The sequence below is a fragment of the Macadamia integrifolia genome, chromosome 8 (assembly GCF_013358625.1).
Source record: "Macadamia integrifolia cultivar HAES 741 chromosome 8, SCU_Mint_v3, whole genome shotgun sequence".
Taxonomy (NCBI): Eukaryota; Viridiplantae; Streptophyta; class Magnoliopsida; order Proteales; family Proteaceae; genus Macadamia; species Macadamia integrifolia.
The window spans coordinates 23,709,832-23,781,920 of NC_056564.1; the positions used below are offsets into that span (position 1 = coordinate 23,709,832).

The window sequence follows — 72,089 nt, forward strand, 5'->3', positions numbered from 1 at the left end:
CGTCATCCCCCCTGCCAATTTAATTTGTCTTGGAGAAGATTTAATGGAAGAAGAACCATGTACCAGCTTGTGGGTTCAAGTTAAAGAGTCACAAGAGTTACTTGACAACAGAAAGTAGATTTGAGTCAGATAAGATTGCATCTGGCCGGGTCTGGGATAATTCTACAAAATTCAGATATCATGTGAGCCATTTAAGTCCCAGTCGTCAGGCGCCTACCTAGCTGCTCTTCAAAATTAAGCCAATCAGACCTAGTTTTACTCACCCCAGCCTGCTCCGGGAGTCACACTTCCCTTCCACTTGGCTTTACTGCATATAGATTTCTAGCTTACAGCTAGCTCAAAGTTCCAGCCTAGCTAGTACTACTGTACAACCTCATTAAGACATGGGCCGGTGGGGTGGGTTGGGGTGGGGAGGAACGTTAAGTTGTACACCACTTTGAGTCGAGTGAATTGTTGGTTTTGGCCAACTCAACATTGGATTAGTTGTACATCTGATTGATGAGCACAATGCCGAATTTCAGACTTGACTTCCATGGAAAGGGAAGAAATCCTTGAATATTTCCAACCATCACCTTGCATGATTATACATCCTATAGCTCTCAGAGAGCCCGGATCTTTTCCATCCGGCTATACCCTCCAATCCCATTTCACAGCATTCATGGGGTGTGGTGACCCAAACCCATGGAAGGTGTGAGATGGGTTGGAGGGTATAGCCGGATTGAGAGGATATATTTTGTTAAATGTTGACATATTTTGTTACTTGACTAACTTAATTTGTTTTGAGTGGTGCCTATAACATTCGGCCCTGATGCGGTAAAAATTGATCGGATGACCTTCCCTGAAGTTCTTGGTGCTCCAGCCGACCTGCACAGAAGAGATGACAGGGGAGAGCCGAGCTGACCCGATGGGGGACTCTCTGATGCCTAAGTCAGATCTTTCCACGGCAGATGCTCAAGAGAGCTTTTCCAGTAAAAGGAGTGAGTGATCGATCCCTTATGATGGAGGCTTACCTTGATATTTATAAGGTACTGATGGATTGAGAAGGAGGGGCGTTTTTGGAGAGTCCAGTTTAGGCGTAGATTCCTTGAGGGGAGTGGTATTGTGATTCTGGGAATATTCTGGGTTTCAGGGCATCTTTTGAGAATATTCTCCATTGACCTTGGAGGTGCAAGTCGTGAGAGGGGTGGATGCCTCTGATGACATGTAGTGGATAGAGTCCTGCCCCCATGATCAGGGATCACGTCCCTTGAATGTAGGAGTGGATGTGTGCACATTTTCGGGTGCATTACTTGACTGTGCTGAGCCGAGGTGACAGGTTGGTCGAGCCGAGGTGACTAGTAGCACGGCCTGATGAAGGGCCGAGGTAGTGGGTCAGTCATGTTCAGGTTGGCATACACGCTTCAGCCATGCTGAGGAAGGGGACATATTTTGCCTCATCACCATCCCCTTGCTCTAGCAATTCGAATCGATCTGCTAGAGCATTTAATTCGATACGAAACACGCTTTTTCACTTTCTCAGTCGAGGCTGCTCAACGGTTCGAGGACGTGGCTGTAGCTTGTTCAAAGGCGAAGGAGGCAAAGGGCCTTCATGGGGAGCCGCACAAGATCATAGGCCAACTGGAGGTTGAGAAGAAAATGGCCCAATCTGAGGAGGTCTGTGCCAATGATGTCGGGTTGATAATTGGAGAGCTGGAATAGGAGGTTACTAAGCAGCTCAATGCCAACAACAACTTAATGAAGGAGAATGATGCTCTCTAAGATGAGTTGTCCAAGACTTAGGGCACTCGCAAGGAGGAGGAGCTCACAACTAGGGTTGGCGAGCTGGAAAGGCAACACCGGGCCGAGCTGGAGGTCAAAGAGGCGGTTGAACCCCTAGTCCTGTCAAAAGTTGGTTGACATTAACATTGCTTCGTTTCAGGTCGGCTCGAACGATGCTATCCGGTTCATCCCGAGTAAGATGCCAGGCTACGATCTGACGGACTATGAGTAGCGCTTCCCGTCCCTACTACTTTGGTGCAGCTCTGCCGCTTGATCGAAGTTGGTGAAGAGGTGATCCGACTCGAAGGATAGCCAAGTGAAGAGCTAGGCCCATGGATTAGCCCCCCGAGATTAGCCTTATATATATATTTTTTATGTAGATGTCTCCTGAAAATGTACTTTGAGGGCTTTTTCCCCTTTTTTTTTATGAATGGAAAATTTGTTTTGATGTCATCTCTCAACATTCTTGTGCTTCTTTCTTTATTTTCTTGTACTTTGAACAAGCTCGAAATGATTAACTTTTGGAAGAATAAGGATTAGTACAGCTATCTGAGTGTGGCTCCATTCCCTATCTAAGCTTGGAATTGATCTTCCATGTCTAGCTTATGAGCTCTTGAGGTGCCAAGCCTGGGACTAGCCATAGGGGTGCCGAGCTGGGGCTCGATCTTTTGATGTGCCTTGCGTTAAGGTCTTTTGTGGTGTCAAGTCGTGGCTGGGGGGCTTGCATGCTTTATTGCGTAAGGTCTTTTGTGGTGTCGAGTTGTGGCTGGGGCTTGCATGCTTTATTGCATAAGGTCTTGAGGTGTCGAGCCATGCTCGGGCTTACATGCCTTAATGCATAAGGTCTTGAAATGCCAATCCGGGGCTTGAGCTTACATGAATTAATGCGTAAGGTCTTGAAGTGTTGAGCCGTGCTCTGGCTTGTGTGCCTTAATGCATAAGGGCTTGAGGTACCGAGCAGTGCTCGGGCTTGCGTGCCTTAGTGTATAAGGGCTTGAGGTGTCGAGCCGTGCTCGATCTGCATGCCGTAAGGGCTCGGGCTTCCATGCCTTAGTGCGTAAGGGCTTAAGGTACCAAGCTGGGGCTTGGGCTTGCATGCCTTAGTGCGTAAGGGCTTAAGGTGTCGAGCTGGGGCTTGGGCTTGCATACCTTAGTGTGTTAGGGCTTGAGGTGTCGAGCTGAGCTTCTTGGGCTTGCATGCCTTAGTGCGGAAGGGCTTGAGGTGCCGATCTGGGGCTCGGCCTTGCATGCCTTAGTGTGTAAGGGCTTGAGGTGCCGAGCTGGGCTTGGGCTTGCATGCCTTAGTGCATAAGGGCTTGAGGTGCCGAGCCAGGGCTCGGACTTGCATGCCTTAGTGCGTAAGGGCTTGAGGTGCCGAGTTGGGGCTCGGACTTGCATGCCTTAGTGCGTAAGGGTTTAAGGTGCCGAGCTGGGGCTCGGGTTTGAATGCCTTAATGCGTAAGGGCTTGATGTGCCGAGCTGGGGCTCGGGCTTACATGCCTTAGTGAGTAAGGGCTTGATGTGCCGAGCCAAGGCTCAGGCTTACGTGCCTTAATGCGTAAGGGCTTGAGGTGCCAAACTGGGGCTCGGGCTTGAATGCCTTAATGCGTAAGGCTTGATGTGTCGAGTTGTCTTTATGCCTTAGTTGTTAAGGTCTTTGTTTCCTTAGAAGAGCCAGATATTTAGGAGAAGCTTCATAGTATATTGATGTGTGGTATGCACTTGGGACAAATACATTGCTTCGAAAATAGAATCTAATCCGCTCTGTGAATAAAATTGAATAACTGAGATATGAAAGCTAAGGTGCTGACAATATAAAATCTATAAGACTAACACCCAAGCGATGGGATTTCAATGCAATCTACTAACAAAACTGTCTACTAATAAAAGTGTCTACTGGCCTCAGTGATTGGGATAGTAAGCAGTTGTTCTATTGGCTCGGCTCGGGTCAGGAGACTTTCATCTCAGCAATCAACAATTTCTACCATACATACTAGGCCCGAGCATGGTTTCTTGATAGATTTTATGAAGTTTGCATGGAATTCCCAGGATTCCTTCTGACTGGACATGCATTCACCAACTCCATTACTGGCAGGGAATTTGACTTTCATATGCTTAGTGGACACAATAGCCCCAAGGCCATTAAGACTAGGTCAGCCAAGGATTGCATTATAAGGTGAGGTGATCTTAGTGACCATAAAAGAGACCATGGTAGTGGCTGTCTGAGCTCCCTATCTGATGGTTACGAGCAAGTCTACCATTCCTTCCAGCTCTACTGGTGTGCCTGAAAATTCGTATAAGGGTCCTGGAGCTGGCTTTAAGGTCCCAGTGCCAAGCCCTAGTTTTGTGAAGGCTTCGTATGACATGAGGTCAACGGAGGCTCCTGTGTCTATTAGGACCCTATGGAAGGGGTGGTTGGTCACCACTAATTGAACCACGACAGTGTTGTTGTGAGGCCAGTTCAGCTCTTCCAGATCTTTGTCAAAGAATGAAATGGGCGGATCCGTTCTGAGGGCTTTGACAGGTTATTCCGTGATGCATACGAACTGCGTATGGGCTTTGGCTTTTCTGACTGATTTTGTCATGGGTCCACCCATGATTGTTAGAATAGTTGGACCCACGGACTGGTTAACATAAGCGTCAGCTCGGTCCGTGGCTGGTTCCTTGGACTGCTCGGCCCTATCTCAGCTCAACCTGGCATCATCTCTCCTCAACTCGGGCCAGTTCCCACTATATTTCTACTTCGAATACTTGTTGAGGTATCCAGCCTTGATGAGCTCATCAATTTCCCTTTTCAGAGACTTATAGTCTTTAGTGTCATGTCCATGGTCTCGGTGGTATCAGAAATACCGATTGAGAATCCTCTCCTCTGGTTTAGTTGTCATTGGCCTGGGCCAGTGAAAATACTTTTGATCTTGGATCTCTAAGAGCAGGTTTGTTCGGGAACGATCAAGTTCATATCGCTCAGGTTCATCAGTATCAAGCAGTCGATCTGTTCTATTCTTCTTCGGATCACGGGAATCATCCCTGGGCCTCAGAGTCCTTTTCTTCTCCTTCTCTGACTGATCACCTATCCCTCTGGCGGTCAAGATTTCCTACATGTTGGCGTATTGATTACATCATCTCAACAACTCAGGCATTGTTTCTGGCAAGTCAAGGGCCAGAGACTAGACCAGATTAGGGTGCATTACCCCATTACACAACGTGCTATACGCCACTCCTTTTGGTAGGTTTTTTACCTCCAGTGTCACCTTGGTGAATCGGGCAAGGAACTCTCTTATAGTCTCTCTCGCTCCCTGCCTCATGTTCATCACGTTTTGTGTAGTTTGCTTTTGCTTCATGCTTACTTGGAAACGTGTGAGGAACGCTCTTGTTAGCTCTTTATAGCTATGGATGGACCGTGGCCGCAAATTTGACATCCATACCAACACTGCTCCTTTTAATAAGGCTGCCAAGGCTCGACAGAGAACAACGTCTGACCTACCATGAACCGTTATGACCGAGCTGTAATACAGCAACTGATTATAGGGATCTATGGTGCCGTCATACCCATTGAAGATGGGTATCACGAAATTTTGGGGTTGCTCGACGTCTATTAGTTCATCGAATAGTGCATTATGGGCCACAGTTACAGTTATGTCGATCGGGTGCCTTTGCCTTTGCATTCCTTCTACTTGCTCAGTGACGCACTGGATGCGGCTCTCCAAGTCATCCCTTCTCACCTCGGCTCGGTGATCCAAGGATCATCGTGCCCTTTCACCTCTTCTAGGGCTTCTTCCTTGGCCTTGGTGACCACCAGGTTGATCCTGGCCTTACCATGGTGCATCACTGGTCGCCCTGATGGGTGAGGTCTGACCCCCATGGGGTTGATCTTGCCATTCTTCTCTATACGGATGCATGCCTCTAGTGAGTCTTTGAGGTGACAGCTGGCGTCTTCCTACCCAGGGTGGGGATCTATGGGCATCATGTGTCTCTGGACTCCGATGATGCATGAATTGGTGAGCTCTTCCGTTCTGGGTAGGAATAGGACCTTGCCTGCACCCCTCGGTAGGAGAGAGGGGTGGTACCAAGTGAACAGTGCATGACGTTCTGGCCGACCCCCTCCTTGTTATTGATTGAGAGGTGATACTGTTGTCAGGAGATTCATCGTTGAGTTGTCTGCCCGGAACAGGCCTAGGTGCCGAGCCTAACTAACGTATGAAGTCCCGCACCAGTGCGTTTGTCGCTAACACCTGTAGCTGCAAGCTCTGCATCTGCTCTTCCATGTTGAAATGAGTTACCCGGGATGATGGGACATGGCGAGATAGCTAAGGATTCTGCTCGCGCTGATCCCCCTCTCCCTGGGCAACTTGCGCATCAAGCCTAGTTTGTTGGGGGCCTTGTGGAGGGGTCTTTGCTGGGACATTCTCCTGCTTTGCCATTGGTGGTGAAGGGGGACGTCTAAATGGTAACTCGCGGGTGGATCTTACTCGTATTGTCGTAGAAGAAATGACCTTCTCACTCCTTAATTGTTTTGGTCCAAGGTGACTTTTTGTAACTATTCCCACGGACGGCACCAATTTGATGCGGTAAAAATTGATCGGATGACCTTCCCTACAGTTCCTGGTGCTCCAGCCGACCTGCACAAAAGAGATGACAGGGGAGAGTCGAGCTGATCCGATGGGGGACTCTCCGATGCCTAAGTCAGATCTTTCCATAGCAAATGCTCAAGAGAGCTTTTCCAGTAAGAGGAGTGAGTGATCGATCCCTTATGATGGAGGCTTACCTTGGTATTTATAGGCTACTGATGGAGAGAGAAGGAGGGGCGTTTGTGCAGAGTCCATTTTAGGCGTAGAGTCCTTGAGGGGAGTGGCACTGTGATTCTGGGAATATTTCGAGTTCCAGGGCGTATTCTGAGAATATTCTCCATTGATCTTGGAGGTGCAATTCATGAGAGGGGTGGACGCCTCTGATGACGTGTAGTGGATAGAGTCCTGCCCCCATGATTAGGGATCACGTCCCTTGAATGTAGGAGTGGATGTATGCACATTTCTGGGTGTATTACTTGACTGTGCTGTGCCAAGGTGATAGGTTGGTCGAGTCGAGGTGACTGGTAGCACGGCCTGATGAGATGGCGAGGTGGCAGCACGGCCTGATGGAGGGCTGAGGTAGTAGTAGGTCAGTCCTATTCAGGTTTGCATACACGCTTTAGACGTGTTGAGGAAGGGGACATATCTTTCCTCATCAGGCCCTATCCGATTTGTCCATGGCAAATATATGGACCATGGAGACAAACTTATATAAGCTTATTTAATTTCATCGAAACCTTTGCCCCTAGAAGTAATCGAGTTATCCCAAATGCAGATTGATCCCATTGATCTTAACTCTAGTGCTTTGTTTGGTTGCCACTTAAAATAATAATAATAATAAAATAAATAAATTAAGAAGAGAGATAGGCATAAAAGATATTTGGACAGCATCTCTCTCACTGCTTTCAGGAAGTGAACTTAGGGCTGATGGACTGGTGAAGCATGCAACAACTTCTAGAATTTCAAATTCTTGGGGCAATGCTCTTCGCTTCATTATTAATGATATTAGCTGGGCTGCTCAATTGAGACCTATATATAGATTTATCTAATTTGTATCTTTTGATAGGATTGCTTTTTCTCTATTGATGCCGATATCAACGGTGGAGAAGTGATGCAATGGTTTTGTTCTAATCTCATTCTTTTAAGTTGTTGTCTTTTTTTATTGAATAAAATTATTTTTCTGACTTTTAATTAAAAAAAAAAATCCATTGCATCGTGAGCATGGTTTTAGGTATCGGTGCGTATCGTGCCGTATCGGCCGATACGTATCCGCATTGGTAGGCATCGGCACGATACATACCGATACACTACGGGAAATTTTGGGCCTCTTTTTGTGTATCGACGTATCGTACGTATCGTATCGTTCTGTATCGTATCGGTACTGATACGTACGATACTCTACGATACGACCTTTTGAATATCTGAAAATTCCCGAGAGTATCGGTACGTATCGAAGGTATCATGCAGTATCGAGCCGTATCGTACTGTATCGGTATGATACGACTACTTAAGTGTGAATTTTTTGTTGTTTGAAACAAACACTTCACACTCTCACCAACAGTTTTCTAGATTTTTTATATGTTATGTAAAAACAAGTGTTCTACAACCTCCATGGAAATTTTTGATTTTTCTCAAAAAATTTTATTTTTTTAATTTTTTTATTCTGAAATTAATTTAAAAAAAAAAGAAAGAAAAATCCCCAAAAGTTTTTTTTTTAAAGAAAATTTAGTTCATTCAACTCTTAAAAATAATGTCATAACTTATAATTACTAAATACATGATTTCAAATGAAACCCACATTTTTTCTCCAAAAAAGTGAGGGTTTCAAATTTTTTTTTTTATTTCTCAGATCTACTCAAATATATTGGTCCACACTTTGTTGATTTTTTATTTGTTCTTTAAAAACATTTAATCTACAACTTCTATAAAAAAAATTTAATTTTTCTACAATGAATGGGAGACCCACTACCATAAATATTTCGACTGGGGTAAATATTGTGCCTATATTCGACAAGTGCAGAATATCATCATAGTTGCTCCTATTGAAGAAGAAGGTCCTAACCAAGGATTTGAACCACCACGACACTCTTCACGGCACTCATCACAGTGGCAATGGCAATGAGGAAAGAAAAATTGTAAGAAACTCAAACCTCATTATTTTGAACATTTTCAACTCAATATATTTGTCTATCAATACGATACCCTCTACTTAAGTATTTATGCATTCTACATGTTATATATAGCTTTTTTTTATGCAAAAGTGTATAAAAATGTGTTCCCTATCCATTTATGTGCGTATCTTTAGCGTATCTTAGTGTATCTCCGATACGATACGATACCCTCCGATACGTATCTTAATTTTGATCGATCGATACGGTGACCGATACCAATACTTTAATCCTTGAGTGAAACTGATTTATAAGAAAGAAAGAGAACTTCAGCAAATCAAAAGGATTTGGCGGGTATCACCGTAGATCCTAATAATATTGATAAAACTATTTAAAATTAGTTTTGTATTTGTTAATTATAGTTTTCAGATGTAATTTTCATTTTTCTTTCATAATCAAAACATTTGGGTGTAAAATACACTAAAATTTAAAAGAAACATTGAGAAAAAGACAAAAGATTTATTCTCTCCTATTACTCCTTTCAGAGGTTGCTGCTAAGGGTGTAGTAGGCTCTTGTTTGGAGGTCATATGCAGGTTCTGATGATGGTGGGGTCTTAGGTTAGATGGCGAGGGGGTTTGGCTTAAGTAAGGTGGTGGCATGGGTTTAGGGGACGGTATCGATATTACTATTGTCAATATCGATCTGATACTGATTTGATACTGTTGGTGCTGATCCCTGCTTCTCTGTTCGGGACTCTCTCTATTATCTCAGGTGAGCTGAGATCTGCACCCACACAAGTCAAATAATCAGTCCGGTTTCGTCCAGGGTGGAAGGATCCGATGCCTAAATCAGTTCTGAATCTGGATAAAGTAAATCTTGATTGTAAAAAGTGCGTACCTGTTCCATGGGTCTTGTGTCCTTTATATAGGGGTACTGAGCTTTTTTCTTATTGGTTGGTCTTTCCACTTGGAGCTGAGCTGTCTCTCTTCATAACGGCTAACTTAACCATGATTTATCTTTGGTTGACTAACCACGTTGGGTTTGTCGAGTTGAACGATGGTCGTATATGTTATAGTATATCATAGATACTAATTTGGATTGGATTCAATCGATGAGTATTGACCAATTTTTCCTCATTTTTTTTAATACATATTTTTTACTGTTTTATCTTTGAAATGAAATGAATAATCCATCCAAATTGATCTCAGCTAATACTAATATAATACCGCTGATACAATATGGATACTTGAAACCATGGGTGGCGGTGATGGGTTGGCTGTGGGAAAAGTGATGGTGTTGGGGGAGGGGTTTAGTTCAGGTGGTTATAGTCGGGTGGGTGTGGGAGTTGAAGAGAGGCCAGATTGGCATAAGATGTGAAGGGTACAAGTATTGGTACCTGATTGGCTGTATCGATCGTATTGTATCAATATTAGGATAGATAGTGACATCTGACAGATTTGGATTGGGTATGCGTATTGGAACAGAGATAAAATTGTAAAATAAAATCTATTTTTGACGAAAAGAAAGGCAAAATTGACCGATCAGGATTGATACAATTCGATTCAGATTGGTATGGCATTGATCCGATCCCTATTGGGTATCGTATCGATCAAATAACTAAATCCTTGCGGATCATATCGATCCGATAACTAAATCCATGCCAAGTATGGGATTGATGAAGAATATCCTGCAAATATATGTGATTGGGAACATGGACCGTGTATGATATATGGAAATTTGTCATTGGGGCTTGATGAGTTTGCACTAAGTGATCCTTGAGTGGTAGTTATAACTGTTAGATGAAGATTGCAACAAGGATGTTCCTGTCTTCCTGATCAAGAGCTTGGCAGATCCGGATCAAGGTTCATAATCTTGGGAACGGTTTTAACCGATACCAAACCAGATCACTAAGGATCATACAGATTTATCCCTTTATTTTTAAATCAAATTTTATTATCTTTTGACCTTTGAATTGTATTAATTGATCGGTATAGAATCGATCGAGACTCGGGATCGATCTTGATCAATATCAATTTGATCCAATCAATTATGCCAATCCCGATCCGATTTTGTAAACCATAATCCGAGAATGGCATTGTATTAATGGTGTACAAGTAAGGGTGTCAAATTGGAACTGAAACAAAAACCCGAATTCAGTTCCAGACCAAATAACCTGAACCGAATTCAACCCATTATAATATGGTTAAATCTTGGATCTGAAATAAGTATTTATAATTTGGTTTGGTCTAGATCTGGATTTATATGAAGAACCAGCATATCTAATCGAAACCGGACCGAATAACTTAATGTCACTTTTTTCTCTTTAACTAAAAACTTGACGTAACTTATATGGAAACCCGACATAATTAATCACCTAAATGATAAATCGTCTTATAGTCTAACTGTAAAACCCTTTTTTTTCTTTTTCTTTTTAGTTTTTGTTGGCTTGGGACTCATGAACCATGAGTTAAATAATCGACTTAACTATAACTCTTCAAGTTTGAAGCATTCTCTTCCTTTTTTTACGATTAGCATAACAACAACTCTTTGTCTTAGACAAAGTTGTAATACTGAAAGCGTCCTTTCTTCCTTTTCCTCACGATTTTTCAACGGCCAATCGGTCAATTCTTCACAACAACATTATAGCAGGTGGGCTTCCATCTTTTACAATGTTGCACTTGTTTGATTTTCAATCTCTAATAGCATTGCAGTTTTTTGTACCAGCTTTCTTATCTTTCTGATGTATATGTGTTTTTTCTTGAAACAAAACTTAGAAATTATTGTTGTTTAACTATAAATAGATATAATGTTGGGACTCATCCAATCTCCCACATTGTAGATAATTGGGCATTTGAGTCAAATCTCAATGGGCCATTGAGCTAGGGACCTTTGCCCTTGTTTATTGCTTGTTCCAGCATATGAACCAGAACCTGACCGGAACCGGATAGGTTGGGTACAAATATCAATTTTCAGAACCGAGACAGGACTTGGTCCGATTTTGAATCACACTAATAGTCCTTGAAACAGAAACCGAAAGCAGACCAAATACCTGGTTCCAAACCGATTGACACTTAGTACAAGCAGTGGATTGTAACTAGAGGCCAGATTGCCATTTGAAGGTGGGGTTAAAGCCCTTTAAGGTGTCAATTAATTTATAATTATTTTTCACCCTCATATTTTTATTTATATGGTTATAATGGATGCTCAGTTATTTGTGTGCTTATGAATACATATTTAATAATTTGTGTTTTTTCAAAAAAAAAAAAAATGTACTTAGAAATGAATATTTAATTATTTTATACTTAATAATAGATATTTGGTTATTTGCATGTTTAGGTAAAATTTTTAGAATTTTAGACACGTTTGGAAATAATTAGGCACTGAAACGGCCCACCCATCAAGTCATTATTAAATGGTTCTAAATTTCAGGTTTATAATTCCTAATCCCATGGAAACGATTACCCAAAATCGAATTTATTTACACTTTTAATCTTAATGATAAGTCTTAATACCCTTAATAATGTACATCATTTTTACGTTGGTCCAGAAACAACTTTACTTAAAATAACTCATCCGTGGATTGCCCAGATGGTTAGGGCGAATTAGAGATTGTGTGGATAGATGCACGATCCCAGGTTGATTATGATAAAGGGATCTGAGAGGGTTTCAATTGGGACAAAAATGAAAATATGCATTGTTTTATATTTATAATTTAAGGTAATTAAACCCGGCTGATCCAGATCCTCTACAATTTCATGCAATTACACTAGGAAACAAAACTGCTTAGTGACAAATTAGACCAAGCAGCAGCAGCAGCATACATTACATTAATTCTACGTATATATATGTGGACAATGTACATGATAACAGGCGTTGTCACACCATACCTAAAGAACCAATAGGTGTATCTAGGGTTCATGCATGTACATAATAAGCATATACGGAATATGTCTATAATGGGATTGATTAGTAAGGGAGTTGTCCAATTATGTTGCCAGGNCCATAAATATTTCGACTGGGGTAAATATTGTGCCTATATTTGACAAGTGCAGAATATCATCGTAGTTGCTCCTATTGAAGAAGAAGGTCCTAGCCAAGGATTTGAACCACCACGACACTCTTCACGGCACTACAATGGCAATAAGGAAAGAAAAAACTGTAAGAAACTCAAACCTCACCATTTTGAACATTTTCAACTCAATATATTTGTCTATCAATACGATACCCTCTACTTAAGTATTTATGCATTCTACATGTTATATATAACTTTTTTTAACTATTTTTTTATGCAAAAGTGTATAAAAATGTGTTCCCTATCCATTTATGTGCGTATCTTTAGTGTATCTTAGCATATCTCCGATACAATACGATACCCTCCGATACGTATCTTAATTTTGACCGACCGATACGATGACCGATACCGATACTTTAATCCTTGATCGTGAGTTTATTCATTTCCTCAAATTTAACTTTTTCTTTTCTAGCAACCATACATAGCCTAAGAGTGCAGACCCCAACCCCCCTAAACCTCCAAATGGTCACAAAGAAACAAAGTTGGGAAGAGTCATCTGAGCTGTCTTTGTCTCATTCCCAATTGATCGGGGGGTCGGAGAGTTGGCTTAGTTGGGACAGGGCTGTCTTGTTTGTTTCTTCTTCTTCTTCTTCTTCTTCTTCTTCTCCTTCTCTATCATGATTTTAGTGCATGGTAGCGGGATGGGAATCGATCATCTTTACAACCGAAATGTATCAGTATGGATTCTGATTTTTCAAAAACATTGGGTTTGTTTTTTGACCAATATAGCATTGGCATAGTATTGGGATCGAAGACTAACGATACCAATCCGATACCCATATCTATGTCCATTGCAACACTCCCCCTCGGCTACTTACCATGTCTATGAGGGTGGTACGGAGAGTGGTGAACTTTCACGTAAGTGAATGTACGTGAATATCTCTGATCTGTGAATATGACGTCTATTAAATATAGAGAGAGAAAATAGATATTATATTCGCTGATTAGGGACGTTCACATACGTAAAGATTGGGACGATGGGATATGTAGTGAACCCCAAACCCACCCGGACGTACGTATATTTCCACAGAGGAGGCAAACCATGCTAAAGCTGAAAGTCCAAAATATCAAACACCACACGGGATTCCGTCCCACCTTTATTGCTGTCTACCCCACCACACAACAGTCCCGCACCATAGACTCACAAACACATAAGCCCACTAAACCATGCTAGCCCACCACACCATATATGAGACTGTGAGAGAGAGAGAGAGTGAGAGAGAGTGAGAGAGAGAGAGAGAGAGATCCACACAATCTATCCAACGGCAGCAACCGTACATGTATGCATGCATGCATACACTGAGCATGGGATCCATCTACGAACATATGAAGACACTGAAATGCAATATAGTAGAGACAGAGTAGACGACAAACCTCAAGATCTCGTTCCATTTTGTTGATATATTCACGATATCTCATGACTCATGAGATGGAAGGAGCCACAATATATCAAGGCATCATCTGATCCAAACATCTTTTTTACTTGAATTTTAGATTTGTTGTAATAGCTTCTCTCAAATTGGTAGTCACGACGTTCCTTGTGTTCAACAAAGAGAGATCGAAGAGCTCTATCTAGCTAGCTCTAGTGGTTCATATCATTCACAGAGATTTTATGGGATAAAAATCCTCTGTAATCCCCATTGCATACAATTCTCTACAATACCCCCTACAAAAGTCGACACGTGGACAATTTGAAATAGACGGCTTAGATGCTTTGTCCAAAACCGGTTAGAAGCAAATGAACCGATCTATCCAATGAATCAGACCAGACTGGTTCAACTCTCCTGCTAGAAGCCACTCGCACGACACCATGTCTCTCACCCCTCTCTCTCTCTGCTAACGAAGGGGAAACTCCCGCTGGATCACCCCTCTCTCCCTTCCGTGTAAACAGCCACAGAACAAGTGATGTTTCCAATTTCATATCTCCGACTCAGAAACCTCTTCTTCTTCTTCTTCCTCTTCCTCATCCTCATCAGTTTAGGGTTTCATTTTTCTCTCTCCCTCTCTCTCTCTCTCGGCAATGTCTGGTGCTTAGATCTTTGTTTGCTTCTCTTCTCTGGTTGTTATTATATGGCAGTTAGTTCTTCGAGTCATGAGGTATCCAACCTTTGTCTGGGGAAGCCAGCATTGAGGTCATATCGATCTTTGCTGCCGTCGACGAAGCTTTATCGGCATTAAAAAAGTCTGAAGAGAGCTATCTGAGCGTTTGGAGTTGTGATCACTCATCTAATGAGAAACCAGATTTCGATGATTGTCGATGCATTGCAAGGTTTGCATGGTGGATGTTATTTGCTATCTCTGTGAGGAAGAGAACATCTTTTGTCCATCATCTGCGCTTAAATTTCTGTGGCTCTTCTCAAGACTTTTGGTCTTGTGAGGCATGCAGAGCCGCACTCAAGGTTCAAATTTTGAGATTTTTTTTTTTCTCGCAGAGAGAGCAAAATACAAAACCGTAAACTGAGGATGAAGAAGAAGAAGAAGAGAGGTTTTGGAGTCAGAGAGATGAAACTGGAAATGGTCCAGTTTGATCCTTTGGACGGATCGATTCGCTTACCTCAAACCAGTTTTGGTAGAGCTTCAATCAACAAAACATCTTAACCGTCTATTTCAAATTATCCATGTGTCGACCTCTACAGAAGATATTGTACATAATTGTATGAGATGGGAATTTCAGACGATTTTTATCCGATTTTATGAATTTCAACCCATTCCAGTATCCAGTATTCTAACACTGATCACCGTGCACTGGTCAGGACTTTGAGCTGTAGAAACGGAGACCCAAACAGTAAGCACCCACCAAGGCCACCACTATTTGTTTGTTGTGTGTCATTATTGGATCTCCTAAAAGTAAAAAAATAGTTTTTTTTTTGTCATTACTAGGTCAGATTTCAGGGTCACTGCCGTAGCCCTAGAGACATTCTGGGAAGTCTAAGGTCTAATCAGTCTGGTGAAAGTTGTCAAAAACCAAGTACGGCCCTACCCTTCAACAGCGGCCACCATTCACATTGGCCCCACCCTGATGGAAATGTTGTCCGAGTCTTATAGACCGTAAAGCTTTGTATTAACTCACAGTACCAGTAGTAACTGTTTTGGAGCTTTCGGTCCAGGGTGACCCCAACCCCACCTGTACAGTCATATATCGGAAAAAGCCTTTCTGCTTCTTTTGGGTGATGATTGTACAATCATATCTAAGCTACCGGGTTTTGAACGGATCAGATGAATTATGATCATTAATTATTCATGTTGGTGGTTGGTTGTCGAGGGACAACGTAGTTGTTATCGAGCTTTAAAATCAAACATGTATTAAAACGTTGACTCATTCTACATTTATTGTTCTTGATATACAAGTATTTAACTGGCTTATACTAGACTAAAATTTGAGGTTGTTAAAAGACCAACAAGCCTCAAGATTCCAGAGAGTCAGGCTAGCTAGACTGTGATTATCAGTACTTACTCTCTTCAGATTCAAAAATTTTTGAATTATTTTTTTTCTTTTCTTATCTTCCAGACATAACCTTAGCAAACTAATTTGCATAAGAATCATCATAAATCCTTTCTTTCTATAATAAATAAGAGCAGGGGATCAATACAAGATCAGTCAGGCCATTGCAGCAACATAGGAGACCAACCAAGGGAGAATCCTTGGCATCCAATTAAGGGACAGTATGGTCTTTTCGCCATTCACTGTGTCTAGGCGTAGAAATGGGCAACATTTTTCCCATTAAATAGAAAGAAAAAGTTGTCAATGCTGGAAATTTAGGCTATCCAAGTGCCCTCTATCTCCTTCAATACTCTATTCACTACACACGTATGCCCTCGTCGTTGGTGGGTTCTGGCCACCATGCTAACTTAGAGGATCCTTTCCTTAAAATTTTTTAAGAAAAAAAAAAACAAAAAAACAAAACAAAACAAAAATAGGGGAAAAATAATTCAAGAATTGAAACTCTCTAGATTCTACTTGCTAGCTAGTTTTATGTGATTTGAGTTGAGTGAGTAAGTGAGTGAAGCTTTACTTTTAGGGCAATTTTAGGGAAAATGGAAAACCAATGCTTCCATGTGGATGGATGGTGATATTTCTCGAACCCATGTATGAGAAAGGGAATGGGGAGTCATCTTTTTCAACGAAATTGGGGCTACATTGCTACATTTGTAACAAAACAGACTGTAAGGGGATAATTATCAGGGAAAAGGAAGAAAAACCCTAGAAACGTGTGGAGGAAAATGGAAAGGAAGCATGGATTAACTGTTCAAGACCTAACTAAATTAGCCCACACAAGCAAAAAAAAGAAATAATTGAAAATGGAATTTAGCAAAGGACAAAGTTGGCAAGTGTAAAAGCAGAAGAGGATCTCTGTCCACTGTCTCACCCTTACTTGAATACGTAGGTGTGATTTGTGTGAATGAGAGAGAGAGAGAGAAGGGTATAGTAAGATTGAGTGGTCAAATCTGTAAGAGTAAAGCTTTTTAGAGGCTACTTTGGCAGAGAAATTGATGGATGGATTTTAATAAAAGAGAGAAAGAGAGAGAGAGAGAGAGAGAGAGAGAGAGAGAGAGAGAAAATTAAAGTGGAAGTAAGATCTTGGAGATGGTGAACTCCTCGGCAGTCCCCTGATGAGGCGGAGGCGGGATGTTTGTAGGCTTCTTACCCGGGAGTTACAAGAGGGTTACTTCAATTCGGAAAGAGCGAAAGGCCACTTTCCCTCACACACACATAGACACTCTTAACTACGAAAACAACAGGTGAATGAGAGAAAGCAAATCACCCCATGCACACGTCCCTTTCTTGCTCCTCTCCCCCACCTCTGCCGCCTCTGCTGCTCCCAACCCAATACACCCCCCCCCTCTCTCTCTCTCTTTCATCATCGGGAATGGCATCCACACATTTTCTTACTTATTAACCTCGGGCGTATGTTAGAGAAAGCTAGCTCGACAATACCTTTTCTCTCCTATTCTGGCCTCTCTACACTGGCCTCTCTACACTCCTAGTTTGTACATACCATGTACACCTACATCTATAAGCTATAGGTATAAAATAACAAGAACAAGAAGATTCTGATAGAAAAAGGAGAAGGCTTTCTTTCTGTGTTTCCTACCACTTAGGATCTATTAGTAGATCTCTTCCTCTCTCTCTCTCTCTCGCTATCTCTTTCTGCTTTTCTTCTTTTCTTCCCCACCTCACTTTCTTCTTGCTTTCTTTCCTCTATAAACTCATGAAGTGATCGAAGAAGAGCATATATCCAAGGCGGTTAAGCTGTCAATCCATCAATCATTCAATCAATCAAAAGCCCACCTCAGTCAATCTATCAATCAACCCAATCAAATCAAATCAGGAGATACAAGGATGTCATCCTCTTCTGCCTTTTCATTGGACCACCTTTCTCCCTCCGAGCAGCTCTGTTACGTCCATTGCAACTTCTGCGACACTGTCCTCGCGGTATCATTCCCCCTTATGAGTTGTCTTCATTTCTCCCCATGACCTAACAAAAGCTTCTTCAGTTTCACTTGCACCACTTGCACCGGTTAGCTTGATTAGGATATTAGGGTTTCTTTCTTTCTTTCTTTCTTTCTTCTTCTCTTACATGTGAGATTTCTCTGTTTCATGTAGGTAAGTGTTCCTTGCAGCAGCTTGTACAAGACGGTTACAGTCCGATGTGGTCACTGCACCAACCTTCTTTCCGTCAACATGCGTGGTTTACTCCTGCCTGCAGCAAATCAGCTTCACCTCGGGCATTCTTTCTTCTCTCCTTCTCACAATCTCATGGTATACACAAAAGGGAATAATCAAGTCTTAGCCAACACAACTTCTAACTGATATTTTAATTTGGTGAATGAATTTCTTTACTATTTCGATGGTTGTGTTTCAGGAAGAGACCCCAAGCCCACAACCAAACCTGCTGATTGATCAACCTAGCCCAGCTGACCATACGGTGTCCGTTGTCCGTGGAGGTGCCGATGAGCTCCCTCGACCTCCAGTTGCCAATAGACGTGAGAAGCTTCACTTTTCCATTCACTTTCTTTTCTTGTATGCCATGCAGGGTTCTTAAGGCATTAGTTAAAGGCTTTCTCTTCCCTTATGAGTATCTAAAGAGGCCATTGATCACTTTTCTGGGTTATGAACATCTCAATATCATCCTTTCAATTTCTTCAGCATGAACCCTAGAAACACTGATTAGGGACATAATCTAAGAACACAAAATATATCATCGAACCAGAGAGAATTTCAAGATTAATCAATTTAGGCCAAGTGGGTTTCATGTTTTCTTCTTCTACTGTAATTTTGTTCACTGAACTCAAAACAAAACAACAATATAGTTCTTGCTCTTTTAAGATCTTATGTGGGTTATGGGTAAGATGATCTCATCATCATCTTCTTCCTCTACGCCCGGAAATATAGATGATAGAGACAGAGATGAATAGATTCTGTTTCTGTAGATGGGAATGTGATAGATATAGAGGTAATAATTGTAAGAAAGTCAGCGAAGTTTGTTTTTCTCTTTATTTTAATCTCTGTCCGTCTGTTTGCCTGTCCAGCTCCGGAGAAGCGACAGAGAGTCCCATCCGCGTACAACCGATTCATCAAGTGAGTAATAATGAAAACTGTTAAGCATCTTCAAAAAATAAAGGTTAATTAAAAATGCTTGAAACCAATCTATCTGCAATGCAGGGACGAGATCCAACGCATCAAGGCTGGAAATCCAGATATAACCCACAGAGAGGCCTTCAGCGCCGCTGCAAAAAACGTAAGATCCAAGAAAATTCTAGGGTTCATTTGCAGTCTTCTCCCTTCTACAACACCTTAGATTTTCCATCTCTTTCCGGAAACTAGGGTTTCATATTTACCCTTTTCACTTCTTTTTCTGGATTTTCTTGATTTGTGGGTCCATTTGTTTTGTTTTGTTTTGTTTTTGCATTGTTTTGTTTTAGTGGGCCCACTTTCCACACATCCACTTTGGTCTCTTGCCTGACCAGACTATGAAGAAGGCTAACGTGCGCCAGCAGGTACCACTACGCATCTTTTTCTACTTCTAGCACTCAGATCTCGGTACTCACCCGTCCTTGGTCTGAGTTTTTCATTAGTTAATGGTTTTTCTGTGTTTTGTTATGTGAAGGAAGGAGAGGACGTTCTCATGAAAGATGGCTTTTTCTCTTCCGCTAATGTTGGCGTCTCCCCTTACTAAGAAGTGGCAGCTCTCTCTCTCTCTCTCTCTCTCTCTCTCTCTCCCCCCTTGGGAGGAGTGATTGCTGGCAGTCTTGGTTCTTTAGGTTTTGGTGTCAAGAATGGAAGAAGGGTCTTGAAGTCTTAACCAGTTTAATTTTATCACAGACAATCTGCAAATGAAGGTTTCTGTGTTGATGGTAGTATGCATGTATATTAAATCTTCAGTCTACCCCTTGTTTGGAAAACCTCATCGATCCGTTTGATCAAGTTTGGATGTTATAATCTGTGTTACTAGCTAGTCGACTGGTTTGCATTATTGCATTTTGATATCCCTTCTTCATTTTGTTGCTCCCCTCCACCCCAAAAAAAAAGGATTCAAGCTGCACCTGGTGCTGATATAAAGTAGGTAGGTTTAAAGCAGGAAAATATATATATATATATATATATAAAGTAGCTAGGTCAAATGCTCAAATTTTTTTGTTTATTTATTTATTTATTTTTAAGAAACATTTCACCTAAATATGTAAACTCTAGAGCACCATCATCCTCAGGAAGGCAGATGGACTTTCATCTATAGGTGTGCAAAAACTTGGAGTGATGGTTACTTTTCCGAAAGAATGAGCCCATTAGATGAGGAGATCATTATTATTATTATTATTTTTCTGTTGAAATCTACCTCTAAATAGTTTATTTTATTACAAACGATATATATGTTTGAAACAATACTACTAGTAAAAAACTCCAAAACCAAAGTGTTTAGCTGATTTCTAGGGTTTAGCAAATTATTATTGAATTTATCCGATTCTGACTAAATTAGGTAAAGTTATCTAAAAATTTTTTCACACAAAAAATCCAAAAATCGAAGTGTTGATTGAATTCATAATCATACATTTCACCAAAAATAAAATAACATATTTATTGTAATTAAAAGTAATTGGTTGCGATCCACATTTAGCTTCGGGTTACTATTACAAATTTAGGGTTTAGGCTAGTTTCTTGGGTTTAGACTAATTCTGGTCTATTGTAGGCTAGATTTTGGCCAGTCAAACTTTATTTGTTTTATTGAAACTACTTACAAGTTTTTTGTAGCTACTACTCCTCCAGCCGTTCACTTCCATCTTCTCACAACACTTGTTTTACAAATATACATTTCCACTAAAAATTCATTTCTCCACCGACTAACCCCTTTCAATTTTTGACAGTAGAAAAAATTAAATGAGACTAATACTATTACATTGGTCATAAATGAATTAGCCATTGGATAGATGCATAAGAATCAAATAATGGTAACCCTAAAGTTGAAGTGTTGATCGTATGCATATATGACCATGAATGAAACCTTTGATGAGTTTACCTAAAAAAAAAAAAAAAAAATGAAAATTTTCATAGAAAAGTAAAACAATACATTATTTTAATATAAAATAAGTAGTGAAGGTGAAAATTTAGCGGCATTAACATTTTCTTGCCGTTAAATGTAGTATATAATGATGGTTAATACATTACCGTTGCTAATTAAAATTTTATTTTATTTAAAAAATGGCATAGGGTATAGGAGAGTTTTATTTTAATGAGTACAAGGTAGACATTTTTTAACTACTGAAACCTCCTGCCCCCCTCAATCTTCTCGCCCTCCCCCATCCTTGCTCTTACCCACCTACCTCCACCCTTGTTGGCAACCTATCCTTCCCGCCCGTTCTCTACCCTATGACCTAACCCTATTGCGCCCCTTTCTCCCTTGCTACTTGTTTTCAGAACCCACCCTTCCCGCCCCTTCTCTACCTTGCAACACAATCCTATTGTGCCCCTTTATCTCCTGCTCCCTGTTTTTAAAAACCCATCCCTGACCTGAGCCCCACCCTTCCTGCCCCTTGACCTTGCTCCCCTACCCCCTACTTTTTTAGAACCCACCCCTGACCTTGCCCATACGACCCCACCCCTGTTGGTGACCAACCCTCCTGTCCATTCTCTCCCCTACCCCATGCTTTTACAGAACCCTAACCCCAAGTCATATTCACCCCCTTTCCCTATAACCCTGCTTCTTGACTCCACCTATCTTGTCACACCCTTTCACACAAAATCGGACCGGTGACCGGGTTAACTCCGGTTAACCCAAACCTGCCAGGGTCATCTGATACAGTAACCAACCACAGCATACACACATCTAAAATAAACGTTCAAAAGTTCAGCGGAAGACTTAATTTACCTGTAAATACCCCCAATATACTTGATACCCAAATTGTAGTATATAGATAAATACATGTGGGCCTGCAGGCATGATATTTACACAAAAAGAACAACAATTCACATATCAAGTACACAAAAAGGGGTCATCAAAAGAATCAAAAAGTAAAACTCTGTACGACGTCAATACTACGGTCCCGCAGCACATCCCTCGCACGTGCAATCCGTACCATGCTCATACTCCTCAGGGACCCACCAATCCTCATTGGGAAACTCAACTGTGGGGCCTGACCCTTGATCTTCAGGTGGGTGACTTGCAAAATCATCTAAAAGAGGTGTACACGTGGGATGAGCTCACTAGCTCAGTAAGTGAAAAAGACCACACAACAATCCACACAACAATCACATCCATATGCACTATATGCTATGCAATTCATTTTAAATCTCATCCACCTAAACAACATTACTAATTCTTTGGTTTTGTGCTACTACAACCACAGTGCGCATATGCTCCAGGTACAAGCCGCGAACTCCATCCCACGATACGCCCATAGGGTTGTCGAAGAAGGCCCGCCGTGAGTACTCGAAAAAGTAAAGCATGCCGACCACCGGCTCTCAACATAAAAGTAAATGACAGAAAAGTAAAGATGGTGACTTTAGCAATTTAAAAGGAGTACGATTGACCCTCTTGAATATACCACTAAGGTTGTCGACTGTCCTAATGACCAGCCGGACGTATGTCTAACCGCCACAGTGACCCGACAATCACGACCACTGCTTCCCCAAGTGATAACCCAACACCTCAACCCCTGTTGGGAAGGGTTGTAGCACGGGAAAATGATAATCCTAAACCGCATGCTCCTACATGACATAGTACGATTGCATAGTGCCACCGCGACCCATTCCACAGGCCACCAATGCACTAGTTTCCAAGCCGACTACGGCATCTAGTCTAATAATGCATCATGCACAGTGATACCATCATTCATCACATAAGCACATCAATCATTTAGCATTGAGAATGTAAAACATAACACACATGTCATAATCATATGAGGATGACTAAGCTACACATAATTTGCATGGTGACATGGCTAGTCTAAATACAATTGAATGATGCCAAACAAGCCTTAAAATAAAGTCAAACGTCCTCTCCCCACTTACTTGTTGTGTACAAAGACTCACGCCCGGTACGGGTGAGATCCGGCGTGAGAAACGTAAATTTTAGTGAACCTATCATAAGTGAATGGGTTAGCATTTCACCACCTTGGGATCAAAACTAACAAGATTTGATGGTTAAATCATGTTTAAAATCATAAAAGAAGGTTGTCCATCCATTTTGGGTCCATTTAGACACAAAAATCACGTTGGGGGCCTCACGGGTGGGTCGGACAGCCCACCTGTCACGGCCCACCTGTCTTCTCAGGTGGGCGGGCTGACCCGTCGTTCTTCTCAGGCGGTCTGGTCGGCCCACCGATCTTGGACCACCGGTGGGAACCGAGGGCCTTCCCTCTCAGGCGGGTGCCCTCAGGCGGGCTGTTCGGCCCACCGGTCCCGGCCCACCCAAGGAGGTGAAAAATTGCCTTTTTCCTTGAAACTTTCCCCAACCTTTGGGAAACCAAATAAGGCTTTTCCAATCACATTTTCCACACATCCAAGGTCTTATAAGATAATTCTAACCTAGATCTAAGTTAGATTTAAGGATTGAAAAGCCATCTTACCTTCTTTGCTCAAGAACTCTTTCAAAACCCCAAAATCACTTCTTAGCTCAAGAAATCACCAATGCTTCTCAAATCTTGTAAACACTTCTTCAAATCCTTCAAAATCAACACATGGACCATCTATTAAACCTTGAATTCATCATCTCAAGTGGGATTTACAAGATCTCAAGGAACTCTACCCAAATCAAGGGTTTTACTTGGGTTTGGTGAAAGTTTAAGAAGCATAGCCTTTGCTCACCTCCAATCGTAGATCTCTTGTTGGGGATCACTCTTCCGGTGTCGTAATGGGAAGATCAAACCTTGGCATCGCTCAAAGTCATTCCTTCCTTCTCTTCCTTCCCCTTTCTTCTTCTTCGTTCTCTTTTCTTCCTTCTTTTCTCTCTCCTCTTTACTCTTCTCACCAACTCTTTAGTGTAATAATGAGAAAATGAAAAATACAATAAATACTATTTATACTTTAAAATATATAGTAACCACATGGGTGGGTTACTCAGGTGGGCAGATGCGCCCGCCTGTGACCACCCACCTGAGGGCCGAAAATTAGCCAACAAGTAGGATTTTGATGGAATTCGACTCTCGGCATGTATCTCACTCTCGGCATAAGGTATATTATACGTATGCACTTTAGGATATGATTACATACCAGCATTACCCGTACATGGCCTTATGATACGTGCATGTGCACGGCTTGGGTACACCCGTCTCCTCTGGCACTGACTTGGACTTGTCTGGCCAACCTGTGTTCAAAGTCACCCTTGCCATCATGGTCCATAAGGAACCCGCCTTAACCCTCTTTGGTTCGGGTCCTGCATGGTTAAACCGGGTCAACCGTGTAATTAAACCAGGTTTAAAAAGTAGGGTATCACAACTAATGACAATAAGATAAACAGTTTTTTATTTAACTTTGAAGCAGAGAAGATTCCAGCATACGGGCCACTTCTACAATATCCCCTTGAAGATTTAAGATTAAAAAACAATAGCATCTGAAAGAGACCTAGCCCAAGTACTTGGGACAAGGCCTAATTCATCTGGAAGAGACTTCTCTAAGGCTCAGAAATTAAGTTAAAGTTAGACTGCCACAGACTATACCAGAGACTAGGAAAATCCTAGCACAAGAGCAAATGCTTCAAAAATATTCCGTTCAATGCTGTGTATAAAAAGTGTATCAGAGAATCTGATAAACTCAAATAAATTATATATTCCAAACAAGAAAAAACTAACAACAAACAGAATGATCAGTAAGAAAAACTACAAACAGTGTACCAATAGAAACTAAAAACAAACTAGTTCATTACATCAATCAAGTGGAGACAGAAGGGTCATTACATTAAGTTCAGAAATTTGAGTGAATTCCCAGAGAAGCAGATCATATATTATCTCACTGAATGCGTTGCAGAGATAAGTAAGGATAGTCTAGGAATGGAGAGACTAGAAGTAACTGAAAAAACTAACCGAAGTAAACTGAAGCTTTGGAGTTGGATTCGAGAAAACCCTAGCCAAGGAATAACCAGGTGAGCTCTTTGCTCTCTCTCTCTCTCTCTCTCTCTCTCTCTCTCCTGATGCTATGTGTGAGTCTATATAGAGACTGAGTGAGTATGGAACAGTGTTAGGAGTTAGGACTCAACAGGAACGGGAAGCGAAGCTGATGAGCGAAGACAACAACAACGTTAGCACAATGGATAGAATCTTATCCCACCCACCCACATGATTTGGCTCCTAAGTCCCAATAGAGGAGCAAAGGTTTAACTACTCTTCCTTTATAAAATACAGACAAGTTGTCCAAAAAATTTTTGATATATATTACCTTTTTTTGTCTTTTCTAATTTTTTGGTAGGAATTTTCCCTTTTTAACTATTATACATTTATATAATTTTTTTTTTCTATTATAAATCTGTTCATACAAAGTAAATGTTCAATGTGACTTTACTCACGCACACTAGAGAGTTCCATGATTTAAAGTATCGATATCGTATCGGTCATATTATATTGGTATCGAGTGATATCAATACCGATATCTGATCGATCTGGATCAATTATTCGTATTGTTTCAAGGGTAAAATAATTAAAAAAAAATTGTACTTTTTTTTCGAAAAAGCAAAGGCAAAAGTGACTGATTCAATTCGGTGCCTAAATCCATACTAGAGACCCATGTTATAGGAGTTAATCCATTGACCTGTTGGTCTCTTAAAGCAAAGTTGCAAGCCAATGCGCTAAGCAATAAATTCACAACTATTTGAAATATACTTCTTTAAGGATATTTAGAATATGGGCAGAGAGATGAATGCCTCATCGCATAGCTTTGGACGAGAGCAGGGTCAATAAGAGTGCACACAAGAAGCATTAGCATAAATGAGATTTTTTATTTCATAGGAAACCTTTGTGTGTGCAAGGACCAATGACTAGATAACTTTATTTTTCGATTCAAATATATAACTTTCTTTTGACAACTTGTTATATTCATGAAAATTCTTTAACTTAATGATAAAAAAAAATAAATAGAAATGATTTATTATTATATCATTCTCAAGAATTATCATTTTTTTTTTTTTTTTTGTGGTAGAAATTGTCATCTTGTGTGCATTTTTTTCTGAGTATATGTGTGAAATGACATGTCCTTAACTCAATAAAAGAAAATTTGTGTTACATTAAGAGGAAAAAAATTACGAATTATTTAGCACCTTAAAAGTGTCGATATAAAAATCCCAAATCTAAATGACCATAATTAAAGGCCAGCTAGTTTTTTTTTTTTTTTTTTTTTTTTTTTTNTATCTAGTAACCACATGGGTGGGTCACTCAGGTGGGCGGATGCGCCCGCCTGTGAGGGCCAAAAATTGGCCAACAAGTGGGATTTTGATGGAATTCAACTCTCGGCATGTATCTCACTCTCGGCATAAGGTATATTATACGTATACACTTTAGGATACGGCTACATACCAGTATTACCCGTACATGGCCTTATGATACGTGCATGTGCACAGCTTGGGTACACCCGTCTCCTCTGGCACTGACTCGGACTTGTCTGGCCAACCTATGTTCAAAGTCACCCTTGCCATCATGGTCCAGAAGGAACCTGCCTTAACCCTCTCTGGTTCGGGTCCTACATAGTTAAACCGGGTCAACCGTGTAATTAGACTAGGTTTAAAAAGTAGGGTATCACATATCTACCTTTAACCCACTGAGAATACCTCTCTCTCTCTCTCTCTCTCTCTCTCTCTCTCTCTAACCCACTCACCCTTCCTCATGCCCATCTCCTTCCTTCGCTCTGCCCCACCCCCTCAATAGACCTAAACCTCCACCCTACCTTTTCCTTGTTTTTCCATCCCGTCTCAATCCTCTCTCCTTCCCCCGATCCACCTATAGTAGGCTTGTCCTTTGTTCAGGGGAAGAACCATTACATAATATATGCGAATTCACCATGACGCGCGCTTGCTTTGGGCACCACCCCAGGCACAACATAATGAGTAAACTCAACGCACTAGCCTAGGCACACCCTTTCCTCTATAATCTTGCCTATCCTGCAACCCCACCCCTCTCTACTTCTCCACACCCACCTCCAGCAGGTATGTCCCCTACCCTCTGTAATCCCCCCTACCCTACAGCGCCACCCCTCTCTCCTTCCTCGCACCCACCTACAGCAAGCATGTCCCCTCCCCTCTGCAATCCCTCCTACCCTACAACTCCACCCCTCTCTCCTTCCCCGCACCGATCTATAACGGGCATGTTCCCTCCTCTCTACAATCCCGCTTACCCTACAACTCCACCCCTCTCCCTATAATCCACCCATGCCCCCTCTATCTCTCTCTACTTGCTTCTTCTTCAAGGTTGTTCCTTCTTTCTTCTTCCTTTTTCAGTGCTCTCCAGTCTAGTTGAAGTTTTGTTTACCAATCTCACTGAAGATTTGCATCAATGGTAAATTATCAAAGGTTAATAATATCTACCCAAGAAGTAATAATAAAATCCTAGATATTCAATAGCTTTGTTTATTTTATAAATTCAAAATTTTCCTCTACCATGCATGCAAGCTTTAGTGTCCAAATCCCTTCCCTGATGATTATTATGTAAACATGGTATTTGAATATTTTGACCGAATCGTTGAATTAATGAAATAAATTAATCCGACTAATTCTTCATCCGAATAATTACCGAATCTAAATTTAATAACTATGCTCCAGAATGATAAACTAAGGTCTCAAAAAGGGAACAAGCTAGAATTTACCAAGTGCAAATATGCCAGAAAGATAATATAAAGGCTCTAGAAGGATATATAATGAGGATGAAGGCTTACAGATCGAGTTACAAATTAAACCTTACTACTGGAGGGGCAAGAGTTCATAAGATATATTATATATGCTCACATGGTTAAGGTGTCAGAAAAGCCAACATTATTGCCTCTTGAGACACAGAAAGTAATACTGTTTTAAGATTGGTCATCTTAAGCATCCTAGCTACTTTTAATTGGATTAAAAAGGAAACTTTGAACAATAATAATAGTTATCTTGCTGCGTTCACACATTGCTTGAATCAAAGGGCATTGATATTTAGGATTCCAAGAAAAGGGTTTTCTCATGGTCAATGAGAGAAGAAGGTTCTTTTCACATTGTGGCCAATATATAAATATGGGTTAAAATCGTCTGCAATTCGGATCTGTATCATTCCGTGAAATACCACCTTCAGGAGATGACACGTGATTGATACCAATGCAACGATCTAGATCTGATACAACTAATAAAACCTTAAATCAGTGAAAATCAGTGAAGAACCATTTAAATCAGATCTAGACCGTTGCATTGGTATTAGCCACGTGTCACCCCCTGAAGGTGGTATTTCACGGAATTGTACCAAATCCGAATTGTAAACGATTTTTTTCCTATAAATATAGGTACAAAATTTCATGGCTATAGCTATTGTTTTTTGGAGGAAAATTATTAGGGTTTCTCCATTTAGAAATAAGTGGAGTAGCCATCAATTACAGCTAATAATCGTTGTAGGTAATGAGCCATTAGTGAAGCAAAAGCCTCTTGTCTTAAGAGTTGAAACATAATCAAATTTGCACTAACCTAGAATAAAGGCCCAATGGAATAACAAGAAATTTACACCTAATGGAGCGACTCTGATTATGATAATGGTAGAGTGCCTAACATCAACTCTGTACTATGTACTATGTTGCCGCTGGTCCCTCCCTCACGGCTTCACGGTTTTTTTTTTTGCCACTCGTCACTTTATTTTTTATTTTGAGAAATTTACAATGTCACCCCCTGGAGAATGTCACTATTATAAGAACATCCCCCCTCTTTTTCATCAAATTAAACTCAGATCCTCTACCGTCAATCATGGTTAAAGAATGCTATGAAATGACGCTTTTGCTCTTATGAATAAAACACTGATAAGAGGTGTGTGGCCACCTCTTCCGTTCCATTCTCCAGCTTTCCCTTTCCCATTCCCATCCTCTTTATTTCACATGGTTTCCGGCCATTGTTGCAGGATTCCCTTCTTCTCCCCTTGAAGAGGTGATTCAATCTTCATCCCTTCTGTTTTGGTTCTTTTCAGATATTGGGTACCAACTCTTTTCTTTTGTTTTCTATTGGGTTTTTTTTCGCCTTCTTGGGTGAAATCATTAGGCATTAGAATTTGATGGAGAAGAGCAACATAATCGTATTATTCCTTTTGAAATACATCATTAGTTTGATTATTCTTTATGGATTGGCTCCCGTTTCTGCCTCTCATACAGAGAGGAACATAAAGCAATAAATCTCATTATGGCAGTTCTTCCTTCCTGACCATCAACCCAGATTCAGCAAACCTGCATTCTTCATATAGTTTTGGAAGGGGACTGCTGAGATTAATCATTATTGGTTTTCTCTTTCTGATACCTTTTAATCCATTTATTGAGATGCCAATTGACTAGATCGGAGAAGTTGAGATTCCTTTCCATGGGTTGCAATGGTTTAAAAGCTTGTAGTTTATCTGCATCATCAATTTCTCTCTTCTTTTCATCTTTTTCCCAAAGCTTACAGAACAACTCTGCTCGCATTTTAGATGTTATTCTTCAACAATACGCTTCCAAAAGGCTTTCCCGATCTCACTCCAGCATTCTATACAAAGTCATTGATACCGCTGCCCCCGTGCTCTCCAGTGCTCTAAATGATCGCCGGTGGTTCAAATTGATTTGGGAGAAAGATAAATTAGGTCATGGAATGGCATCGATTTGAGAGAAAGAAATGGTAACTTATTACATGGGTATTTTAGGTACTTTATATTTAGTAAGGGCATTGAGTCTAATTTGGTGAAACAAAGGGGATGTTCTTATAATAGTGACTGACGGTAGGGGGTTTGAGTCTAATTTGGTGAAACAGAGGGGGTGTTCTTATAATAGTGGCATTCTCCAGGGGGTGGCACTGTAAATTTCCCTTTTATTTTTTTATGGAAATACAATGAGGGAGAAAGAACTCTCCCCGCCCCTGTGGTTCCTGCATTAGCGCTCAGATCAATGGGAAGGTGCACAGGAGCATCAATCACATAGGGGTAGGGCAATCTTTTACGTGGTTGATGCTCTTGCATGCCTTCCAATTGGCCCTTGTGCCAATGCAGGAGCCATAAGATGGGCAAAGTTCTTAGGGAATTGGTACTTTGTCCAAGAGTGCAATCTATACTAGCATTCCATGTGTCTCTCTTTCCCAAAATAAGGGGTAGACATGTCTTTTCATACACATGGGAGCACTGATGTTGGCTACACTCCAGGATAGGATTCTTTTTCCCAACTAAAAATAAGGGAAATGGTTGGGCATACCATTTGCATACCGTAAGCTAGCACCCATTGTGTCTCCCTCTTCCACCATTTGAAACAACCCAATTGCCCTTCCTCTATGATGCCCCGTCCCCAGTCCCATTGGTGCCGCCTAATAGTTTAGCCACAAAAGCGATGTGCCCATGCCTCTTCCTAAAAATAAAATGGAGAAAGAATGCTATCCAATCGTGCTCTCCTATATCCAAACATAGTGGCAAAGAAATGACCATGCCTTGACACATGCTTCCATTGACCCCGCGTTGTTGCAGAGGACACACGACTATGTAGCGTTCTCTCTCCCAAATAAAATTGAAAGAAAATAGTCGTAGCATCTATAACATCCTTACTAGAGGTAATTACGCTAACCCCAAAGGCCTTATCTCTGTAGCATACTTAAAAAATATTCTAGGATGTTAATTTTCCAAGACAAAATTAGAGGAGCTATTTTAAAACCAGCCAATATGTAATAACACATGGAAAAACTCCAATGGCCAATTTGATACTAAAGATTTAGGGATCAGCTAAGCCAACTCCTAAGAATCCATACACCTCACTCGAAGATTGATCAAAATCACCATCGCCAATCAACACATCATATGACCCTCAACTAGCATCATGATGTAATCCATAAGTGAACATAAAGAAAGACATGATGATAAGTCTAGCAGCAGTAAGAATTCAAGATTAAAGATGGACAAAGATGGATAGCGAGGAGGCGTGATCCTGTCGATAAAACTTTTGTACTGATTATCACTTCTATTGGGGTTGCCGCTGCTATTATGTGAGTTGTGTAGGTCTAATATAATTCATTATAAAAGCACAACAATAGGATTAGGATTAGAATTATGAAAAGCCACATGGTTTTGATGATATATAAAATACAAAGTGATGGAAAGGGCAATACCGAAAATCAGTGGCTTATGAAAATGTTGATGGGTGGTTTCATTATGACTTAATAGAGAATACCATCATAAAGACATAAACCCTCCTTTTTTATTTTATTTTTTTTAATGAAAAGAGACCCACTTAAGTCTTAAACGAGGTTTCAGCTTTCAATTTTGGATATTGGGTGACTCGATTTTTGTTTTAACAACTATAATCTTTTTTGGTTTGATTTGGTTCCGATTCCAACGGTTTTTCATTAGATTGAACCAAATTGTCTCTCTCTCTCTCTCTCTCTCTCTCTCTCTCTCTCTCTCCATCCTGGTCCTCCCTGCCCATACATCAAATCCTGCCACCTCTCCCTCCTGCTCCAGCTTCCCCTTCCCCTACTCCGGCTTCCCCTTCCCCTACTCCCCCTCACCCTCAACCCCCCCTACAAATCCTGCCCTCCACCCAATCTCCATTCTAAAATCCGAAATCTAAACCATATAGAAGCCGGAATACACAAACTGAATTAAATCGAACTGATTCCATTCGGTTCCAATTTAAAGACCCTACAAAACCCTTCAGTTTAGTTTGGTTTGATTTTGGTTTAACCATGTTGCACCTTGAGCCGAAATTAAAATCAAACTGAACAGACTGAAACCCTTAATCATAACTTCAATACCAATTGTCTTGGGGCCATTTTTTAGATGGGAGATTGCGATTGCAATACTCCACTGTGCATACTCTCGTGAAGTTAGGGTTTTAAAAGTCGAATGACTCAGTCTAAATATGCAAGGCGTGTCACTCACAACTCATGAAAATTCTTTATAGAGGAGGTCACGCATTCCATTCATAGCTGTTGAAGCCTCACCTTGAAGCAATTAATAATCTACTAGAGAAACAAAACAATATATTTTTCATGGTTACTGTAGAATTGAATTATTGGGTTACCTATCATATTTTGTCAACGGTCAAAAAGATGGTATAATCCATTAATTAAATGGACTTTGAGGAATGTTGGTTTTAAGAATAAGTGATTGCCCTTCGCCCGACCCTTACTATCCAACTTGAAAGTTGATTTTTCAACAAGCATCCATACTCAAACCATGATTTGATCCTTTTTTTCAATAATTACTTAACCTTGTCTATGTCATATTCTTCGTCATTAATCATTATATTGTCTAATGACCAAAGCCAAGAAAGACAGTTCATAAAGAAGTCAATGCTATCCAATCCGGCCAACATGGCCGATCCATATCAGTATCGGCTGAGAGACCGATATGCTACCAATACCTAGTCCATTCTCAGAAGCTCAGAATTTTTTACACTGTTTCTGCAAGTAGAAGTTTCCAATCTTCAAACTCTAGTTACCCATCAAGGCAGGAAAAGGAGTCACACCCCACCTCTGTTAGGTGGTACAGTGTAAACCTTTCTATAAGGAAAGCATAACAGAAAAGAATGCATAGGATGCTCCCAAGTCCCAATCCAGAAAAACTGATCCTCATCAGAACATCGACTGAGGCACCAACAACAAATGCAGAAAAGAAAGCTTCCATGTATGCATGTAGGCTATATCCCCTGAACTACTTGATTCACTATGTCCCCCCCAAAGACTCCACCCATATAGGCAAAGCAACTTGACATCCAAACACCTAAATTCATAAAAAAGTAAGACCGAAAAGAAAAATTAAAGTTGAAAATCAGATCAAACAAATTTGACAACCCAACAAAACCATATCAAACAATTTGACAACCCAATACCAAAAAAATCATAGAAACCAAAACCAAAACCAAAAGATCAATTAAAGTTGCAAACTAATGCTAAAAGCAAATTAAATAGTTCAAATAGATCAGTAATGCCAACCTACTTTTGCATTTATAACTTGAGCTACTGTTAAAATACTGATAATAGTCACAAACTACTTTACATTTTTGGGTCAACTAATTCAGATGCTAAAACTGGAATTTGTGTGGAAAAATGAATGAACTGATAGGAAGTAAAGTCACTTTTAACAGAGAAACCAAGAAAAAGATGGACCAAAAAAGAAAAAAAAAAATTAGAATCACTCATGGAATACTCATAAGCCGAACCCAAAACTCTCTTTGAGAGATACACTTGGATTTAGATAAATATATCTGTAAGCTATTTGTGTCAGACTAAAACCAATACACAAGACTCAAAAAAAATTGTGAAACTATGCTTTACACAAGCTATACATGGAACTCACCAGAGAACTAATTGAAAGATGTAAGGGAAAACCAAATCCAATCATCAAGGAGAAGAAGATGGCTTAAAACTTGCAGAACAGAGTGATTCTCAGAGCACAGCCAAAAGTCTCCTTTTATAATGCGTATGTCATAGCATTCTTTCTTAGCACCAAACGGAGGCATTACCAGATTCCACATCCTGTCCCGAATTCTGGAATTAGTCTGGATGGCCAACAAAACGAGCTCTTCAGAGATGTCAATGCAAATGAATTGCAAAGCCCAAAAGCAGGTTAGGGAACAAATATTGTTCCATCAAGATCACCATTTGGTCCTCCTCTATAGAAAAGCCACATTTATATAATGCATTCTCATTTTTTTCTTTTACACCGTAAAATGGGGAATCACTTGCTCTGCACATCTCATCCCAACGAGATAAACTTGAGACTGTATGACAGTTCTTCCAATTCGAAAGCCTGGAATCACTGTGAATCCCACCTTGGGTCGAGTTTTACCGGGCCACACAGCTTTCCTAGTGACATTCTCCATATAAACCATGGAGAAATCATCCCCTCTCTCGACCTGAAAAATCTCAATCACAGGGTCGAATGCAAAGGCCAACTTATGAAGCATCCAAATTGAGCTAGCCATTGTTACAAACGACTCATAGAAAACAGAGGATGACCTCCAAGAATCCAATACCACTTCGTTCTCCTCCATGTTTCTGAAGAGGGAGGATTCCATCGTGGGGTGGACGAGTTTTTGGTATTTCTTGTCACAAAATATTGCAAAATCGCTGCTTGGGTCCCGACCCAGAAGCTCCATTGCATCACCTGTTCCATGCTCGACGAATTGCCTCAGAAACTTTTTCCGCCGAACGGCAGACGACTCAACACCGTTGCACCGATCCTCATCCGCTTCCAAACCAAAATCCTCAGAATCGAAACCTTCGAACATCAATAAACAGACATAGGATAAGAAAGCATACCGGTTGTGCCCTCTCTTGGCGTACTTGACATCCGAATAAAGAGAATTCGCAGCCAAATCCAAATCCCACCCAGCTTTGTTCATCAAATCAATCAAGAGCTTGGTAAAACTATGCGAGGATCTACAAGCGTCCTTCAACACCGAATCGAAGACTCCAGCGGACAGCATGACCTCAGGGGAAGCAGGAACAAAAGAAGACGACGGCCAAGAATTGGGTTTCGTTTTCCAATTAGAATTGGAACTGGACAATCTCTTGGACAACCTCAAATTTGATTTCTGAATCCTCTCCAACTTTTGCTTTAATTCATAAACCTCGGCGTCTTTGAGATCGATGTCGGACTGCAACCTGTTAACGACCATCTCGAGACCACGGAGTAGGTTCTGATTCTCCTTCACTTGCGCTTCCAGAGGAGAAACCAGAGGAAAACCAGGTGGGTTGAGGGTCGGGTTTTTACAGAAGCTTCTGTAGGATTGCTTGAGCTCGGATAAGTCCTGGAGGTGTGAGACTGCAGCTCTATCGGCGGCTTTGATGTTGTCGGCATCGAATGGGGCATGAGCTGTCTGGAAGTGCAGGTAGGAAGCCTCAAAGTTGGAAATGGTAGCGAACAGGGAAGGGATTAGGGCTTGGAGGTTATTGCCTTGGTGATTGCCGTTGGAAATTGAACGACACAAATGTTGCTGTTCCTGTTGTTGTGGTTGCGGCTGTGGTTGAGCCTGTGCTTGTACTTGTGCTTGTGCTTGTGCTTGTGCTTGTGCTTGTGGCGGTTGAGGTTGAGATTGGGTTAGAATGGGAGGGGTTGGTTTGGGTAGGTAATCGGGTTTAAGGACGACGACACGCTGCCCGGTGATGATTTCTTCATTGGAGTCGAGGAGGGAAAGGGTTTCATCGTCTTCATCTTCTTCTGCGAAGAATTCGATGGTTTTGGTCTTGAAAGCCAGAGCAAATTTCTGGAACATTTCGGAGATTTGGGGAGGCTTTGCTGATCCATCCATCCCTGGCATTCTCAATTTCTGATGATTTCACCCTTTAAAATCAAAACCCAAGAGCTTAAAGAGAGGAAGAGGGAGGAGAGCTTCTTATTACTGTCTGTCCCTCTTAAGAACTGAGAAGAAGGTAGCGCATAATGCATAAACGCCAAGCAGAGAGGGGGAAGAACGAGAACTGGAGAGGAGTATACTTTTTGGGGGAAGAGAGAGAGCGAATACTCTTCAGAGTTTAATGACTTTAATCCATTATTTTCTTTCTTTTTTTTTTTGGTAAGGGAGTTTAATCCATTAGGACCATTACAGCCTTTTGGTTTCTCAATTTTATAATGGGAGTCTAGTATGTATTTAAGAGCATTACAGCCTTTTGGTTTCTCAATTTTATATTGGGAGTCTGGTAAGTATTTAAGAGCGAGAGAGTAAAGTGTGTGTTCACTATTGTGCTTTGGACATGTTAGGGAGGAAAGAATCAATGTTTTGATTTCATGCGTTTGGAAAGTTTGAGGAGAGGGAGGCCGGAGGAAGCTACCTATTATTCACTATTAAGTGTATTATTATTAGGGAAGGCCACTCCCTTAAAGGCCCCCACACAACTCATAAAACCCCCTTTTGTAAAGGATTAAGAGAAATCCCATGAAGGAAGTTTGCTTTTATTACATTTACTTGTGCTGGACTTTCTGAATCTTAGGCAAATTACTAGTTGAAGCCTCATTTATATTTTTAAGAGGATTTTTTTTTTAATTTTAATTTTATTTATTTATTATTATTATTTTTTTTTGGTTCAAGTTCAGGTGCCTATTGGCTATTACATAATAGACCCACATAGGGGCCAAGCATCGATGCACTTGAGAGGAATTGATAAAATGACTGATTCACCGGCAATAACTCCATTGAGCACTACAAACCGTCAGACCTTCCCAGGTGAGCCTTAAGAGGAATTGAGTTTGTGAAGGAACACAAACCCAATTTTCTGCAGATTTTTTTTTCTCTTTTTTTGGCATTTCCTTGTCAGCAAAAGTAGTTAAGCAACCACAGGAATTAATTAAAATTATCTATAATGAATGAATGATTTCATTTAATAGTATATGGTTTATGATTCACCGCAGACTAATATAATATAGGATTAATTACTTAATTAAATGTGACAAGTTGAGATCATTTTATATTTCTTTTACCTCTCTTTCCGTCCAACAAGTTATCAATAAAGTAAGGTTATAGTTGTATTGGAAAGGCACAAGAAAGGAATAAAATGGGACTTAGCTCTCCTTTCCTTTTAAACTTTTGATCCTATGATTTTTGTGAGAGATGAAAGTTCAAACTAGAGGGTTTTCTACCTAATGCCTTGGGTTTTGGATTGAAACTTCGATAGAGTACCGAAGCTAAGATCCATTTGTTATCTTTTTAAAGTTTGGTGACTCTAGTCAAGTATGCCGAAGTTACATGTTAAGTACATTATTGAAATATTATGAGTTAAAATTATAGTCTCACATTGATTTGTATTGGTCCTTGGTGCCCCTTCATATATATAAGGATCTCTCTCTCTAATGCTCTAACGCTCTAATGTCTTAACTTAAACCTTCAATAAGTTAGGGATGAACTTTTAGCTCAATGGCAGTAACTAGACAATTAGGCTCTAGCATAAATATAGGAAAGATCGCTGATTCGATCGTCCACCCCACCGCCTCCCCGCCTTGAAAAATAATAGTAATAGATTTGTAGTTGGAAATAAGTGTAGCCCATTGACCCCTTGACTGTCCTTGTTTGATCCCTAAAAAAACCCCTCCAACAGTCTCCATATATAATAGCATAAAAAATAAAAATAAAAAAATTGTTCCATTTATGCCTAAAATGTTGTACTTCCAGGTCCCAAGCCTTTTCCAATTATTGTTTAATTTATGAACAATGATAGACAGCTCTCCCTCGAGTGTGTCGACCTTGAAACTTCACCACGCATGTGAACCTGTCACCGAAGGCCGGTTAGGTCATCAAAAGCCACTTGATAGTGCGGACTGGGACAAATTGACAAACATGAAAACCTCAAAAGGTAAAGGGGAGAGGGAGGGTGCTGGGCATTTTTGGCTTCAAAGCTACGAATGAAAACCCATGGCGATACATTATTTTCTCTTTCTTCCTGTCTCTCCTATACGTATCTTCAAAGGAATTTGAAGTAAGCCCATTTGTTAACGTCTTGAGGGAAAGTAGGGTGGGCAGTGAGCACGACGACCCTATTGAGAAAGAAAGCAGATTAGAAAAAGTAGAGTTGGTGCGTAGAGTGGAAGAATAGTTTATAGTTCTCTCTCTCTCTCTCTCTCAAATACAGAGTCTACAATTACGTAGGCCACTAAAGACTTTTTTAGGTATAATAATAAATTTTGATTTACATTGGCCATGGTGATTAGTTGAGATATCGTTGTGTCTTATGTGTTTGTCGCCAAGAAATCCTCATTTAATTAAAAAGCCATAGTAATTAATTAGTGATTAAAAATATGCAGATCTGAGCCTGGTCTCAAACGCTGATCATTGAAGTATGGATTTTATTGCTCGGAGGAAGTAAGAACAAAGCAGGAACTGTCGCAATTTGGTCATGAAAGGTGAAACCCAAGTAGTACCCTGACATAACTAGTTGGTCGTTTGTATAGTCCAACGGTTAAAATTTTGAACCCAGAAAATGTGACACTAAAATCCTCTGCAGTGAGAGGATGAGATGCAATGAACATCTAACGGCTGAGAGGGCAGATGATTTGATGACATGGCATGGGCCACAATGATGAAACGATGGGCATCCTATGATCCTAGTCAAGTCAAAATTGCATATTCTAAAAGGAAGATATGTCTGTGGACCCCGCCAATAGTCCAAACCCCACACATAGTAAATTATTGCGGTCAGTGTGGAAAATGGAAAGCTCCCGATGTTCCTCTTTTGGGGCGTGCCGCGTGATCAACAAAATTTGAACTTTATAAGTGAGAGAAAAGCTCATCGCCAACTCTCCTTAACAAAGCAAGGTAGACCACCTAGCCCAAAGTCAACCTCCCCATACTATGGACCCAGTCCTCTTTTGTCTCTGGATGGGCTTTAGCTATCTGGGTTTAGTTCTGGAGGTTATTAGTCCATCCAAAGCAGCAAGTGTCCAACAACTCAGAGCAGATCACTATGTCACCCTTTGGGGACATCTATGATTTCTAGTTATAACAAGATTTGAAGGTATCTCTCTAAGTAGACTTACTCAAGACTCTAAGAAGGCTTTCATTCTTTGTTAGGAAGTTGGTGACTTACTGAGCCTTTCTAGCAGGTTTGTTGTGTTAATCGGATAGACATTCTTTTGTTAAGATTCAATCTTTTCTTCCTACCTAAAGATATTGTAATGTTACATTGCATTTCTGAAAGAACAAAGAGCTGTTCCTAAAGAACAGAACAAAAGCCATTAAAAAAAAACATAGACCTCGAAAGCATCTCAACATTGGTACATTCGCATTTGTAAATTGCGGCAAACTAGGTTTACGGGCTTCAAACAATGTTGAGATTTTCTGGTAACTGAAACAATTAACATTAGATGCTATTAAAATTTGGTGAATGATCATCAGTATTTGGTACACAAATTTAAGGAAGAAAAGAATGAAATATCCCAAACAACCTGAATTACAAGGAACTGGGGTGACATACCAATAAAATGGGTGAAAAACATACAGGTCAAAATCACTACAAAAACTCATATTGACAGACTAGTTTTGCACACCTAAACACTTGCAACTAGGAAAAAGTCCTCCAAGCAGCAACTCTCTCAATGGAAACACGAAGAAGAAAGCTCATAACCTTCATATAATCAGAGATTCTAACACCAGAGGAGAAGGTTAACGGAAAATAAAAATGGCAGCAAGGATGACCATCTGCAGTGTGAAGAGAAGCTTTGATCTTCCCACTGTGATTGATGACGCAAAAGACGATGGGTTTGCTTTGTACCTGAACAAATGAACTAATGTTAATTCTCATATGGTTGTATGAATGACACTAATAAAGAAAAGAGCACAGTGAAGAGTAGAAGGGACTTGATTCCTACGTCATCAAATGCGATAGTTGACCACAATAAAAGGCATTGTCTGGCTTGGGCAACTCAGTCTTGTTGTTGGCCTCCGGATTGACAATACGGACATAAGTTTCTTGGCCAAGATACCACGAGTCCAGGTTTTCTGTTCTCAGATTCCAAACTCCAACATTGTCAAGGGAAACTAAGATAACTGTCCAAGCCCCGGGGAAAACCTACAAAGACAAGAATACTAGCATTTAGATAAACATATACACTCCCACGAAATATATTTTCTGCTCCACATTATAATTTTCTAACTTTTCATACTTTAAGTATCCTTACTTTATGCAATTTTAGATAGGTCCAGCAACAACTCAATTCAAAACCTTCTGCAGGTGAAGGTATAGCCTTTCAGTTGTCAAACAGTTCAATATTTTTTAAAACGGACTTATTCCAAACTGTTCTGACCTGGTGGTGACAGGTGAGTCAGCCATCTGATCAACTGGTAAATGGGGTCTAGGTACATGTCAATTTATGACGGGATACATTGCTATTTAATATGTGTCGAATAAACATTACATGATTATCAAAATGGCATGGTTCGGATGGCCAAGCATCACTTATGTATAAGTTGAAAAATCCCATGTCAGCCATGACCAATTGACACAGTTTATGCTTTTGTCAAGGTTTCAAAGCTACCTGTCAATTCCCTATGTAATTGAATTCATGGACACTAAAGAGGGAATATTTGGAGACATACATTATATGCATCAAAATTTCTTGTTTCCTTACTGTATGGATATTGCTGCCACCTGTGCTTTCAACCCAAATTACAAAAACAATTTGAAAGACAGGAGCGCCCAACAAACTGTAGATTAATCAGTACTTGACCTAGAACTATATCCATTACAATGGGTAAAGAGACCTTCAACACTTCTACCAACCAAACACCCTTAGATCAAGAATTAGTAAGCCACATAAACTGTTTGTAGAAAATATATTGCACTTCCAAGTCATTACCCCTGAAAAAAGTACTTCAAAGGCATTCAGCAACACCATATTTGGTGTTCCAGATCAATTCCATTTGTTCACCTAACTAAAGAAAAAATTATGGCTACTACTATTTGTAAAAATTAGTTTTCTATAATGAATAACAGACAAAGTAGACTGCCAAAACAGAAATTTGCAAAAAAAAAAAAAAAAAAAATGCAATTGTTTTGATGGATCAACATAATAACAAGAGAAGATGTCACAGAATACCTGTATTGTGCTTCGAGCAATTCCATCCCATTTATTATATGTACCCCTACTGTTCTCTGTCCATTCTCCATAATCCATCCTGCAATCAGTCAATCAAATTCTAACTCTGAACAGAAACACAAGTAACAAGCAGGCAATCACAGACTCATAGATATTAATGACATTAAGAGAAATGGTTGCCTACCCAACCACAAAAAAGGCATAACCATCCATGTGGTAGCTCTGTACTCCTGTGTCATTGTTCTGTAATACAACTTCCATAAAACCCCTATATGTACCATTAATTACTGATGTTTCCATCCGGTGTGTAGTAAGTGGCGTTTTGGGGAAATCAAGCTTGTATACTCCCTTCAAATGATAATCATCAGCAAGCCTGAGTGGTGTATTGGGATTAACATATGAGATCCCACTAAGTGTTGCCCGGCGATTTCCATTAATCATCACAGGTGGCTTGTTCTCCAGCACATATACATCAGTCACATTTATCGAGCCATATCTAAAAGATCCTTGAGGGTTTGGACGTGCACCACTAGCAGACACGTTCCACCTGAAAATTTCAGGATCACAACTCTGAAACCATGTTGATAAAATAGATGTATATTTTTTGGAAGGGAAAAAAAAAGAAGGAAATGAATACCAAAGAGAGAAAATGATCGAACCTGATGGATCTTGCCTGGTTCATTGAAAATGTCTTGTCATAAACATCATTTGGTGGGTCTGGGAGAGGACCACGGGCCTTACCCTTGGAATTCGTATAGTGCAAGATGGCAACACCCGTGACTCTTTGCCAAACAGACTCATTGACAAACCTAGCACTTGCTACAATGTAATAATCTGTACTTGCATTCTGATCCATGGTGACCAAGAAAGAATAAGATTGCCCAACATGAATATCAAGGCTAGTGTAGTTTTGTTGCGTTGTATATGATCCCTCTGTCTCTGCAAGAAGTAGGTTATGGCTCTGGATCCTGAAGTTCAAACTAGTCGAGATTCCAACATTATGGACGCGAAGACGGTAAGTTTTCCCTGTCTCAACACCAAAGCATTGTAAATTGAGATCAGAAACACCTTCAATGTGAACCAAAAAAGGCAAATGCAAATAATGCTTAGAAGGAAGATTTTCAAATATGAGAAATAATTTTTGTCCAGGTTTAGAAGGAAGGTTTTCAAATAAAACAGAGAACACCTGATCATCAATTTCAACCATCCAATTGGTCACCTCTTCTATGCGATGTGTCTCAATTCAGTCAAATGATCTCGATCATAAGATGCATCAAGTTTTCTTTAAAACCATCGATCATGGTAATATAGTCTACTCAAATATAAATACCAGTGCTTAGAAATACAACAGATGTATGTCATGTCTTTTGGAGAATAATATGGCATTTGGTTGGTGAAAAACTAGACTATTAGCTATATATTCAAGCTGTGTATCTTCTTTCAATGCATGCCCTTTGATGGACTGAAATCATAAAAACAAGTATGACTGTTTATTAGATTGCTCATTGGAAATGCATTAGTAGGTTGGTGCGTTTTTCTGAAAGCAAGGACCGTTCAAGATGCAACCAACAGAATTCAAGGATCAAACTGTTTGCATATATGAGTACCAGATGGCTGTTTGATGAGTTGCCAATTTCGCTAGATTGCAGAGAACTCAGAACTCATCTGTCCTAACATTGTGCGATGAATAATACCTGGTTTTACTTCAAAAGTTTCATAATCAATGCCGTCCGGGACTAGTGTGGTGTTGTATCTGTAAGGACCCTTCCCGTTCATGAGAACTCCATTTGGCATGCCAAGGCTCTTTCCAGCATCAAGGGTTTTCCTCAGATCCTACAACCCAAAAGAGCAAGATCAACATAAAATCATATCTTGGCCTTGAATGAAGTCCCCTCATGGTCATGGTAAATATTTTTACAAAAGAACAGAGACCAAGGAGCATGCATTGCAGGGAGACTAACCGTATGGTTTCGGTTGTACCAGTCACCTATCAAGATAGTGATATCTCCATCAGGAGTTGCAAAGGGAAGGGGAATAATGTCCCGGTTATTAACAATAATGCCACCATAGCCACCCGCTGCTCTGTGAAAATTGAGAGAAGGGAAGTAGAAGAAGCTCCCGATCTGATCCTTAACCTGAAACTGGTATGTCCAGTTATAATCCTTAGGGATAGGACAAGTAGTGCCAAGAACACCATCTTGCCAAGAATTACGACGATGTTGGATGCCATCCCTATCAAAAAAGTTCACAACCATTCAAAAGTCTTCAAAAGTTTGGTCGACATCTAAATTGCCACTGCAGCAGCGAGCATAAACGAAGAGATAAAAATGGAAAAAATCGGATTTAGATACTTACCAAGTATAGAGGAGATCTTCGTCCAATCTGTTGAGCACATTGACCACAACATTGTTATTTGTAGTCACATTCACAATAGGACCCGGAAACTTTCCGTTAATCCCTATCACCTGCAGTTACAGAACAATGCAGGGAACCAGAAATAGAAAGATTTAAAAGAAATCACAAGAGAATCCGAACCCAGATTACTTCGAACTTCAAATTACTGAAAATGTATTTTATGATTAAAGCAGAGCATGAAAACAAACAGAGACTACAGAAACATCTTCACTCTGTCTCTCTAGACAAGTAGAGTCATTAGATCCAGAAAGTAGTGAAGTGGGAGGAACAGTACAAGGGAAAAAATTAAACCATCTAAACCAAAAAAGGAACGAGAGATCTAAGAAAGAAGCAAACCTGCTGCTGAACACCTAATGGTGCGGCGTTGATGTAAGAAACAGTCCAGTCATAGTAAACAAAAGGATCTCCAGCGAAACAGAGGCTAAGAAACGAAGAAATGTAGATCAGAAACAACGGGAAAACCCGAAATGAAGCCATGTAAATGAGAGTTGAAGAATCCCAGCAGCGGATTTGGAGCCCAAAAATTAAAAATAAAAACTGCTTCGTTTCGATGTTTTACATGATCTGAGTGATTGAAACTGTGAGAGACAGCTCAGTGGAAGACAGTAGGAGTCTGAAACAGTTTGGTACTACACAACACTCTCTTTTTTTTTATTAAAAACTAACTTTAAACTTTAATAAAAGAGTCTCTCTATGACAACACAAGAGGTGGGGGTGGTTCTAAGCTTGGACTTGGGAGTGGGGGGACAGTCCTCTTGGCTCAAGGGTCTCCTCCGGATCTTTGAAATTTTTGAAAAGAAATTTTAATTTCTGACCTCCCAACGGACCCAACGAGAATGCCAATGCCATAATAGGATATCAATTAAAAAATTAAAAAGAAATTGGCTTTTGGTCTTATAGATATCATATATGCGGTGGCCAGGTGGCTAAGTCATAAAGACTAATATGGGGCTGAGCGAGAGGGACAGAGATGTCATCGGGATGAGAGCGCCAGCTAATCGCCAGTCCCCACTAGCACTAATTTCGGCGTCCCGTCCCAACGTCCGTTCTGCAACGTTCTAATTTTGTGAAAATTTAAAAAAAAAAAAGCCACATGGGTAGGGAGGTCATGGGTCCCACTGGAAATCATATTTTTTCTAATCTTCTTCTCTCTCTATCCATCCAATCATGATCTCTTCTTACTTAACCACCATCGTTCATAATCATAAACCCATATCCTCTCTCTCTCTCTCTCTCTCCACCCAGTCCGGCGTGTCTGTCTCCTCACTTTCACGCGGCTTTCTACTTTGTACTTTTAATTAGAGGGTGCCGTGCCGCAATCTCGAACGCCATTTAGGAGTTTACGGTTGATCTGTGTGAGTGGACCCCGCGAGTAGGGTAATTGCGAACCCTAAAGATTAAGAGGCTTGATGACCGTCTGATCTGACTGGTTGTATAGGTTCTTTTTTTTTTGGTGAAAAGTTGTATTAGGTTCTCGAGATAAGAAGATAAGACGGGGACATGAACTGTGGAAAAAGCTTCAGTTGTTTATAATTAGTTAGTTTAGGGGGAGAGAGGCGGTGTCGAGGGCCTCGAGGCAAACGGAATCAAACTAGCCGTTGGTTAACTTTCCAACTAGATTGAGAGAGAGAGAGAGAGAGAGAGAGAAGTCTGACTCATCAGATAAGCTATTTCATTAAAGCGTAAAAATTCGTTAAATATTAGGCATCTTTTTATTGGAAAGTATAAAAGAAATCTCAGAAATTATGAATATGAAATGATTTAACTCATCTTTGATCAGTGAATCCTGAGATAGAAGAGAAGAGCTAAGCACATCGGTGGACTTACAAATATAGGGTTGGACTGACGGGCTGAGCTCAGGCAGGCCAGGTTGGTGATTCAGACTAACATGTCCTCACCTCACCAGCTCACCTTGCACCGCCCACACGCCCCAGTGACCAGATCGCTGTTCTCGTCTCCCTTTGTCCACATGGTTGAACCAATGGGTTCTTTCGAATCAGAATAAGAATCAGGTTCAGGGAAGACATATTTTATTATTAATATCTTTATTTCATCCCTAACTCAAAACAAAACTACCTGAAAGAAAATTGAACCGCAGCCCTTATGAATCAAAAGTCATGAGGCATCTGGGTGGGGGTAACGCAGCCTTTTCATACCCACTAACGTATGAAGTATAACATTTCTGTTCTAGGGCTATGTTTGGTTACTTTTTGGTAACTTTTGGTAATCACTTTATGTTGCATTTGGTTGCCCACATTGGTGTTTTGTATTTTAGTGATTATATTCATACTGATCTAACTAAAAGTTTACACTTAGTGTAAATTTAATAGGAAAAACTTCACTAAGCCATCAAGGGTCCATGGATCCATCTATTTCTTCCTCACATGAAATGACTTTTATACTCTCTTATGTGATAGATATCATTTTGTCACGTTTTATTGATACTTTTTCATATCCCGCTTGCTAGACAACCCTCTTAGAGTAAGTATATCTTTTGAGATAGGTGTCCATTTGCCATAACAGTTAAAAGAGATCACTTCTTCTTTACTTTATGGGTAATTCTTTTGATATAGATTTCTTCTTCTTTTATTTTTTACTACAAACTTTTGAGGTAGATACCATTTACTATAAGAGTAAAACAGTTCACTTCATTTTTTTCAGAAATCATTTGAGATGTAATGAATATTCATGTACTGTAAGAATAATAAGAAACACCAACATGCATGCGTGGCTAATAGGAGGGCACGTGGGAGCAATCTTCAATGCACAAGAAAAGGATGCAACGTGATCTTTTCGCATCCGTCTGTGTCTAAGAAATTACTAGTCCAACAACTCAAACACTGTAAAATAATGCAAGAGATTGGATTGGATGTGATGATCTTATTGATATCATATGTGTGTTTATATACACAAGGTTACAAGACAAAGATCCCCACTGATGAAGGGATAAATAAGGGAAGGGATTACATATGGGTACTAACTCTATGGTGGGTGGTTGGCTAGATAAACCATTAGGGAAGGGTGAGCTAGGAGACGTCCTGGTCATGGTAAGAGAGATCATGAGCCAGCAAGATTTGTCCTGGTTTTTGACTTTTGAATATGTTCTAGTGCAATGTATTGTGATAGGCTTGACAAATGACCAATGCATACTGCCACATGGCAATCAATCCACTTGGCATTCCAGTTTAGGTCATGGGTATGTTCCCTCTATTTGGAAAGTTCAAACTCAATACAAGTCTTGTATCTACGTTGTTTAAATTAAAGAGTAAAAATCTCCAATATGAAAATAGAGCAGAAAAATCTCGAGCATGGTAGTGGGGACTTCTGTTTTTTGCTTTTCTAAGAGAAGAACTCTGTGCATCATGATCTTTTCACAATAGCTTATCTTTGGGCTTTGACAACATTAGATTGATAGGGTTTTTTTTTTTGGTATAAACTAGAAAGTCCTCCATATGCCTCTCATTATGTGAGTGGCATTCCCTGCCTCCACCTCCATTACTCCATATCAATAAGGAGAGTATAACTATTAAATAGATGGGTCAATGAAACTTTTTTCATTATAAAAAAAATAAAAAAATTCTTTGTAAAAGAAGCCATATATTCCTAGCAACAAAAAAAAAGGATAATTTACAACGCCACCCCCTAGAGAATGCCACTATAAATACCCCCTTTGTTTCACAAAATTAGACTCAGACTCCTTACCGTCAGTCACTGTTAAAGAATATACCTTATATGCTGATGTCAATAATTATATTTTATTTTAAATACCAAAATGTTCTTACTATATATGAAGTACCTAAAATACCCATGTAATAAATCCCATCCCAAATCGATACTTAAGAGATTGTATTTCGCCTTCACCGCCTCTGCGTGGTTGATTAGCACCACGAGCTCAGCCCTAATGGCCTCTTAGAATGCCAAAACGACAAAGTCTCTTGATCTCCTCCCTCCTGGCAACCGCAAGCTTTCATTTCCGACAGACGAAAAAATCGAGGCCGAAGACTGGAACCACGACGAAGAAGAAGACCAGGATCAGGTCCGTAAACCCTAGATCCCTGGAAATGAGCATTTATACAGGACACCAGATGCATCCAGAACACCAAAACCCCAAATCCTCCTCCTATAGCTGCACAAACATATAGATTCAGTGGCGGAGACAGTGGTGATGCCGGTGGAGTAGATGGTGGTTGTGGTGGTTACAAATGCAAAAAGTGACTATTCAATGACGGATCTTAACTGAGGAAACGATGATGAGAAGCCCAGAGAGAGAATCGATGGAGAAGCTCCAATATCTTGTTTCCCACAACAAAAACAAAAAAGGAAAGCTTGAGAGAGAAAGAGAGATGTAGAGGTAATGATGGTGGTTTCTCGGTTGAATCTTGAGAATTTTTAGATTTCCAATCCCCCCTCTATCATCTAATTAATTAGGGAATTAGATTAAATTAATTAAGTTAATTGTGTAATTAAAACCTGAGTTTTAGTGAATAGGGAGGGTATAACAGTCATTTTAACTCTTTATTGAACAAAGACTGACAGTAAGGGGTCTGAGTCTAATTTGATGAAACAAATGGGGTATTCTTATAATAGTGGCATTCTCTAAGGGGTGATGTTATAAATTACTCAAAAAAAAAAGAATATCCCGGGGGTATTCCAGGCATAAGGAAACTCAACGGTTGGAAATCTGTTTGAAAAAGTCTTTTGAATGCCTTTAGCACAAAAGCAAGATATAAGGCGGGACTTGTGGATGGTGGAAGGCCCCATTCGTTGCACGGAGACAGACCGTAGTTAGGACTTAGGACCAGTGGCCGATAAAAGGAGACAGAACAGATGAAAGAAAAAAGAAATAATTGATTGTCTGGTCCGGTCTGGTCTGGTGTGCTGAAAATAATCTCCCTCCCCCAATGCTCTCATGCAATGATAATGGAACCCATTATTTCTACCAAAAAAAAAAAAGATAATGGAACCCATTATAATGGAACATAATGGGTTCCATTATAATTAAAAAATAAAAAAATGATAATGGTTCGATGAGCCTTCCATTTTCTAATTTAATAACTATATCTATCTTACAAATGTTATGAATACTAGCAATTTCTATGTTAAAGTACATAGTGAAAATTTTCTATGTTTTTTATAAGAAAAAAAAAATCAATTTTCTCGTTTTCACATGGAAACAATTGGAGCCTAAATAATTATACAGATGTAAATTTCATTAACATGTTTACAATTCCATTTTGTTTAAGTTCGGTGTTGTGGACTGAAAGTCAAATAACTACAAGGTTGTTTGAAGAGAGAGAGAGAGAGAGAGAGAGAGAGAGAGATAGGAGCACTTATATTAGAGTTAAGGGGTGTCAAATCGGAACCAAAACAAAAAATCTAATCCAGTTCCGGACTAAATACCTGAACCAAATCCAACCCATTATAATATGGTTAAATCCAGGATCTGAAATAAGTATTTATAATTCGGTTCGATTCGGATTTAGATTTATGCCAAGAACCAATGGTTCTAATCGAAATCGGACCGAATGACTTAATGTCATATTTTCCTCTTTAACTAAAAACTTAAGTAACTTATATGGAAACCCGACATAATCAATCGCCTAAATGATAAATCATCCAATAGAGTTTCAATTATAATCCAACTCTAAAACCCCTTGTTTGTCAATTATCATTTAGGTGATTGATTGCTTATGATCATTAACAATATTTAGTTTCAATCACCTAAATGATAAATCATCTAAATAAAATTTCAAGTAGTGAAATTAACGATATTAGAAGTTCAATAGATGATCGATTGCTCACGATCATTCGACATAGATACATGTCCAATGATAGCTCATGATTTTTTGTTGGGGAAGACCAATAACCTGATAAATGAGCATTTATATATTGTCTTCTGAATAGTAGATGCATAACAAAATCGAATTTGAAACTGGATACTGGAACCAAATAAGAACCGAATACAAAACCAGAATAGGAACCAGAACCAGAATCAGAACCGGATAGGTCGGGTATGAGTACCAATTTTCAGAACCGCAATGGGACTTGGTCCGGTTCTGGATCACACTAACACTCCTCGGAACCGAAACCAAAACAGGACCAAATACCTGGTTCCGGACCGACTAACACCCTTAATTAGAGTAGATCCATTCTTAGCGTTTCCCGTACAGGCTTTGCAAGCGAACCTAGAAATTTTTATGAAGAATTATAAGGATGTTGTAAACCCCTAATATGTAATAATAGAGGTTAGAGGCAAGTTCATAAGTGCACACCAGCATGGCGGCCAATGTGAGTACACTTGAAAGCATCAACAGGGAAAAGATTTATGCTTTTTATTAGGGTGGAGTGGTCATTTTGCACTATCACGTGTCTAAGCACAGGAACACACAGCCCCATAAAACCCATTTTCCTATTATAATGAAGGGGAAACAATTTTAACCCCTATAATATAACTCACAATGGGCCTAGGTCAGTTTAGCTGAGCCTATGAAAGCCCATTGAAACACAAGATGGGCAACCAATGTTTGGGCCCAACCTAATTTGCACCCTAGCACTAAACGTGATCAACACAACACGATAACGGCATCCTCCTCAAGCAGATCATGGCAAAAATGCTCTTAATTGGATTTATAAGAGACACTGCAGAGAGCTCTTCCTAACCTTTTTCACTCCCAGACCCAATCTCAAAATTTTCTCAGCTATATGGAAGAATGATTTCCAGTTTAGATCCTGATCCTGTGAGACCTGCATACGGTGGGGCTATTCGGCCAAAATTTAGATCATAAGGAGAAGATGATTTGATGAGAATGACTTGCTAGCTTAAGCCTGGTATGTTTCTTAACAGGCCTAAAAATCAAGCCCATAACCTTAACCATGGTCCAGGCTCAGCAGCCCTTGGTCCCTGAGTGGTGGGATATTTTACATTATTGCAATATTGCTCTTTCCATTCAGAGGTGAAAATTTGAGTACACTTTCAGGGGGGCCTCTAAAAGAGGTCTGCATAGGAATGCAAATTAGGTTGATTGTGTGGGCTGAGTACCAGCACTAGCCCAACAGATGGTAAATGATGATTCAGATAGTGCTTTACATGCAATTAATTATGGCTAACAAGCCTTGAGAAATCAAAGAATGAAAGAATCCTTCTGGTTCTTACCAGGAGAAAAAAAAAAGTTGAATCCTTCTGGAAGATGTGAATCGTTTGATAGTTTTGCCCAATCTTTTGCCCTGATAGCTTTGTGTTATAGGGTATCTCTTTTTAGATAACTTGAAGCGGCGAGCTAGTGGAATGCTAATTGATCTAGCCTTTTTCATATCGAAACACTCTTTTTGATATACAGGTTTTAAGTTACCCCCAGTTTACTTGCACTTTTATAATACACACTTCTTGAGTAGCCGATCTGCACCATGTAGGAGTCAAATTCACACCACTACCTAAGAGATTGCTCAAGACCATGAAACAACCTCCTAAGCAAAAAAATATATATGATTTTCTTTTCCCTGCACTTTGTTCATGTTGTTTTATGGTTGTCCTTGTTGGCAACTCGGCCATGTGGCGGTGATGACGTGGCCAGTTTGGGTGACGTAGATGAAAATGATGACATGGCAGTGTCCATTATCACCGATGAGATAACAGAGCAGCTTGGTATGCATGGAGTGGTTTAATACATCAATAATAGGTGGTGCGGGTTTCTGGGTCAAAACTGGTAAAATTGGCATATTTACGATTGAGGGCATTTTTGGCAGTGAAAATGAAATTTTTGGAAGATCATTTCTTCATAAAAAATATAGATTGTAATTTATCTAGTCCAGTGCATCTGATTTTGTCGCATTCCGATAACGTATGAAGAAGTTACGACATTTGTGACAGTCGAGGGCAGTTTCGGCATTGAAGATAAATTTTTTAAAGGAAGTGTTCTCCATGTAACAATACGAAAAAAATACAATCTTTCCAACGGTTCTGATTTCATCGCGTTCCGATTCTGTATGAGAAAGATATGTCATTGGAAAAGTCTAGGGGCATTTTGGTCTTTTTATATGGATGATTCAGATAATTGAGTCTTCTGCAAAGTCGTAGAGCATCCAGTTACAGTTTCAACGCACTTCGTTTCATCTCGATCAGATATCGTATGAAAATGTTATAAATGTTTCCGTAAATTCAGTTCGAAAATCCAAACCGAAATTCCATCAATTGCTCTCAGTGCTGGGTGGATTTTTTGGAATTTATTTTTGAAATTTCAAGGGCTTTTGTATAATTTCAAGATTTTGAATGTCTGAATTGCAAGGGGTCTTTAAGCACTGAAATATAGAGAGGCAGGGGTTTGATTGTAATAAAGAGGAGTAAAGGGAAGTGAAATGAATGGTCAAGATTCGACCACGTAGGCTTGATGCCCATTCAAAGGCTGCTGAGATTTTGCGTTGACATGGACTAGATAGATGCTTGTGCGTAAGATTTGATTGGTTAGGTGCATAATTCTTGATGCACTGGCGCTACACCTTATCAAGGCATGTTGGTGTGTTTCGCGCGTGTATAGAAGATATAAAAAAGATTCCAATCTTAATGATCTCATGAAATCTGATTAAAGCCATCATGGAGGATTCGGATCCAACGGTCAATAAGCCTTTCACTTTGTAAGTGGGAGACAAGCTCCCTTAAAATCCGAAAAAGAACCCAATCATAGATCGACAACAAAAAGTGCATGCTGATCGCTGACGTCATTAGTTGACTATTTTATTCGAATCTTGTGGTTGAGATTTACTATCCGTTATTTTAATCGAACGGTCTATATTAAGAGATTCTCCTTGATGAGATCTACGGCCAGATTTGAGCCACTGTTACGCGCACCGCCGGTGTAGCCTACGCCACTCTTACGAAGATTCCATTTCAGGCTATCTCATTGCTCCAACTTCAAATGGTCATATCTCCCTCATTTTAACTCAAATTTGGGTGAACCAAGTTGCAGCTGGTTCGTTTTTTCAAGCCCTACACCATGGAGGCAAAAAAATGAGTTTTGAGTGAAAGAAGGCTATGATTTTGGTAGGAGAAGCTTTCCCCTCTTTGTTGGTCCTTGAATGAATATAAATACTTGATGATAAATGTTCTTAGGCCATTAAAGGAGGTAAAAGAGGTGGTTGAAGTGTGTTAATGGTACATTAACTCAAAGCTAAGGAGGAAGAGAAGAAAGCAAGGATGTGTTTGCTTTGAAGAGCAAGAAGCCAAGGAGAGAGAAGGTGTGAGCACCAAAACTTGTCAGTACAAGTTTGTAGTCATCCCAGGCAATCGGTTGTGAGATTCTCTAACCTTTGATTTTACATTTTATGCATGTATGTATGCTAGGGTTAGTTGTGGATGAATGTATACATGCTAGGTTAGTTGTGGATGAACTGTAAACATGCTAGCTAGTTGTGGATGTATTTGCTAGGCAAGGCTTAACTGTAGGGCATTGATATAAGCCCCAATTTATTGTATTGTTTATTGTGTGCTTAGTGGGTGCTAAGCACCAGGAGTGGGTGCTCCCGTGTAGTGGGTGCTACACATTGTATCGGTACTATGAGTGCCATCTCAGCTTCGGCTTGAGAAAATTGGGTGTGGGTGCAGTCAAAAGTAGTGTATTAGTAGGTAAGAAGTAGTGTATTGAGTAGGCAAATTATCGAACCTCGTAAAAACCCTGTGTTGTGGGTGCTTATTGTTTGCATTTTATATTAAAGTGCGTGGAATGTGGAATGGGTGTGCACACTTAGAAGTGCCTATGAGAGGCTGAGTGTGCATACGACTGTGTACAAACAGGAACAGGTATATCAGGTTTTTCTTGGCCAGACATCGGACAAGTTTTTAGGGATCAGAATTGGACTCATTGATTCACCCCCCCTCTCAGTGACTACCGGGTTACAATAGTTCACTCATTTCTGTTTCAAGAAACGACAGAAATGGAAAAAAAAAACGTATGATAAACCTATTCCATTTCTACTTATTTCAGAAACATAAATAAGAATTTATATTGATTTATGGTTCAAGAAACAAAAATGACAGAACGAGTTCCATTCGTTTCATCGTTTCTTGAAACAGAAATGAGTGAACAATTTTAACCCCAAACCTCGACTTTTCCCTTCGATGGTCGACTCCACTGTCTCTGTTCTGAACACAACCAAGGGCTTCATACCACTCTGCTGCACCTCCATCGGTGAAAACTTCATTCAACAGGGAAGTGCCATCGGTTCTGTAACCTCCAACGATGGCAAGTATCTTGATCTCCGCCAGTGAAAACTCCGCTCGACAGGGAAGTGCCATCGGTTCTACGACCTCCAACGACAGCAAGTATCTCGATCTCCGTCGGTGAGAACTCCTTTCACAGGGAAGTTAACCATGATCAACATTGATTTGTTGATACAAGATTAGTACTCCATTCCCCTAATTACGTATGTTGATAGGCATATTTTGAACACATTACCGCACTGATCCACAATCCACCACCGCTCACCCCTCATCCATTCTTTTTCCTTCTCCGAAAAAATTGTAGATCCTTCCTGATGAGGCAAAATATGTCCCCTTCCTCAGCATGGCTGAAGCATGTATGCAAACCTGAACAGGACAGACATACTACCTCGGGCCTCCATCAGGCCTTACTACCACCTCAGCCTCCATTTGGCCGTGCTACCACCTCGGCCTCCATCAGGCTATGCTACCACCTCAGCCTCCATTGGGCCGTGCTGCCACCTCGGCCTCCATCGGGCCGTGCCGCCACCTCGGTCTCCACCAGGCCGTGCTACCACCTCGGCCTCCATCAGATCGTGCTGCCACCTCGGCCACCTTCAGGCCGTGCTGCCACCTCGGCCACCTTCAGGCCGTGCTACCACCTCGGCCTCCATCAGTCCGTGCTGCTACCTCGGCCTCCATCAAGCCATGCTACCTCCTAGGCCTCCATCATGCCGTGCTGCCACCTCGGCCTCCACCAGGCCCTAAACAGAAGACATACTACCTCGGGCCTCCATCAGTCCGTACTACCACCTCGGCCTCCATCAGGCCGTGTTACAATCTCGGCCTCCATCAAGCTGTGCTACCACCTAGGCCTCCATCAGGTTGTACTACCACCTCGGCCTCCATCATGCCGTGCTGCCACCTCGGCCTCCACCAGGCCCTAAACAGAAGACATACTACCTCGGGCCTCCATCAGGCTATACTGCCACCTCGGCCTCCATCAGGTCGTGCTCACCTCGGCCTCCATCAGGCTGTGCTACCACCTCGGCCTCCATCAGGCTGTGCTACCACCTCGGCCTCCATCATGCCGTGCTACCACCTCGGCTTCGATCAGGTCGTGCTACCACCTTGACCTCCATCAGACCGTGCTGCCACCTCAGCCACCTTTAGGCCGTGCTACCACCTCGGCCTCCATCATGTCGTGCTGCCACCTCGGCCTCCTTCATGTCGTGCTGCCACCTCGGCCCGACGTCAACAACAAAGTTTCTAGAAACGTGTTTTCGTCCACTCCTACATTCAAGGAACGTAATCCCTATTTCGAAGGACCGGACTCTATCCACTACACATCATCATAGACGTCACACGGTTGGCCTTTCCGAGATGAAATATTCCCAGAATCATAGAGCCACTCCCCTTGAGGACTCCACGCCTACACAGGACTCTTCACAATCATCTCCCACTCTCCCTCTATCAACAGCCTATAAATACCAAGGTAAGCCTCCATCATAAGGGGATCACTCACTTCTCTTACTGGATAAGCTCTCTTGAGCATCTGCTGTGGAAAGATCTGACTTAGGCATCGGAGAGTCCCCCGTCGGGTCAGCCCGACTCTCCCCTATCATCTCTTCTGTGCAAGTTGGCCAAAGCACCAGGGACTGCAGAGAAGATCATCCGGTCAATTTTTGTTTCATCAGATTAGTGCCGTCTGTGGGAATTGTTACAAAAAGTCACCTTGGACTAATGCAATTAAGGAGTGAGAAGGTCGTTTCTTCAACGACAACGAAAGTAAGATCCACTCGCGAAGTACCACTTGGACGTCCCCATTCACCACCAATGGCAGAGCAGGAAAAAATCCCAGCAGAGACCCCTCCACAAGGACCCCAGCAAACCAGGTCCGATGTGCAAGTTACCCAAGGAGAGGGGGATTAGGGCGAGCAGAACCCTCAGCTATCTCGCCATGTCCCATCATCCCGGGTAACTCACCCGAACATGGAAGAGCAGATGCAGAGCTTGCAGCTATAGGTATTAGCAACAAACTCACTGGTGAGGGATTTCATACGTCAGTTCAGCTTGACACTTGTAGTGCCACGCGCTAGTTCAGCTCAGTCGCCTAGGCCTATTCTAAGTAGACATCTCAACGACGAATCTCCTGACAACAGTGTCACCCCTCAATCAACAACAAGAAGGGGGTCGGCTAGAACTTCATGCACTTTTCATTCGGTACCACCCCGCTCTCTTACTGAGGGGCACAGGCAAGGTCCCGTCCCTACCCAGAGCTGGAGAGCCCGTCGTGTCGCGCATCACCGGAGCTCAGAGACACATGATACTCATAGATCTCCACCCCGGGCAGGAAGACGCCAACTGTCGCCTCAAAGACTCAGTAAAGGCGCGCACATCCAGTGACTCACTGAGCGAATAGAAGGAATGTAGAGGCAAGGGCACCCTGTCGACATAACTGTAACTCCGACCCATAATGCACTATCCGACAAACTGATAGACGTCGAGCTGCCCTCAAATTTCTTCATACCCGTCTTCAATGGATATGATGGCACCACAGATCCCTATGATCATCTTTTGTACTACAGCTCGGCCATGGTGGTTCACGGCAGGTCAGACGTCGTTCTCTGTCGAGCTTTCGTAGTCTCATTAAAAGGAGCTGCGCTGGTGTGGATGTCGAACTTACGGCCATGGTCCATCCGTAGCTATGAAGAGCTAACAAGAGTGTTCCTCACATGTTTCCAAGCAAGTATGAAGTAGAAGCAAACTACGCAAAACGTGATGAACATGAGGCAGGAAGCGAAGGAGACTATAAGGGAGTTCCTTGCCCGATTCACCAAGGCGACACTGGAGGTAAAAAACCTACCGCAAGGAGTGGCATATAGCACTTTATGCAACGGGGTAATACACCCTGATCTAGTTCAGTCTCTGGCCCTCGACTTACTAGAAACGATGCCCGAACTGTTGAGACGGTGCAATCAATACTCTAACATGGAGGAAGTTCTGGCCACCTGAGGAATATCTAACAGGGGCGATCAGGCGGAGAAGGAGAAGAAGAGGACTCTGAGACCTAGGGACGACTCTCGTGAGCCGAAGAAGAACAGAACAGATCGGCCTCTTGACACAGCTGAACCTGAGCGATATGAACTTGACCGTTCTCGAACAAACCTGCTCTTAGAGATCCAAAATCAAAAGTACTTTCCCTAGCCCAAGCCAATGAATGCTAAACCAGAGGAGAGGAACCCCAACTGGTATTGTTGATACCACTGAGACCATGGACATGACACTGAAGACTGCAAGTCTTTGAAAAGGGAGATTGATGAGCTCATCAAGGCTGGATACCTCAACCAGTACTTGAAGTAGAAATATGGTGGAAACTGGCCCGAGCCAAGGAGAGGTGATGCCCAGCCTAGCTGAGGTATGGCTGAGTCGTCCAAGGACCCACCCACGGACCGAGCTGAAACATACAATAACCAGCCTGTGGGTCTAGCCATCCTAACAATCATGGGCGGACCCATGGCAGAATCAGTCAGAAAAGCCAAAGCTCACGCGCAGTTCGTATGCGTCACGGAGCAACCTGTCAAAGCCCTCAAAATGGATCCACCCATTACTTTCTCCGACAGAGATCTGGAAGATCTGAACTGGCCTCATAACGACGCTGTCGTGATTCACTTAGTGGTGGCCAACCACCCCTTCCACAAGGTCCTAGTGGACACGGGAGCCTCCGTTTATCTCATGTCATACGAAGCCTTCATAAAACTAGGGCTTGGCACCGGGGCCTTAAAACCAACCCCAGGACCCTTGTACGGATTTTCAGGCATGCCACCTGAGCTAGAGGGAGTTGTTGACTTGCTTGTAACCATCGAACAGGGAGCTCAGACATCCACAACCATGGTCTCTTTCTTGGTTGCCAAGATAGCCTCACCCTATAATGCAATCCTTGGCCGACCTGGTCTCAATGGTCTTGGGGCGATTGTGTCCACTAAGCACATGAAGGTCAAATTCCCAACCAGCAATGGAGTCAGGGAGTGCAAGTCCAGCCAGAAGGAATCCCAGGAATGCTATGCCAACTTTATAAAATCTGTCAAGAAACTGTGCTCGGGCCTAGCATGTATGGTAGAAGTTGTTGATTGCCGAGATGAAAGCCTCCTGACCCGAGCCGAGCTAGTTGAACAGCTACTTACTGTCCCAATCACTGAGGCCAAACCGTCAAGAATAGTTCAGCTCAGAGCACTGCTGAGCTCCCAACACCACGAGGAAATTTTGAACTTCCTCGACAAGAACTCTGATATTTTCACGTGGAAAGCTTCTGATATGCCAGGTATCTCTAGGACCCTAGTTGAGCACAGCCTGGATGTTAACCCTAACTTCAAGCCTGTTCAGCAGAAGCGCAAGAACTTTGCGACTGAGAGGAACTCCATCATCAATGAGGAGGTTAAAAAACTCCTAACAATGAGGTTTGTGAGGGAAGTAAAGTACCCGACCTGGTTAGCCAATGTGGTCATGGTTCCGAAGTCCAACGGGAAGTGGAGGATATGCATAGACTACACTAACTTGAACAAGGCTTGTCCCAAAGACTGTTACCCTTTGCCCCAGAATGACTCCCTCATAGACTCGACTGTAGGCCACGAGATGCTGACCTTCATGGATGTATATTCCAGCTACAACCAGATAAAGATGAAGGTGGAAGATGAGGAGAAAACTGCTTTCCTCACCACTCAGAGCAACTACTGCTACACTGCAATGCCTTTTGGATTAAAGAATGCTAGAGCCATTTACCAGAGGATGGTGAATACGATGTTTTGAAGCCAGATCGGAAGAAATATGGAAGTTTACGTTGATGATATGCTGGTCAAGAGCGCGAAAGGCACTGATCATGTGCTAGATCTGAAGGAGGCTTTCAACGTCCTACGGAAGAATCAGATGAGACTAAATCCAACCAAGTGTGCATTTGAAGTAACCTCTGGGAAATTCTTGGGTTTTCTAGTGTTGCAAAGGGGGATAGAGGCAAACCCCTCAAAGATTGAGGCCATTCAGGAGATGCGTCCACCAAGAAACATTCGCGAAGTGCAGAAACTGACAGGTTGCCTGGCAGCACTGAACAGGTTCTTGTCCCGAGCTGGGGATAGGTGCCTTCCGTTCTTTAAGCTACTAAAAGGAGGAAAAGGCCAACAGTAATTTTTCTGGACAGGGGAATGCGAAGCAACTTTTGATGAAATCAAGGCCTGCCTAACCCGGCCCCCTTTGCTAAGTCGGTCAGAGCCCGAAGAGGAGCTACAGCTTTACCTCGCTACCTCCACGGTAGCCGTTAGTGCAGTTCTCATAAGAGAAGAGGCAAAGACCCAGAGGCCCATCTACTATGTGAGTCATTTGCTCTTGGAAGCGGAGATAAGGTACCGGAAGATTGAGAAGCTTGCACTGGCGCTAGTCGTGACAGCCAGGAAGTTGAGGCCCTACTTCCAAGCACACGCCATTGCTGTACTGACTGATCAACCGCTGAGAAAGTCACTTCACAGCCCCCAGCGTAGTGAGACGTATGGTTAGTTGGGCTGTCGAGTTAAGTGAGCACAACATTGAATTCCATCCAAGAAGCGCAATCAAGGGCCAGGCACTGGATGACTTCTTAGTAGAATGTACACAAATCGAAGAAGCGGCAGAACCTGAGGCCAAGCTGAACAGAAAGTGGGATATCTTCGTTGATGGATCCAACACCATAGCGAGGAGTGGCGCAGGACTTATGGTGAAAAGCCATGAGGAATTCACGATTCATTATGCCCTTAGATTTGCATTCCCCATAATAAATAACGAAGCAGAATATGAAGCCCTGATTGTGAGAATCAAACTGGCAAAGGTGGTAATGACAGACGACTTGGTCACACATAGTGACTCCCAACTAATTGTGAACCAAGTTAATGGCCAATACGAGGCCAAAGAAGAAAGAATGGCCAAGTATTTGAAAGAAGTACATCACCTGGTGACCAGCTTTAGCACGTTCGTGATGGTACAGATCCCGCAGTAAGAAAATGCAATGGCAGATGCCCTCTCTAAACTAGCTACAGCCGACCTCACTGACTGTGCAAGCTCTGTATATTTTGAAGTGCTAGACCAACCTACCTATGAGCAAGAATTGTTGTGCAGCAATACACAAAGAGCCGAGCCAAGCTGAGCTGGATCCCATCGTGGACTATTTACGTGACGGACATCTCCCAGGAGATCAAATAGAAGCAAGGGCAGTAAAAAAGAGAGCAGCCAAATACACCCTGCCAGGGTGGAGTACTTTACAAAAGGGCAATATCCTGGCCCCTGCTGAAGTGCCTACCCCCGAGCCGAGCTGAAGAGATACTTAGCAAAGTCCACGAAGGAATTTGTGGGGGACACATCGTGGGCAGGGCACTGGCCTATAAGGTGCTACGCCAAGGATTCTACTGGCCAAACATGCAAAGAGATGCAATGAAGGTCGTCCGGTAGTGCTTTAAGTGTCAGGTACACGTCCCAATACCACACGTCCTAGTTACAAAACTTAGTTCAGTGATCTGCCCGATCTCGTTCACAATGTGGGGAATGGATATTCTAGGACAGTTCAAGAAAGGAAAAGGGGGAGTTTAATTCTTGATTGTCGCTATTGATTACTTCACTAAATGGGTGGAAGCACGTCCCTTGGCTAGAATCACTGAGCAGGTTGTAGAGAAGTTTGTTAGGGACGACGTCATATTCCGCTATGGTGTCCCAAAGGTGTTGGTCATGGATAATGGTTGACAATTCGACAATAAAAAATTCAGGCTCTTCTGCAGTAACTTTAATATTGATTTTTGAAACACCGCTGTAGCACACCCACAATCGAATGGTCAGGCAAAAAAAATCCAACCACATACTTCTCGATGGAATAAAGAAGAGGCTAGACTGGGAGAAGAACTGGGCAGATCAGCTACTCAGTGTACTTTGGGCGTATCCCACTTCAGCTAGGACCCCCATAAGGTAGACACCTTTCCGATTAGCATATGGGACTGAAGTGCTTACCCCTGTGGAGGTAACCCAAGCCTCGTTCCGATCAGCAGTGTTTGAAGCCTCACAGAATGAAGCCGGGCTCCAAGCAAACGTTGACTTCATAGACGAAGTTCGGGAAGAAGCACTTGTTCGAAATGAAACCTACAAGCAGAAAGTCCGACAGTATCACAACTAGAGGGTCAAGCCATGGGGATTCGTAGTTGGGGACTTAGTCCTCAGGAAAGCAGCAGCAGCAAACCCAAGAAGTGAGGCAAGCCCAGCGCGAATTGGGAAGGCCCTTACATAGTCTCCAAAGTGGTGCGCCCCGGCACATACCACTTGCAGACTCAGGGGGTACAGCTATACCAAGGGCATGGAATGTTGAAAATCTAAAAAAATTCTACCAGTGAATAGTTTTTTCAGTCGATTGCATTGAAATCCCATCGATTGGGTGTTAGTCTTGAAGATTTTATACTATCAACACCTTAGCAGCTATTCAATTTTTATCACGAAGCAGATTAGATTCTATTTTGAAGCAATGTATTTGTCCCAAGTGCATCACACACATCAATATACTATGAAGTTTCTCTCAAATATCTGACTCTTCCAAGATTGAGTACAGCTCGGCAGCATTTAAGACCGAGTTCCATCTCGGTGCCACAAGACCAGACCCTAGTCTGGCGACTCAAAGACCTTAACCAATAAGGCACAAAGACCGGGCTCTAGCTCGATAGCATCTAAGACCGAGTTCCAGCTCAGCGCCACAAGACCAGACCCTAGTCTGGTGACTCAAAGACCTTAACCAATAAGGCACAAAGACCGGGCCCCAGCTCGGCAGCATCTAAGACCGAGCTCCAGCTCGGAGCCTCAAGACCAGACCCTAGTCTGGCGACTCAAAGACCTTAACCAATGAGGCACAAAAACCTGGCCACAGCTCAACAGCATCTAAGACCGAGCTCCAGCTCGGCGCCACAAGACCAGACCCTAGTCTGGTGACTCAAAGACCTTAACCAATAAGGCACAAAGATCGGCCCACAACTCGGCAATATCTAAGACCGAGCTCCAGCTCGGCGCCATAAGACCAGACCCTAGTTTGGTGACTCAAAGACCTTAACTAATAAGGCACAAATACCGGGCCACAGCTCGACAGGATCTAAGATCAAGCTCCAGCTCGGTGCCACAAGACCAGACCCTAGTCTGGCAACTCAAAGACCTTAAACAATAAGGCATAAAGACTGGGCCCCAACTCGATAGCATCTAAGACCGAGCTCCAGCTCAGTGCCATAAGACCAGACCCTAGTCTAGCGACTAAAAGACCTTAACCAGTAAGGCACAAAGACCAGACCCCAACTCGGCAGCAACTAAGACCAAGTTCAACCTCGGCACCACAAGACCAGACCCTAGTTTGGCAACTCAATGCCATTACCTACTAAGGCATGCAAGCCCGAGCCCCCCGGCTCGGCACCTCAAGCCCTTATGCACTAAGGCATTCAAGCCAGAGCCCCGGCTCAGCACATCAAGCCCTTACACAAGAAGGCGTTCAAGACCGAGCACGGTTCGACACCTTAAGACCTTACGTAATAAAGCATGCAAGCCCCAGCCCCGACTCGGCACCACGAAATACCTTAACGCAAGGCATATCAAAAGATTATGCCCCAGCTCGGCACCCCTATGGCTAGTCCAAAGCTTAGCAACCTCCTGTTCCAGCTCTCCAGTTATCAACCCAACATCATTGGCACAGACCTCTTTAGATTGGTCCATTTTCTTCTCAACCTCCGGTTGGCCTGTGATTTTGTGTGGCTCAGCATAAAGACGCTTTGCCTCCTTTGCTTTTGAACAAGCGATAGCCACATCCTCGGACCATTGAGCAGCCTTGGCTGAGAAAGTGAAGCAGTGCATTTCGTATCGAATTAAATGCTGTAAAAAATCGATTTGAACTACTAGTGTGGGGGGCTGGTGATGAGGCAAAATATATCCCCTTCCTCAGCATGGCTGAAGCATGTATGCAAACCTGAACAGGACAGACATACTACCTCAGGCCTACATAAGGCCGTACTGCCACCTCGGCCTCCATCAGGCCTGCTACCACCTCAGCCTCCATCGGGCCATGCCGCCACCTCGGCCCCTACTAGGCCATGCTGCCACCTTGACCTCCATCAGGCCGTGCTATCACCTCGGCCTCCATTGGGCCATGCAGCCACCTCGGCCTCCACCAGGCCATGCTGTCACCTCGACCTCCATCAGACCGTGCTGCCACGTCAGCCACCTTCAGGCTGTGCTACCACCTCGGCCTCCATTATGCCGTGCTACCACCTCGGCCTCCATCAGGCCGTGCTACCATCTCAGCCTCTATTGGGCCGTGCAACCACCTCGGCCTCCACCAGGCCGTGCTGTCACCTCAGCCTCCATCAGACCATGTTGCCATGTTGGTCACCTTCAGGCCGTGCTACCACCTTGGCCTCCATCAGTCCGTGCTACTACCTAGGCCTCCATCAGACCGTGCTACCTCCTCGGCCTCCATCATGCCGTGCTGCCACCTCGGCCTCCATAGGCCTTGAACAGGACATACATACTACCTCGGGCCTCCATCAGGTCGTATTGCCACCTCGGCCTCCATTAGGCTGTGCTACCACCTTGGCCTCCATCAGGCCATGCCACCACCTTGGCCTCCAGCAGGCCGTGCTGCCACCTCGGCCTCCATCAGGTTGTGCTACCACCTTAGCCTCCATCATGCCATACTACCACCTCGGCCTTGACCAGGTCGTGCTACCACCTCGGCCTCGATCAGGCTGTGCTACCACCTCGGCCTCTATCAGACCATGCTGCCACCTCGGCCACCTTCAAGCCATGCTACTACCTCAACCTCCATCATGCCGTACTATCACCTCGACCTCCATCAGGCCGTGCTGCCACCTTGGCCCAACGTCAACAATAAGGTTTCCAGAAATGTGTTTTCGTCCACCTTACATTCAAGGAACGTAATCCCTATTCTGAAGGACCGGACTCTATCCACTACACGTCATCATAGATGTCACACAGTTGGCCTTTCCAAGATAAGAGGGGAATATTCCCCTGAAATATTCCTAGAATCACAGAGCCACTCCCCTTGAGGACTCCTAACGTACACAGGACTCTTCACAATCGTCTCCCACTCTCCCTCTATCAGCAGCCTATAAATACCAAGGTAAGCCTCCATCATAAGGGGATCACTCACTTCTCTTACTGGAAAAGCTCTCTTGAGCATCTGCTGTGGAAAGATCTGACTTAGGCATCGGAGAGTCCCCCGTTGGGTCAGCCCGGCTCTCCCCTGTCATCTCTTCTGTGCAGGTTGGCCAAAGCACCAGGGACTGCAAAGAAGATCGTTCAATCAATTTTTGTCGCATCACTGCCTCTTAAGTCTTAAACATGAATTAAAACCCTTTTCCCATATTCAAATTGTTCGCATATCTGTAGGATTTATAAATTAAAAAAGAAATCAGAGCATACTGGGAATTGAGGTCAGATCGGAAAATTCCCTTTTTCAATGAGCTAACCAGGTGAGGGAGCTTGTGAGGCAGCAGCTCCAGATCCATTATGATCCGTTGTATCCTGAAGAAATTCGAAATATGTTAGTGAGAAACCTTTTACTTATACCAATCTCTCCATATTTGATTGTTTCTGGGATGGATTCATGTATTCTATTAATATTTGATGCTGGAGATTATTTTTTGTTTTTCTAACTCCGGCAACATTTCCACTTTTTTATCTGAAACTTTCTTCAGCAGATCCAACCGATCCCTAGATAATCCTTCGGAGAGAATCGTCAAAATGGTTCAAATTCGCAAAAGAGAAACAGATCAGACCAATCCCCAAAAGATCCATCCGAGAAAATTGTCAAAATGATTCAAAATTGCAGAACAGAGAGAGAAAGAGAGATGACTTTAAGTTGCACAAATCAAACCAGATGCCCACTTTCACTTGGCCAGATCAAGCGAGGTTTTTGGCAAGTCTCCTCCGGGAAGGAAAAAAAATCTACAAGAAACAAGGTCTATCAAACACCCAAAATTCCATTTCTGGTCCAAAAAACGGAAATTTTTGTTTGAAATGGCAGAAACGTAATCAAATGGGCGTTACTTTATGTCATTATGTTCCATAATACTTGATTGAGCCATAAGATCAACTAGCATCAAAGTTCTGTAAATCATTTATAATTTGTTCAATCCTCTTGTTATAGAACTTGAGTAGCTATATCGATTACCAACAGAGATTAACCCTCAATGCAAATGTTTGTTGAAGGAAACACCAAAAGAATCAAGGGGTGAGATCCATTTCAACACTAATCGTATGATGACACAAGTATGGTTGACTCATATAGGGGCAGTAATCAAGATTAAATCTGAGATTCCTTTGATGAATTAATGATGATTAACTGATTTCATTTGAAAAATTGCATTTTTTATGACCAACTAGATTTGCCGGAGGATTCTAGCTAGGAAGGCTCAACTTCCAATTCAATACATAAGTACCGGAAAGTAATCCTAGTCTTGTATAGTAAGGCACCGTTTGACAACGTTTTGTTTCTCCGTTTCTGGTCTGCATTTTCTTGTTCCCAGAAACGGAGAAACAACCTAAAAAGCATTTGATAAAGTTGTTCTGTTTGACCCGTTTCTAAGAACATAAATCAAAATTTATGCTTATTTACAATTTTAGAAACAACTTTGACAAAGCAAGTCAAACTTGTTTCATCGTTTCTAGAAATGAATTTGAGAGAAAAAAAAAAAAGCTGTCGTGCCCGATAAATCTCTCAACTATTTTAACCTAAAAAGAGGCATCCGAACCCTCTCTCCCTTTTGGGCATTAGATGATACTATTAGGTCTTTTAGTGGCATTATGTTTGCAAAAAACGTTTCGAGAAATAGGTTTATCGAACACCAAAAAATCCATTTTTGTTTCTGAAAACGTGAAAAGCCGTTGCACAAAAATAACAGAAATGTTGTCAAACGGTGTCTTGGTGAATGCCATTAAATCAACTAGGGTATTTTCTCGGTAAGCAATTTGGGAGATGTGAGGACGAACAGCCATAACTTTATTTTCCAGTGAGAATAAAGCAGGATATCATCTCATCATGGACATAGACAATCTTATCGAACCGGCCATTTAAATCTTTGTGTTAATTGTATGATTTTTGTGCTTGATTTTTATTCTTTTTTACATCATCTTAGCCTCTTAGAGATCTATTTCAACACTCAAGCCATCAAGGATGAAAGAGATTATATATTAGAGAAACTTATAATTTATTCGGTAGGATACAAAATAAAATTTTTTACATACCCAATAGGCATTACCAATGGCAAAATTAATGGCAGTATCGATCTCAACAAAAATTGGATGAGATAGCAAGAAATGCTACAAGAAGGAAGGCGATAGATGTTGGAAAGTTGCATCTTTTCATTGATCAGAGTAAGGTTTAATGAAAGCAGAATTCATTTGCCATATCTTGAGAGATGCAGTTATGTTGGCCCCCGTTGCATTGTTGAAAAGGAAGAGTCTGGCTGCTCCATATATGGCCTTTGTTGGATAAACCCGCGAGCTGATTACTGTTCTTCCACCTTGAGCAAAACTTTCTACTATGGAATGATCAATCTGTTCAGCCATCAGTGCCCCAACAAGATCATCAGGATCAGTCTTTTTCTTTTTCTTTACATTGTTAATACACCAATTAAGACTAATAATACATACGATTAGATTCATAAACAAGTAATAACTTACCATTAATCTCATTGATAGTGTTTCGCCATTAAGTACAGGAACCTTGCTTCCATAAACAAGTTTACCCACATCATTGGCCTCAGAAGATCTTGATTCGTCGCTGCAGAAGAAACTTGAGACATTGCCATCACTACCCTTAACTAGGTAGAAATACACAGGCGTCTGCTCGGAGAGGGTCTCATCTGCAAGAACCAATAGACCAAAGGGTCCCAATGCACCCTGACCAGCAGCACCACCACTGGTGGTGCAATTGTAAATTACGTCTGCTCCAATGGTTTTCTGCAAAGCCTCCTCATCTATCTCAAACTCGGCAATTATGTCCAACTGTCAACACATCAAATAACTCCCCATATAAGCTAATAATTGCAGGTGAAACAAGGTTGGGTTGCGCCGGGTTTCTTACCACCCAGCCAACTCTAGATCCCAAAACTCAATACAAGCCCAATCCAATCTTACCGGATTCATTCCTAATCCCAACCCCGTCGGGTCCATGCCAACCTAACCCAACCGTAATTGACCTTGATTGGACCGGGTTTCTTACCACCTAGCCCAACTCTAGGTCCTAAAACTCAATACAAGCCCAATCCAACCTTACCGGATTCATTCCTAATCCCAGCCCTATCGGGTCCATGCCAACCTAATCCAGCCCTAATTGACCTTGATTGGATCGGGTTTGTCTTAATTGGCACTGCTTTCTGTCATTGGACTAACCCTAATTGACCCTATTTTTACCATATGTGTTATCTACAAAAAAAAAATAATAATAAATAAATAAATAAAAACAAAACACCAATAAATCAAATGTAAAAAACATTACTTAAATTATAAAATGCAACAAAATAATAGACAGAACACCTAACCATAAGAATCAATAACTCAAATTTCATTATTTTGAGTAAAAGTATAAGATGACAACTCAAATTTATATTATATAAATCAATGTTAAAATCAGGGCCGATTTAAGCTTAGGCCTCAATCCAAGCCCAGCCAAACCCTAACCCAAGGTCAGCATTTTCAACCCCAACCTACCATCAGAATCAGAAACTTTAACCCAGGCCAATTCGGGCTCAGGATGGGTTTGGGCCATCAAATTCAAACTTACACCCCTATTTATACTAGTTATAGGAAAAATATATCATACATCGAACATAACGATTTATGTGGTTCACCCAAGATGGGCTACGCCAAACAAAATACAAAACCTTAACTTTTCACTGCCATAACACCTATATATATATATATATATATATATAACAACTCGCTCATTACATAGAGAAACCTAATCCCCGGAAATACAAAATTAGTATAAATATTCCCAAAAAAAAATTCAGGAGCCCCTGTACCCCATGGGTAGGGGCTGCCTACCCTCTTGCAACCCCATGGGCTGCTCACCATTGTTGGAAAAAAATCACCTGTACTTCCTTATATAAAATTGAGATTTGGCTTTACCAAATAACACAAAAGAGAAGAAAATTGTACCTGGGTAGCTTCGCCAATGTCAAGCGGCACAACTGATCCAGCATCCACCTTCACACTATCGAATTCCAGAGTAGTATTCTCTCTCAAGCTCACCACCTCCTCCACTGGCCATTGTAGAATATTGGTCCCTGTCTTGTTATCGAACACCACCACCCTCGGTATGCTCTGCAATTACACACAACAAGGACAAAGCCTTACGTAGGAGCCTTACTTTGATTTGATCCATTTCAGATTCTTTGAGACAATTTAAGCAGAACTCAAGAAATGAAAAATAATAAGGAAATAATTAATACCTGAACGGAAGCCCAACCCTTTTCAATGTCAGCAGCCTCGCTATCGGTCTCACCGATCCAACCCCAAAGAATCCTCCTCTGCTTGTTCTGATCGTAGAATGTCTTCGAAGCGTAGTACTTGCCGTAATCGTACCGCATCCCAATGCCCACGTCCTCCTCAGGGTTATCCGGCGTCCACGTGTCGTTCTCCTGATCGTAGATCCCGAGAGCGTAATAGTCGTGCTTGTTGTCGTCTAGGCTAGCCTTAAGCACATGCTTCACTCCTGGCCCGTTCACTGACGTGTCAAGACCGTTCTCGCCGGTGGTGGAGACGGGATAGAAGTCCACGCACTCCCACATGCCAGTTCCCGGAACGGCGTGGAGGACACCTTCGAGGAGGGCGTAAGATCGGAAGTCCGTCGTCTCGTAGACCAGAGAGATCCCCGTGGTGTTAACCTTGGACCCTAGGGTGACTCGCCAGGTGTCGTTCGTGCTGAACCAGGCCGTGGTCGGATCACGGAATTCGGTCGACTCGATTCCTGCGGGTGGGACTATGACGGGATTGCCAGGGTACTTGAGCCACTTGAGGAGGAGAGGATCGGTGGGGTCGGCCGGGTAGGCCAGGTTTTGAACCTGGACCGACTCGTTGGTGGAACCGGTGTAGAGAACGAGGACAGTGCCGTTGGGGAGGAGGGTAGCAGAGCCCGTCCAGACACCGTTGATGTCATACCATTGGTCGGGGACCATGGCCAAGGGAAGGTAGAGCCAATGAATCAGGTCCTTTGATACGGCGTGTCCCCACGTTATGTTTCCCCAAATTGCGCTATCTGGGTTGTACTGGTAGAACAGATGATACCACCCCATGTGGAACATTGGGCCTGTCACAATTTCACATTTCCAATTTTACCCTTTCAGTTTAATTTATTTACAATTTCTCCTAATCCCCCATGTGATGGTAAGCATGGTTTGGTAAACTACTAGACAAATCTAAGATCTAACCACATGGACCTATCGCCTCAAAAGAAAGGTTACTATCTTATTGTAACAGATGGGAGGGGAGGAGGATGGGATTCATGAATGGACCAAAGAAAATAAGACATTTGCCAATTGGCAAGTCACATGTGTTTGGGGTTGGGCGCGGCAACGTAAACCATGTGACAATCTGATGCTTCTATTACTGGATTTGGATCTTTTTCAACGATTTTTCCTCCAACCTTTCACATGTACGTAATTTAACATTTGAATAGATGCAGTTCTAGGTGATTGATACATAAGATACATGCAGGTGAAAGATTGGAGAGCCGTTGAAAAAGATCCAAATCATCGACTCTCCTAAGAACAGCGTGGGACGCTAGTGTTCTTTATTTATTTTTCTTTCTTACTTCTTGACCTCAAGTGAGTCGAGTCCCTGCTGCAATTCTATGACGTCGTTCAGAAAAAAAATGAAGTGATGAATTTGGATACGGAAATGGAAAAAAGATCATTCACTTTGTCAGGTAAAGGACGATTCTTCCACTTTCTCTCTCTAATTATTGAAATAAGTCTACTACAGTATCCTTGTTTCAATAAGATGGATCGAATTGGGTAGTTTCCTTGAGTTCTTCTCTATTTCATTGGTTGGATTGGACTGTCTCATGGATTTCAGTTTCTAGAATTTCAGTTCAGACTTCAGACCGCCATTGCCTATTTGATAAGAAGCAAGGGGATCACAATGCCGATTTAAAATAATAAAGTCAGAATCCTTAAGTCCTATCCCTAATTATTACTTCTTCAAAAGCCCAAAAGGGTTTTCAATGGATTTGATGGATGATGACTGATGGCGCTTACTAATTTTTGTAAGTCATCCTAAATTGAAACAAGAATCAAAAGATAGATAAATAAAGAGATGGATGAGGAGCCGTACCATCTGGATCTGAAGCAGAAACAAGCAGAATCCCCCAAACCAGATTAGCAAGAAGAAACAATAAAACCCAGATCAGCAAAAGCCAAACAACCAGTCTTGTCTATGTGGTGAAGAAAAAGAGATAAAAGACAAAAAAGGTTTTGTAGGGGTAAGAACTAAGAAGAGATTCAGTTTTGGTAAGGGGGTTTCCTACCATTCATCCAGTTCTTCTCTGGCTGAAAATGATAGGCAGTTCTCTGCCAAGCTAACATGGCGTTTGTCCATGAGTACCCATCGCCGGAGAATTGTCGGAATGCCTTCTCGGATACCCCCTTCGCCACCCCTCTAGACACCTGCTCTGAAATCTCCAATGATCCACTACCTCCTTCTATTACTTCTGGGGTCTCCGATCTCTGGCTGCCCAACAACACCACGAAAAAAGCCAGGAAAAACACCGCGGAGCTGGTCGATACAAAAACCTTCATGGGTCTTCGGCGATTCGCTGGGATCTCTTGCTGAACCTCCTCATTTGGTAGTGGAGCATAAGAACAGGGTACTTCGTGTTCGAGATCAAGGTTGATGTGCATGGTGGTGGTTGCGGTGTTAGTGGTGGTGGGGAGGTGGTGTTTTGCGAGTTGCGACTTGCGACTTGCGAGTCAAAAATAATATATAGAGAGAAGAGTCGTTAAATCAGTAATTTAATAGTAAGTTTTTCTGGTCAATACTTGGTAAGTGAAGGAGTGTTCGTGGGGACTAGTGTGAGCTGGACTGCGTCACAGCGAGAGAGAGAGAGAGAGAGAGGAACCGGATAGCTCTTCACTGTTCAGTATCGAGTTTCGAAAGTTCTCTTATCTGATCTGATGGGGCCGAGAATTTGAGTATCGGAAATCGGATTTGCGTGTCGGAGATGGGGATTGGCTGCATTTCCAGCACAGGAGGAGGAGGAGAGACTTGAGAGGGGAGAGGAGGGCCCCACGACAATCAGGGGACAGGGACTGTGGACCCCGCGTCACGAGCCCCCTCTCTCTCTAGCTACAAAATTCACAATACAAAAAGAGTAGAGGTCATGTCCGTGACTTTTTCTAGTCATCAATATTCTTTGGTGGGACTATCTAACCGTTTTTTATCGTTCCGTCTTAATTTTTTTTTTTTCTTTCTGGGTAGGAATGTAGGATGCTGTTTCCGATTACCCCGGTTTTATTCTTAAGGCTATGTTTGGGAAAAAAATTGACTATCACCCGGATTCCGGATTGGGATTCAAATTCTATGTGGTGAGTGGTGAGTGGTGAGTGGCAGTGAAAATTTAACGGTTGAGAGAGTTTTGATATGCACCTCATTCAACGGTTGAGACTGATTCAGATCATTCATCCATATCGTTTCAGGGGTAAAATAATAAAAATTTTGAATTTAAAAAAAAAAAGCAAGGGCAAAACCGATCGATACATGTTGATCTAATACCGATCCAAATTGGTATCTGTTGATACCAATATCGATATAGATAGCGTCCCCTAAATCCATGATCCTCATTATGCTTACTGCTTCCTGTAGAGGATTTTTATGCCCTGGATTGTACTACACATAATAGTAGGTAAAGAAATAGAATAATTTAGTTCTCTGTACGGTTTATAAATATCCCTTTAGGTTTTAGTATTTTTTAAATTTCATTTATTTGACCGTCATAAGGGTTGCACCTACTTGACTACAACCCATGCAACAACTAAATTTTGTTTGTTTATATGCTTTACAATATGTATTCAATTATTTCATGGCATTAACTAAAAAAATAAAAAAATTATTTCATAGTTGAAGAAGGTATTTTGGAATTTGCACACAGCAGCAGTGTACAAACCATTTGAATCAGAGTCGAATTATCCCATTATTAAACAAGGTTGGATCTTAATTTGAAACCATTTTGATTTTAGGATTGGCCCCTTAGCCTTGGAAACGATTAGGAACCATCCCATTTGAAACCTATATTAATAACCTTAATCCCTCCCCACCACCTAAAATATTAAAAACCAACAACACACAGATAAGGATGTTAATCAGTTTGATTTCGATTGGGTAGAAAGTAAAATCTAATTATTTATTACATAGTTCAAATATCCAAAATCAAAATTAAATAATAAGTTATTTCTAAATAGTTGCAATTAAATGTATTTTACCATTTTTTTTTTGGTTAGAATTAATAGTTCTGGACCCAATTGAGAACAGAACTAGTTTTAAAAGTCTAATAAATAAATCTGACGTTGTTAGTTGGGCTTCATTCATGGCATATGGATCCAAATTGTGAATTAAAAATAAAAATAATTTAAATTAATTTACATAGTGTTAGTACATTAAAAAAATAAAAAAATAAAAAACGTAGAAAGCACAGATAGAATGCCAAGATTAACCAATTTTTTTAATCAATTTTGGCATGTGTCAGAACAAAGTTTGCAAA

At 41.6% G+C, this 72,089-nt stretch overlaps 4 protein-coding genes across 4 annotated transcripts; 1 reads left to right on the forward strand and 3 right to left on the reverse strand.

Moving 5' to 3' along the window:
• The first annotated feature begins 17,505 nt into the window (after positions 1–17,505).
• On the forward strand, positions 17,506–19,964 carry LOC122085994 (protein YABBY 4-like). Its single transcript, XM_042654635.1, has 7 exons — positions 17,506–17,941; positions 18,113–18,268; positions 18,372–18,492; positions 19,039–19,087; positions 19,172–19,247; positions 19,432–19,506; positions 19,617–19,964. Exons 1-7 carry the CDS (start codon positions 17,849–17,851, stop codon positions 19,683–19,685), a joined length of 639 nt encoding a protein of 212 aa, XP_042510569.1. The 5' UTR covers positions 17,506–17,848; the 3' UTR covers positions 19,686–19,964.
• A 13,343-nt stretch (positions 19,965–33,307) lies between these two features.
• Positions 33,308–35,716, reverse strand: LOC122085768 (protein GRAVITROPIC IN THE LIGHT 1-like). The gene has a single exon (XM_042654345.1). The coding sequence runs from the start codon at positions 35,411–35,413 to the stop codon at positions 33,809–33,811; it is 1,605 nt and encodes a 534-aa protein (XP_042510279.1). The 5' UTR covers positions 35,414–35,716; the 3' UTR covers positions 33,308–33,808.
• A 3,208-nt stretch (positions 35,717–38,924) lies between these two features.
• Positions 38,925–43,849, reverse strand: LOC122087296 (monocopper oxidase-like protein SKU5). Its single transcript, XM_042656373.1, has 9 exons — positions 43,429–43,849; positions 43,033–43,142; positions 42,639–42,909; positions 42,372–42,510; positions 41,337–41,703; positions 40,862–41,224; positions 40,678–40,756; positions 39,451–39,650; positions 38,925–39,353 (listed from the first exon to the last, which is right to left on the reverse strand). The coding sequence occupies exons 1-9, from the start codon at positions 43,567–43,569 to the stop codon at positions 39,245–39,247; spliced, it is 1,779 nt and encodes a 592-aa protein (XP_042512307.1). The 5' UTR covers positions 43,570–43,849; the 3' UTR covers positions 38,925–39,244.
• Positions 43,850–65,498: 21,649 nt separating this feature from the next.
• LOC122087675 (beta-fructofuranosidase, soluble isoenzyme I-like) lies at positions 65,499–70,340 on the reverse strand. The gene is made up of 6 exons (XM_042656878.1): positions 69,861–70,340; positions 69,668–69,676; positions 67,786–68,642; positions 67,493–67,657; positions 66,014–66,337; positions 65,499–65,887 (listed from the first exon to the last, which is right to left on the reverse strand). Exons 1-6 carry the CDS (start codon positions 70,231–70,233, stop codon positions 65,693–65,695), a joined length of 1,923 nt encoding a protein of 640 aa, XP_042512812.1. The 5' UTR covers positions 70,234–70,340; the 3' UTR covers positions 65,499–65,692.
• Between the last annotated feature and the right edge of the window lie 1,749 nt (positions 70,341–72,089).

Bases quoted from the DNA above. Each gene is read 5' to 3' on its own strand.
- LOC122085768 (XM_042654345.1), bottom strand. From the start codon at position 35,413: ATGCCAGGGATGGATGGATCAGCAAAGCCTCCCCAAATCTCCGAAATG.
- LOC122087675 (XM_042656878.1), bottom strand. From the start codon at position 70,233: ATGCACATCAACCTTGATCTCGAACACGAAGTACCCTGTTCTTATGCT. The intron at 66,338-67,492 runs GTACAATTTTCT...ATGTGTTGACAG, and splicing joins ACATTGGCGAAGCTACCCAG to TTGGACATAATTGCCGAGTT. The intron at 65,888-66,013 runs GTAAGTTATTAC...ATGGCTGAACAG, and splicing joins CACTATCAATGAGATTAATG to ATTGATCATTCCATAGTAGA.
- LOC122087296 (XM_042656373.1), bottom strand. From the start codon at position 43,569: ATGGCTTCATTTCGGGTTTTCCCGTTGTTTCTGATCTACATTTCTTCG. The intron at 43,143-43,428 runs GTTTGCTTCTTT...CTGTAACTGCAG, and splicing joins CATTAGGTGTTCAGCAGCAG to GTGATAGGGATTAACGGAAA. The intron at 39,354-39,450 runs GTAGGAATCAAG...TCATTTGTTCAG, and splicing joins CAACTATCGCATTTGATGAC to GTACAAAGCAAACCCATCGT.
- LOC122085994 (XM_042654635.1), top strand. From the start codon at position 17,849: ATGTCATCCTCTTCTGCCTTTTCATTGGACCACCTTTCTCCCTCCGAG. The intron at 18,493-19,038 runs GTGAGAAGCTTC...TTGCCTGTCCAG, and splicing joins ACCTCCAGTTGCCAATAGAC to CTCCGGAGAAGCGACAGAGA. The intron at 19,248-19,431 runs GTAAGATCCAAG...GTTTTGTTTTAG, and splicing joins TCAGCGCCGCTGCAAAAAAC to TGGGCCCACTTTCCACACAT.